This window comes from Mytilus edulis, chromosome 11, assembly GCF_963676685.1.
Source record: "Mytilus edulis chromosome 11, xbMytEdul2.2, whole genome shotgun sequence".
NCBI classification, from domain to species: Eukaryota; Metazoa; Mollusca; class Bivalvia; order Mytilida; family Mytilidae; genus Mytilus; species Mytilus edulis.
Genome location: NC_092354.1, coordinates 83,609,653 through 83,681,741, shown reverse-complemented (window position 1 = coordinate 83,681,741; position 72,089 = coordinate 83,609,653). Strand labels below are relative to the sequence as shown.

General features: G+C 34.5%; 1 long non-coding RNA gene across 1 annotated transcript; it reads left to right on the top strand.

Annotated features, from left to right (window-relative positions):
* The first annotated feature begins 17,546 nt into the window (after positions 1 to 17,546).
* Positions 17,547 to 50,617, top strand: LOC139496452 (uncharacterized). The gene is made up of 4 exons (XR_011657663.1): positions 17,547 to 17,620; positions 34,629 to 34,699; positions 48,376 to 48,456; positions 50,169 to 50,617. It is a non-coding gene; the product is annotated as an uncharacterized lncRNA (long non-coding RNA).
* The last annotated feature ends 21,472 nt before the right edge of the window (positions 50,618 to 72,089 follow it).

Below are 72,089 nucleotides of genomic sequence, written 5' to 3'. Positions count from 1 at the left end.
ACAACAGAACAGTGGTTAGGAGATAACTGTATTGTATTTTAAGCTCCGACGGCATCAATTGGGGACTTGATGGTCGCAAATTACGTTTCCTGGCGACGCGTTAGCGGAGACAGTAAACAGGTATTTGCGACCATCAAATCCCCAATTGATGCCGTCGGAGCTTAAAATACAATATTGTTATCTCCATTCTAATGAAACTGAGAGAAAACAACGTTAAAACATGTATTTAAAATCTGTCATATGCCGTCTGCGCTTGCGCGTACGTCCCATAACATCAATTGTCAATTGATGCCATGTAAATAAGTGACATTATCCAATCAAAATGAACGTTACAAACGTTGTTGAATTAGAATATATAATCCTCAGTAACAGGAATTTTCACCAGACTTTCAGGTGACAATAACTCAACACACCCAGAGATCATGGTTACCATAGAAACCTAAAGATCAGAATGTTAAATAGTCACATGTATTTAGAGGTTGAGGTAGTTACTGACATGGTAAAATGTGGCCTTTAATAGCTGATCATATACAGCATAGACACTATTGACATCAGGTGAGATGTGACCAATCCATACTAGCTTATAGCTAACAGGCGTGTAGCTCCCTATACGCCAGCACGCCGTTGTTCGCACATCGACTGGGCATGCAAAAAAAAAGACAAAAAATATTATGAATTGAATGTTAAAGGAAACACCTTTGTTGTCACTTTTTTAATTGATGAAATATCATTAAATAACGGCATTTGGTTTCAAAATAAAAGTTTTATTGGAGATAATGACAAAATCCGACAGTAACTTGTATCTTTTACAAGATTTGAATTTGTAATACTCAGTCTAAGACAATGTAGTTTTGGAGCACATTTTACAGTGTACGGTTCATCAGTTTGGAATGAGATGTACCAATAGGCATTAGAATTATCAGAACCCTTCGATATCTTTGAAAATATGCCACAGCAATGTGGTCGACAGACTACCGGAGCCAAACACATTTAAACAGTATTGAAAAGTCTCATAATTTTTTGTGTTCATAGACATTATGATAAGGGAATTGGAAAGTGGAGTCGCATCTAGTATTATCAGAAAATCACTTCTTTGTGCTGTATCATTATTTTTTGCGTTCATAGACCTTATGATAAGGGAACTGGAGAGTGGAGTTGTGTCTAGTATTATTAGAAAATCGCTTCTTTGCGCTATATCATAATCTGCTTCATCGTGTTGTAGGAAAAATAGCAAACGAACAAATCTCAACATTGTCTGAGACATACAAAACTGACCTGGCATGTAATTTTGACGAATTCAATTGGGAGGTCACTAAATGTCATATATAACATCTCGCAAGTGATACCATGGAGTGTACTACGTATGTTGAAAAGAAATGTACTAAAACTAGCTTATAGCTAACATCAGATGTGACTGGTCCATACTAACTAATAGCTAACATCAGATGTGACCAGGCCATACTAACTTATAGCTAACATCAGATGTGACTGGTCCATACTACCTTATAGCTAACATCAGATGTGACTGGTCCATACTACCTTATAGCTAACATCAGATGTGACCAGTCTATACTAACTTATAGCTAACATCAGATGTGACTGGTCCAAACTAACTTATAGCTAACATCAGATGTGACCAGTCTATACTAACTTATAGCTAACATCAGATGTGACCAGTCCATACTAACTTATAGCTAACATCAGATATGTCTGTTCTATACTAACTTATAGCTAACATCAGATGTGACTGGTCCATACTAACTTATAGCTAACATCAGATGTGTCTGTTCTATACTAACTTATAGCTAACATCAGATGTGACTGGTCCATACTAACTTATAGCTAACATCAGATGTGTCTGTTCTATACTAACTTATAGCTAACATCAGATATATCTGTTCTATACTAACTTATAGCTAACATCAGATGTGACTGGTCCATACTAACTTATAGCTAACATCAGATGTGTCTGTTCTATACTAACTTATGGCTAACATCAGATATGTCTGTTCTATACTAACTTATAGCTAACATCAGATGTGACTGGTCCATACTAACTTATAGCTAACATCAGATGTGTCTGTTCTATACTAACTTATAGCTAACATCATATGTGACTGGTCCATACTACCTTATAGCTAACATCAGATATGACTGGTCCATACTAACTTATAGCTAACATCAGATATGACTGGTCCATACTAACTTATAGCTAACATCATATGTGTCTGGTCCATACTACCTTATAACTAACATCAGATGTGTCTGGTCCAAACTAACTTATAGCTAACATCAGATGTGACTGGTCCATACTAACTTATAGCTAACATCAGATGTGTCTGGTCCATACTAACTTATAGCTTACATCAGATGTTACTGGTCCATACTAACTTATAGCTAACATCAGATGTGACTGGTCCAAACTAACTTATAGCTAACATCAGATGTGACCAGTCTATACTAGCTTATAGCTAACATCAGATGTGACCAGGTCATACTAACTTATAGCTAACATCAGATGTGACTGGTCCATACTACCTTATAGCTAACATCAGATGTGACTGGTCCATACTAACTTATAGCTAACATCAGATGTGACTGGTCCATACTAACTTATAGCTAACATCAGATGTGACTGGTCCATACTAACTTATATCTAACATCAGATCTCACTGGTCCAAACTAACTTATAGCTAACATCAGATGTGACCAGTCTATACTAGCTTATAGCTAACATCAGATGTGACCAGGCCATACTAACTTATAGCTAACATCAGATGTGACTGGTCCATACTAACTTATAGCTAACATCAGATGTGTCTGTTCCATACTAACTTATAGCTTACATCAGATGTGACTGGTCCATACTATCTTATACCTAACATCAGATGTGTCTGGTCCATACTAACTTATAGCTAACATCAGATGTGTCTGGTCCATACTAACTTATAGCTTACATCAGATGTTACTGGTCCATACTAACTTATAGCTAACATCAGATGTGACTGGTCCAAACTAACTTATAGCTAACATCAGATGTGACCAGTCTATACTAGCTTATAGCTAACATCAGATGTGACCAGGCCACACTAACTTATAGCTAACATCAGATGTGACTGGTCCATACTACCTTATAGCTAACATCAGATGTGACTGGTCCATACTAACTTATAGCTAACATCAGATGTGACTGGTCCATACTAACTTATAGCTAACATCAGATGTGACTGGTCCATACTAACTTATAGCTAACATCAGATGTCACTGGTCCAAACTAACTTATAGCTAACATCAGATGTGACCAGTCTATACTAGCTTATAGCTAACATCAGATGTGACCAGGCCATACTAACTTATAGCTAACATCAGATGTGACTGGTCCATACTAACTTATAGCTAACATCAGATGTGACTGGTCAATACTAGCTTATAGCTTACATCAGATGTTACTGGTCCATACTAACTTATAGCTAACATCAGATGTTACTGGTCCATACTAGCTTATAGCTAACATCAGATGTTACTGGTCCAAACTAACTTATAGCTAACATCAAAAGTGACCAGTCTATACTAGCTTATAGCTAACATCAGATGTGACCAGGCCATACTAACTTATAGCTAACATCAGATGTTACTGGTCCATACTAGCTTATAGCTAACATCAGATGTTACTGGTCCATACTAACTTATAGCTAACATCAGATGTTACTGGTCCATACTAACTTATAGCTAACATCAGATGTGACTGGTCCATACTAACTTATAGCTAACATCAGATGTCACTGGTCCAAACTAACTTATAGCTAGCATCAGATGTGACCAGTCTATACTAGCTTATAGCTAACATCAGATGTGACCAGGCCATACTAACTTATAGCTAACATCAGATGTTACTGGTCCATACTAGCTTATAGCTAACATCAGATGTTACTGGTCCATACTAACTTATAGCTAACATCAGATGTTACTGGTCCATACTAACTTATAGCTAACATCAGATGTTACTGGTCCATACTAACTTATAGCTAACATCAGATGTTACTGGTCCATACTAGCTTATAGCTAACATCAGATGTTACTGGTCCATACTAACTTATAGCTAACATCAGATGTTACTGGTCCATACTAACTTATAGCTAACATCATATGTGTCTGTTCCATACTAACTTATAGCTAACATCAGATGTTACTGGTCCATACTAACTTATAGCTTACATCAGATGTTACTGGTCCATACTAACTTACAGCTAACATCAGATGTGTCTGGTCCATCCTAACTTATAGCTAACATCAGATATGTCTGTTCCATACTAACTTATAGCTAACATCAGATGTGACTGGTCCATACTAACTTATAGCTAACATCAGATGTCACTGGTCCATACTAACTTATAGCTAACATCAGATGTGTCTGGTCCATACTAACTTATAGCTAACATCAGATGTAACTGGTCCATACTACCTTATAGCTAACATCAGATGTTACTGGTCCATACTAACTTATAGCTAACATCAGATGTGTCTGTTCCATACTAACTTATAGCTAACATCAGATGTGACTGGTCCATACTACCTTATAGCTAACATCAGATGTGACTGGTCCATACTACCTTATAGCTAACATCAGATGTGACTGGTCCATACTAACTTATAGCTAACATCAGATGTGACCAGTCTATACTAACTTATAGCTAACATCAGATGTGACTGGTCCATACTAACTTATAGCTAACATCAGATGTGACTGGTCCATACTAACTTATAGCTAACATCAGATGTGACTGGTCCATACTAACTTATAGCTAACATCAGATGTCACTGGTCCAAACTAACTTATAGCTAACATCAGATGTGACCAGTCTATACTAGCTTATAGCTAACATCAGATGTGACCAGGCCATACTAACTTATAGCTAACATCAGATGTGACTGGTCCATACTAACTTATAGCTAACATCAGATGTGACTGGTCCATACTAGCTTATAGCTTACATCAGATGTTACTGGTCCATACTAACTTATAGCTAACATCAGATATGACTGGTCCAAACTAACTTATATCTAACATCAGATGTGACCAGTCTATACTAGCTTATAGCTAACATCAGATGTGACCAGGCCATACTAACTTATAGCTAACATCAGATGTTACTGGTCCATACTAGCTTATAGCTAACATCAGATATGACTGGTCCATACTAACTTATAGCTAACATCATATGTGTCTGGTCCATACTACCTTATAACTAACATCAGATGTGTCTGGTCCAAACTAACTTATAGCTAACATCAGATGTTACTGGTCCATACTAACTTATAGCTAACATCAGATATGTCTGTTCTATACTAACTTATAGCTAACATCAGATGTGTCTGGTCCATACTAACTTATAGCTTACATCAGATGTTACTGGTCCATACTAACTTATAGCTAACATCAGATGTGACTGGTCCAAACTAACTTATAGCTAACATCAGATGTGACCAGTCTATACTAGCTTATAGCTAACATCAGATGTGACCAGGCCATACTAACTTATAGCTAACATCAGATGTGACTGGTCCATACTACCTTATAGCTAACATCAGATGTGACTGGTCCATACTAACTTATAGCTAACATCAGATGTGACTGGTCCATACTAACTTATAGCTAACATCAGATGTGACTGGTCCATACTAACTTATAGCTAACATCAGATGTCACTGGTCCAAACTAACTTATAGCTAACATCAGATGTGACCAGTCTATACTAGCTTATAGCTAACATCAGATGTGACCAGGCCATACTAACTTATAGCTAACATCAGATGTGACTGGTCCATACTAACTTATAGCTAACATCAGATGTGTCTGTTCCATACTAACTTATAGCTTACATCAGATGTGACTGGTCCATACTATCTTATAGCTAACATCAGATGTGTCTGGTCCATACTAACTTATAGCTAACATCAGATGTGTCTGGTCCATACTAACTTATAGCTTACATCAGATGTTACTGGTCCATACTAACTTATAGCTAACATCAGATGTGACTGGTCCAAACTAACTTATAGCTAACATCAGATGTGACCAGTCTATACTAGCTTATAGCTAACATCAGATGTGACCAGGCCATACTAACTTATAGCTAACATCAGATGTGACTGGTCCATACTACCTTATAGCTTACATCAGATGTGACTGGTCCATACTAACTTATAGCTAACATCAGATGTGACTGGTCCATACTAACTTATAGCTAACATCAGATGGGACTGGTCCATACTAACTTATAGCTAACATCAGATGTCACTGGTCCAAACTAACTTATAGCTAACATCAGATGTGACCAGTCTATACTAGCTTATAGCTAACATCAGATGTGACCAGGCCATACTAACTCATAGCTAACATCAGATGTGACTGGTCCATACTAACTTATAGCTAACATCAGATGTGACTGGTCCATACTAGCTTATAGCTTACATCAGATGTTACTGGTCCATACTAACTTATAGCTAACATCAGATATGACTGGTCCAAACTAACTTATATCTAACATCAGATGTGACCAGTCTATACTAGCTTATAGCTAACATCAGATGTGACCAGGCCATACTAACTTATAGCTAACATCAGATGTTACTGGTCCATACTAGCTTATAGCTAACATCAGATATGACTGGTCCATACTAACTTATAGCTAACATCAGATGTGACTGGTCCATACTAACTTATAGCTAACATCAGATGTGACTGGTCCATACTAGCTTATAGCTAACATCAGATGTTACTGGTCCATACTAGCTTATAGCTAACATCAGATGTTACTGGTCCAAACTAACTTATAGCTAACATCAAATGTGACCAGTCTATATTAGCTTATAGCTAACATCAGATGTGACCAGGCCATACTAACTTATAGCTAACATCAGATGTTACTGGTCCATACTAGCTTATAGCTAACATCAGATGTTACTGGTCCATACTAACTTATAGCTAACATCAGATGTTACTGGTCCATACTAACTTATAGCTAACATCAGATGTGACTGGTCCATACTAACTTATAGCTAACATCAGATGTCACTGGTCCAAACTAACTTATAGCTAACATCAGATGTGACCAGTCTATACTAGCTTATAGCTAACATCAGATGTGACCAGGCCATACTAACTTATAGCTAACATCAGATGTTACTGGTCCATACTAGCTTATAGCTAACATCAGATGTTACTGGTCCATACTAACTTATAGCTAACATCAGATGTTACTGGTCCATACTATCTTATAGCTAACATCAGATGTCACTGGTCCATACTAACTTATAGCTAACATCAGATGTGTCTGTTCCATACTAACTTATAGCTAACATCAGATGTGACTGGTCCATACTAACTTATAGCTAACATCAGATGTCACTGGTCCATACTAACTTATAGCTAACATCAGATGTGTCTGGTCCATACTAACTTATAGCTAACATCAGATGTAACTGGTCCATACTACCTTATAGCTAACATCAGATGTTACTGGTCCATACTAACTTATAGCTAACATCAGATGTGTCTGTTCCATACTAACTTATAGCTAACATCAGATGTGACTGGTCCATACTACCTTATAGCTAACATCAGATGTGACTGGTCCATACTACCTTATAGCTAACATCAGATGTGACTGGTCCATACTAACTTATAGCTAACATCAGATGTGACCAGTCTATACTAACTTATAGCTAACATCAGATATGTCTGTTCTATACTAACTTATAGCTAACATCATATGTGTCTGGTCCATACTAACTTATAGCTAACATCAGATATGTCTGTTCCATACTAACTTATAGCTAACATCAGATATGACTGGTCTATACTAACTTATAGCTAACATCAGATGTGTCTGTTCCATACTAACTTATAGCTAACATCAGATGTGACTGGTCCATACTAACTTATAGCTAACATCAGATGTGACTGGTCCATACTAACTTATAGCTAACATCAGATATGTCTGTTCTATACTAACTTATAGCTAACATCAGATGTGACTGGTCCATACTAACTTATAGCTAACATCAGATGTGTCTGTTCTATACTACCTTATAACTAAGATCAGATGTGTCTATTCCATACTACCTTATAGCTAACATCAGATGTGACTGGTCCATACTAACTTATAGCTAACATCAGATGTGTCTGTTCTATACTAACTTATAGCTAACATCAGATATGTCTGTTCTATACTAACTTATAGCTAACATCAGATGTGACTGGTCCATACTAACTTATAGCTAACATCAGATGTGTCTGTTCTATACTAACTTATAGCTAACATCAGATATGTCTGTTCTATACTAACTTATAGCTAACATCAGATGTGACTGGTCCATACTAACTTATAGCTAACATCAGATGTGTCTGTTCTATACTAACTTATAGCTAACATCATATGTGACTGGTCCATACTACCTTATAGCTAACATCAGATATGACTGGTCCATACTAACTTATAGCTAACATCAGATATGACTGGTCCATACTAACTTATAGCTAACATCATATGTGTCTGGTCCATACTACCTTATAACTAACATCAGATGTGTCTGGTCCAAACTAACTTATAGCTAACATCAGATGTGACCAGTCTATACTAGCTTATAGCTAACATCAGATGTTACTGGTCCATACTAACTTATAGCTAACATCAGATATGTCTGTTCTATACTAACTTATAGCTAACATCAGATGTGTCTGGTCCATACTAACTTATAGCTTACATCAGATGTTACTGGTCCATACTAACTTATAGCTAACCTCAGATTTGACTGGTCCAAACTAACTTATAGCTAACATCAGATGTGACCAGTCTATACTAGCTTATAGCTAACATCAGATGTGACCAGGCCATACTAACTTATAGCTAACATCAGATGTGACTGGTCCATACTACCTTATAGCTAACATCAGATGTGACTGGTCCATACTAACTTATAGCTAACATCAGATGTGACTGGTCCATACTAACTTATAGCTAACATCAGATGTGACTGGTCCATACTAACTTATAGCTAACATCAGATGTCACTGGTCCAAACTAACTTATAGCTAACATCAGATGTGACCAGTCTATACTAGCTTATAGCTAACATCAGATGTGACCAGGCCATACTAACTTATAGCTAACATCAGATGTGACTGGTCCATACTAACTTATAGCTAACATCAGATGTGTCTGTTCCATACTAACTTATAGCTAACATCAGATGTGACTGGTCCATACTATCTTATAGCTAACATCAGATGTGTCTGGTCCATACTAACTTATAGCTAACATCAGATGTGACTGGTCCAAACTAACTTATATCTAACATCAGATGTAACTGGTCCATACTAACTTATAGCTTACATCAGATGTTACTGGTCCATACTTACTTATAGCTAACATCAGATGTGTCTGTTCCATACTAACTTATAGCTAACATCAGATGTGACTGGTCCATACTACCTTATAGCTAACATCAGATGTGACTGGTCCATACTACCTTATAGCTAACATCAGATGTGACTGGTCAATACTAACTTATAGCTAACATCAGATGTGACTGGTCCAAACTAACTTATATCTAACATCAGATGTAACTGGTCCATACTAGCTTATAGCTAACATCAGATGTGACCAGGCCATACTAACTTATAGCTAACATCAGATGTTACTGGTCCATACTAGCTTATAGCTAACATCAGATGTTACTGGTCCATACTAACTTATAGCTAACATCAGATGTTACTGGTCCATACTAAGTTATAGCTAACATCAGATGTGACTGGTCCATACTAACTTATAGCTAACATCAGATGTCACTGGTCCAAACTAACTTATAGCTAACATCAGATGTGACCAGTCTATACTAGCTTATAGCTAACATCAGATGTGACCAGGCCATACTAACTTATAGCTAACATCAGATGTTACTGGTCCATACTAGCTTATAGCTAACATCAGATGTTACTGGTCCATACTAACTTATAGCTAACATCAGATGTTACTGGTCCATACTATCTTATAGCTAACATCAGATGTGACTGGTCCATACTAACTTATAGCTAACATCAGATGTTACTGGTCCATACTATCTTATAGCTAACATCAGATGTGACTGGTCCATACTAACTTATAGCTAACATCAGATGTGTCTGTTCCATACTAACTTATAGCTAACATCAGATGTGACTGGTCCATACTAACTTATAGCTAACATCAGATGTCACTGGTCCATACTAACTTATAGCTAACATCAGATGTGTCTGGTCCATACTAACTTATAGCTAACATCAGATGTAACTGGTCCATACTACCTTATAGCTAACATCAGATGTTACTGGTCCATACTAACTTATAGCTAACATCAGATGTGTCTGTTCCATACTAACTTATAGCTAACATCAGATGTGACTGGTCCATACTACCTTATAGCTAACATCAGATGTGACTGGTCCATACTACCTTATAGCTAACATCAGATGTGACTGGTCCATACTAACTTATAGCTAACATCAGATGTGACCAGTCTATACTAACTTATAGCTAACATCAGATGTGACTGGTCCAAACTAACTTATAGCTAACATCAGATGTGACCAGTCTATACTAACTTATAGCTAACATCAGATATGTCTGTTCTATACTAACTTATAGCTAACATCATATGTGTCTGGTCCATCCTAACTTATAGCTAACATCAGATATGTCTGTTCCATACTAACTTATAGCTAACATCAGATATGACTGGTCCATACTAACTTATAGCTAACATCAGATGTGTCTGTTCCATACTAACTTATAGCTAACATCAGATGTGACTGGTCCATACTAACTTATAGCTAACATCAGATGTGACTGGTCCATACTAACTTATAGGTAACATCATATGGGTCTGTTCCATACTACCTTATAGCTAACATCATATGTGTCTGTTCCATACTAACTTATAGCTAACATCAGATGTGTCTGTTCCATACTTACTTATAGCTAACATCAGATGTGACCAGTCTATACTAGCTTATAGCTAACATCAGATGTGACTGGTCCATACTAACTTATAGCTAACATCAGATGTTTCTGTTCCATACTAACTTATAGCTAACATCAGGTGTGACTGGTCCATACTAACTTATAGCTAACATCAGATGTGACTGGTCCATACTAACTTATAGCTATCATCAGATGTGTCTGTTCCATACTAACTTATAGCTAACATCAGATGTGACTGGTCCATACTAACTTATAGCTAACATCAGATGTTTCTGTTCCATACTAACTTATAGCTAACATCAGGTGTGACTGGTCCATACTAACTTATAGCTAACATCAGATGTGACTGGTCCATACTAACTTATAGCTATCATCAGATGTGTCTGTTCCATACTAACTTATAGCTAACATCAGATATGTCTGTTCTATACTAACTTATAGCTAACATCAGATGTGACTGGTCCATACTAACTTATAGCTAACATTAGATGTGACTGGTCCATACTGACTGATAGCTATCATCAGATGTGTCTGTTCCATACTAACTTATAGCTAACATCAGATGTGTCTGTTCTATACTAACTTATAGCTAACATCAGATGTTACTGGTCCATACTAACTTATAGCTAACATCAGATGTGACTGGTCCATACTACCTTATAGCTAACAACAGATGTGACTGGTCCATACTACCTTATAGCTAACATCAGATGTGACTGGTCCATACTAACTTATAGGTAACATCATATGGGTCTGTTCCATACTAACTTATAGGTAACATCATATGGGTCTGTTCCATACTAACTTATAGCTAACATCAGATGTGACCAGTCTATACTAGCTTATAGCTAACATCAGATGTGACCAGGCCATACTAACTTATAGCTAACATCATATGTGTCTGTTCCATACTACCTTATAGCTAACATCAGATATGACTGGTTCATACTAACTTATAGCTAACATCAGATATGACTGGTCCATACTAACTTATAGCTAACATCATATGTGTCTGTTCCATACTAACTTATAGCTAACATCAGGTGTGACTGGTCCATACTAACTTATAGCTAACATCAGATGTGACTGGTCCATACTAGCTTATAGCTAACATCAGATGTGACTGGTTCATACTACCTTATAGCTAACATCAGATGTTACTGGTCCATACTAACTTATAGCTAACATCAGATGTTACTGGTCCATACTACCTTATAGCTAACATCAGATGTGATTGGTCCATACTCGGTTATAGCTAACATCAAATGTGACTATAGAGGGGGGAATATGAGTATGTTGCAGTTGAGTCAGGGGTTCCACAGGGGTTAGTTCTTGGACCAAGTCCCTTCCTGTATTATTTTAACGACATTCCAACAGGTCTAACATCTACAAAGTCAATACGTTTATTTGCAGACGAAACAATAGTATATTTGGCAATAAAGTCAAATTCCGATGCATCAGATTCACATTACAAAAAGATGTTGACAAACTAGCATCGTAGGAGACTATGTGGAAAATGGCATTCCACCCAGATAAGGGTAATTTAATTTCAGTCACCAGAAATAAAAAAAATCAATTACATTTAACTACATTTTACACAATCACTCATTACAACATGTAACAACACCAAAATATCAGGGGATTACCATCAATTCCAACCTTAGGGGTTACCATCAATTCCAACCTTAGGGGTTACCATCAATTCCAACCTTAGGAGTTACCATCAATTCCAACCTTAGGGGTTACCATCAATTCCAACCTTAGGGGTTACCATCAATACCAACCTTAGGGGTTACCATCAATTCCAACCTTAGGGGTTACCATCAATTCCAACCTTAGGGGTTACCATCAATTCCAACCTTAGGGGTTACCATCAATTCCAACCTTAGGGGTTACCATCAATTCCAACCTTAGGGATTACCATCAATTCCAACCTTAGGGGTTACCATCAATTCCAACCTTAGGGATTACCATCAATTCCAACCTTAGGGGTTACCATCAATTCCAACCTTAGGGGTTACCATCAATTCCAACCTTAGGGGTTACCATCAATTCCAACCTTAGGGGTTACCATCAATTCCAACCTTAGGGGTTACCATCAATTCCAACCTTAGGGGTTACCATCAATTCCAACCTTAGGGGTTACCATCAATTCCAACCTTAGGGGTTACCATCAATTCCAACCTTAGGGGTTACCATCAATTCCAACCTTAGGGGTTACCATCAATTCCAACCTTAGGGGTTACCATCAATTCCAACCTTAGGGGTTACCATCAATTCCAACCTTAGGGGTTACCATCAATTCCAACCTTAGGGGTTACCATCAATTCCAACCTTAGGGGTTACCATCAATTCCAACCTTAGGAGTTACCATCAATTCCAACCTTAGGGGTTACCATCAATTCCAACCTTAGGGGTTACCATCAATACCAACCTTAGGGGTTACCATCAATTCCAACCTTAGGGGTTACCATCAATTCCAACCTTAGGGGTTACCATCAATACCAACCTTAGGGGTTACCATCAATTCCAACCTTAGGAGTTACCATCAATTCCAACCTTAGGGGTTACCATCAATTCCAACCTTAGGAGTTACCATCAATTCCAACCTTAGGGGTTACCATCAATTCCAACCTTAGGAGTTACCATCAATTCCAACCTTAGGAGTTACCATCAATTCCAACCTTAGGGGTTACCATCAATTCCAACCTTAGGAGTTACCATCAATTCCAACCTTAGGGGTTACCATCAATTCCAACCTTAGGAGTTACCATCAATTCCAACCTTAGGAGTTACCATCAATTCCAACCTTAGGGGTTACCATCAATTCCAACCTTAGGGGTTACCATCAATTCCAACCTTAGGAGTTACCATCAATTCCAACCTTAGGGGTTACCATCAATACCAACCTTAGGGGTTACCATCAATTCCAACCTTAGGAGTTACCATCAATTCCAACCTTAGGGGTTACCATCAATTCCAACCTTAGGGGTTACCATCAATTCCAACCTTAGGAGTTACCATCAATTCCAACCTTAGGAGTTACCATCAATTCCAACCTTAGGAGTTACCATCAATTCCAACCTTAGGGGTTACCATCAATTCCAACCTTAGGGGTTACCATCAATTCCAACCTTAGGGGTTACCATCAATTCCAACCTTAAATGGGATGTGCACATAAATAACATATGCAAGAAATCTAATAGCATCCTAGGCTTTCTAAGGAGGAACCTGAACATAAGCTTAACATCCATTAAAGAGCAAGCATATAAGTCCCTAGTAAGACCATCACTAGAGTATGCTTGCTCTGTTTGGGATCCATACTTACAACAAGACATAGATAGCATTGAAAAAGTTCAAAGGAGGGCTGCGCGTTTTGTTACTAACAAATACAGAAACACCTCAAGCGTTGGTAACATGTAACAATATCTTAAATGGCGCAGTCTCTCTAACAGAAGAAAAAGACTTAAGATTGGTAATGCTTTATAAAATTGAACACGAAAAGGTTGCAATACCTAAAAATAATAAATCAATTCCACCAAAAAAGACAAACAAGAGATTATAATTCGATCAGCTTTCAAATTCCATCCTGCAAAACACAATCACAGAAAAGAATCCTATTTTCCAAGAACTATACCCGTCTGGAACAAACTACTGGATAACATTGAACAAACTACTGGATAACAATGTAAATTGCGCTTCAGTAGACTCTTTTAAATCTTCATATTCAAAGCATCAATATTAACTCAACTATTAAATATTACTTAATTATACAAAACATATTTATTTTTCGTATTTTAAAAAAAATAGTATATATTATATATTCCATCTATGTCTTGTTGTAAGTTTCCTCCTGTTACATGATCTTCAATTTGTTGAAGGCGGTTACTTGTTGTTTATTCTTTAGTTTTCTATGTTGTGTCATATGTACTATTGTTTGTTTGTCTTTTTCATTTTTAGCCATGGCGTTGTCAGTTTGTTTTAGATTAATGAGTTTGACTGTCCCTTTGCAGGGGCGGATCCAGGAATTTGGAAAGGGGGGGGGTGAAGTTTTTAAAGATAGCCGAGCGGAGCGAGGGAACATTTTTTGGGCACCTTTTTTGGCCTTAAAAACATAAAATAAGTGTAAAATGCACATTTTAAACGGTTCCTGGGGTGGGGCATGTATATTCTATAGTTGTTGTAAAGTGTAAGTGTTGGACATTTTTATGCTGTTTTCCTCCTATTGATATTCTATCGTAAAATGATAGTATGGATCCAAAGCTATATGGAGTGATATATTTAATGTCGAACTTGTCAGTAAAAAATAGACATGGAAAATTCTCGTTTGTTTTACATGCATGTTAAGTTAGCACTAACCTCACAGATTTCTTGTTGTAAACAAGAAATACGTCGGGCTATAATATTTGATGAAATGTACAATACGACCGACACGAGTTAAAAAGTCAAACAAGCAATTGTCATTCAAGTGTTTGGTTGATAATTGTTTCACCCGACAAAATTAAGGGAGGTGAGGGGTTCCAAATCAACCAAAGGCTACGAATGAGTCTGAAATGACAACGAATTTATGAATGACGGTCGACAAATGGAGACATAAAGGCCACACTCAGCAGTCAGGTTGCAGTCTGGTCTTGAAAAAAGTATTCAATATATCAGTTCGGCGAAACAGACGTTCCGCCACATCAGACATGCAAACCCCGGCCTAAAAAAAAATACGCCCGTTTTGTATTCATCATGTTCATTTAATGCTAAATAATTATGTTGGAAATTATCGTTTCTAATAGCAAAAAAGTGGACAAGATTATTGTTTTCAATCCAGATACGGCCAGAATTTTTATTTAATGCAAAAATCAGAGTCGTATTTTTTTCTCTGAAATACCTTAAACTGCCTCCTCAAATCAAATGGTTCGTACCTTAGACTTTAAATCTATCTAGAGCTTATAAAATACTGACTTGGGATCATTATTCAGCTATCAAGTTATTTCAAAATAGGCTGGGGCGTTTGGGGTTAAACATGTTTACGTAGGTAAATAATATTGCTGTGGATTTTTTTTCTCATGAGGGGTTTCTGTTTGGTTGAAATTGTGAAATAGAAGTCACTACGTTCTTTCTCAATCCTAATTCGCTTTGAAGGTATCATGGTTGTCATCAGGCCTCAACCTAGGCAATGTTATACTGTAATTTGAATTTCAAAATGACTAAGTGACGTTTTTTTGACGCACTGGTCAACTCCATTATAGCGAATCACATGACTTTGACATAATCAGTAAATACCAGCGAAAAATATCTTTATAAGTAAAGAATTGTCGCATGAAAACTAAATACACGGGAAATGGCCTCAACCTAGGCAATGTGTTATTGTAGTTTGAATTTCAAAATAACTAAGTGACGTTTTATTTTACGCATTGATCATCTCCACCATGTAGCGAATCACATGACTTTGACATAATCAGTAAATACCAGCAAAAATTATCTTTATAAGTAAAGAAATAATTGTCGCATGAAAATTAAATACACGGGAAACGGCATAGTTCACGAAGTTTACGAGAAAAAAAAGGCCGAGCAAAAGGGGGGGGGGGCGTACGCCCTCTACGCCCCCCTCTGAATCCGCCACAGCTTTGGTATCTTTCGTTCCTCTTTTACTACATGCATGGTAGAATACATTAGAATAGAACAGGTATAGCGGGGGAGGGTCTAGATCTAAAAAAAAAACCATGTTTTGACCGCACCGCGTTTTTGCGCCTGTCCCAAGTCAGGAGCCTCTGGCCTTTCTTGTCATTGTATGGTCTTTTTTTTATTTTAGTTTCTTGTGTATAATTCGGAGTTTAGTATGGCGCCCATCATCACTTAACTAGTGTAAATATTTGTTTAGGAGCCAGCTGAAGGACGCCTCCGGGTGCGGGAGTTTCTTGCTGCATCGAAGACCCATTGGTAGCCTTCGGCTGTTGTCTGCTCTGTGGTGGAGTTGTTGTCTCTTTGACACATTCCCCATTTCCATTCTCAATTTTATGCTGTATAAACTGTCATTTAAAGTTGTTAACTTCCATGGCGTGGTTTATGGTGAAGAGTTGTCTCATTGGCAATCATACCACATCTTATTATCTTTACGATTTTCCCGAATAATTGAAGGATATGTTTACAGTTTGTGTGTTTGTGTAAAAAGTGAAAGTGATTTATTTCCGGCGCAAAAAAAAAAAAAAAAACAACCAGAGAACAAATTCTAAATACATCAAGAACAAGTTTCAATACATTGACTGAAACTACTATACCCCCTTTCTCCCTCATTAGTATAGAATGTAGATAAAAGTGAGGCCGGATATGTTACACTTTTAGTTGTTGTGGAGTAACCGAGAGAGGGAATTGAGAGTAGAGGATGTGAATTCTTTTTATACTTAGCAAAAATGAAATAGTTTTGCCAATCCCGTCTAATTTTTTCCCTCAGTTTTATCCATTGGGAAATTTATAATTTGTATTTCCCGCCCCAATGTCCTCACCAGGTAACAACAACAAATTTGCATTGTGGGATTGAAGTGCACATGTCAAGGCCGCCATTATCACCACAGAAGAAGTTCGCGGGAAAGTAAATAAGTTAAATAAAAGTAAGTTTAGGCAACTGTTATCAATCAAACTGAGGTTAGTTGTCAAGACCTTATAATTAAACAATGATCCCCGTCTAATTGTAACCGTAATTTTAATAAAAAGTTGCATTTTTTTCAACAGGTGACATTGGGTTGCATGCGACATTTTTGGGAACGGCATGACCGTCACATTGAAAAAAGCTACAACAGTTAAGTATGTGTGAAGTATTTCAGACATAAGTTATAACGTAATCCTCCTGTATATAAAAATATTGCGGACACGTACAGTAATTGTACTAGTAAATACGTTTTGCCCTCGGAGGAAAAAGGAGAACAATGGACACCCATGTGGTCATTTCAAAAGAAGTTAGAACAACTTTATCAGTTAACTTTGAAATGTTGTACAGGCTTGATAGAGTGTGTGGAGTCAAAGGACTTTAAGCTTCTCCAAAAATTTAATTAAATGTTGGTAAAATAAGTTGCGAGGCCTAAAGTTTCATTTTGCATTTTATTTCTTTACTGTTCTAGGACCTTATCATTATCAAACTGTTTTAAGGAAAATTAAATACATGAATGGAACTGGGGTCATCTGGTTAAGATAAGTTATAATAATAAAAGATACATGGGGAACCATAGGCACAACTCATTGGTCCTTTATGTTTTGATGCCCCCACCATATCGGGGGGGGGGGGGGGGGCATTAATATTTAACATTGTCTGTCTGTAGTAGTACATACATCGGCAGGGATGATTCCAGGACTGGGTTGCACAAACGTCTATTAAGTTAATAGACTATTAACTTCTAATAGACTATTAAATATCTAATTGACAATTAGTTAATAGAGTGATTTAATAGCGTTGCACGATTCACTTTTAATGATACTATTAACTAATAGACTATCAAGTGACTATTAACATTTTAATAGTCAATTAAGCTTCATTTAATTCTGCGAGTTTAATAATTTTTTCACAACATCATTACGATTTTCTCGATTTTCATCGTTTTCACGACGTCATCATGATTTTCACGATTTTCATCAGTTTTTCATGACGTCAACACGATTTCAGCGATATTCATCAATTTTTCATGCTATATTTATATCTTCCATTTTGAGAGTCTGACTCAATCTAAGTCGATTTTTCACTTCGTTTATGGAAGGTTGAGAACTCGAATAAATTACTATAGTATTTGGCACAATCGTGGTAAAATCTGAAATTTATAATCTCCCATGAGAAAAATTTAGCCGCTAATTTATTTCAAACAAAATACAATAAATTGCTTGTGTTGCCATTGTAAGGGATTGAAAATTCTCGGAAAAAATACACGAGGGAAGAAATTAAGTATCATAAATCGGGGCAGCCCCGTTATTCAGATGTCCCATTAGTCCGACACCCCATTGGTGCGACAACCCAATAGTCCGATACCCCATGATAGTCCAATACCCCAAATAGTCTGACATGGAATAATTCAACAACTTTTTTAAATAAATAATTTTGATTTCAAAAAATAATCCCATCAGTTAAACCTACATTCCTCTTGATAGTCCTAAAAATAATAATACAAGTAACATATCATAAAGTACTTACAATATTTCAATTTTGCGTGATGTCCAGTGGCAAATATTATTGACATGCATGTTCAGGCCGAGAACAATCATTTGACAGTAAAAAAAATTAGATAGGCCCTGTATTAGTTGACATCGGCATGAAAAAAAGGTCAATGACACTTGAACTGCCACTAGACAATGAATACATTAATATTTAACATTGTCTGTCTGTAGTAGTACATACATCGGCAGGGATGATTCCAGGACTGGGTTGCACAAACGTCTATTAAGTTAATAGACTATTAACTTCTAATAGACTATTAAATATCTAATTGACAATTAGTTAATAGAGTGATTTAATAGCGTTGCACGATTCACTTTTAATGATACTATTAACTAATAGACTATCAAGTGACTATTAACATTTTAATAGTCAATTAAGCTTCATTTAATTCTGCGAGTTTAATAATTTTTTCACAACATCATTACGATTTTCTCGATTTTCATCGTTTTCACGACGTCATCATGATTTTCACGATTTTCATCAGTTTTTCATGACGTCAACACGATTTCAGCGATATTCATCAATTTTTCATGCTATATTTATATCTTCCATTTTGAGAGTCTGACTCAATCTAAGTCGATTTTTCACTTCGTTTATGGAAGGTTGAGAACTCGAATAAATTACTATAGTATTTGGCACAATCGTGGTAAAATCTGAAATTTATAATCTCCCATGAGAAAAATTTAGCCGCTAATTTATTTCAAACAAAATACAATAAATTGCTTGTGTTGCCATTGTAAGGGATTGAAAATTCTCGGAAAAAATACACGAGGGAAGAAATTAAGTATCATAAATCGGGGCAGCCCCGTTATTCAGATGTCCCATTAGTCCGACACCCCATTGGTGCGACAACCCAATAGTCCGATACCCCATGATAGTCCAATACCCCAAATAGTCTGACATGGAATAATTCAACAACTTTTTTAAATAAATAATTTTGATTTCAAAAAATAATCCCATCAGTTAAACCTACATTCCTCTTGATAGTCCTAAAAATAATAATACAAGTAACATATCATAAAGTACTTACAATATTTCAATTTTGCGTGATGTCCAGTGGCAAATATTATTGACATGCATGTTCAGGCCGAGAACAATCATTTGACAGTAAAAAAAATTAGATAGGCCCTGTATTAGTTGACATCGGCATGAAAAAAAGGTCAATGACACTTGAACTGCCACTAGACAATGAAAGTACATACTAGTATTGAATAGGAACCGCCGGGAATTTTGCTTGCAGCAGGCTCAGCCTTTTTATCACGATTGATTGGTAGATATGTATTAGTGCAAGTGGTTGGATATATTCACCCCTAAAAATAAAGAATGAATGAGACGCGGTGTAGCGAACATTTTGTCAAACTAAATAAGCTTTGTGAAGCTTTATCGAATAACTATCATGACGATACACAGCTATGTATCTCTCCCAAAGCGGAGAAATTAGAAAGTTCAGGTTCCAGTTAGGCTTTACCGCTTATAGACGATTGTATGCGAGATGCCTAGTTTAGTGTACAGAATTATTTTGAGATGAACATTAGTTTAGTTAGTCTATATATACCAGGGGCGTTGCTACCCGGAGCCACGGCAGCACGTGCATCCACGTCGTTTTCACAACAACAAAAAAATAGAGAGAGATGAGTTGGTCAATCGGAATCGGAGACTTTTGGTGTCTTTTCCGTCTATCCCGGATATTAGTTTGACAACCAACTTACAAGTGTTGATGAAGCTGTTCATTCAGAAAAAGATCCGAAGTTGCGTGCACATTGATTCGGCATGCAAAAAAAGAAATGGCAAAATAAAAATTTATAAATTGAATGTTAAAGGAAACAACTATGTTGTCACTTTTTTTAATTGATGAAATATCATTAAATATAACGACATTTGGTTTCAAAATAATTGTTTTTTTTTTTAGATTATGACAATATCGGAAGGTTACTTGTATCTTTTGAATTTGTAATACTCAGTCTAAGATATGTAGTTTTTGGAGCACATTTTACAGTGTACAGTTCATCAGTTTGGAATGAGATGTACCAATCGGCATTAGAATTATCAGATCCCTTCGATATCGTTGAAAATATGCCGAGGCGATGTGGTTGACAGACTATCGGAGCCAATCACCCTGCAACCACGCCAAAACAGTATTGGAAAGTCTCATTATTTTTTGTGTTCATAGACCATATGATAAGGCAACTGGAGAGTGGGGTCGCGTCAAGTTATCAGAAAATCGCTTCTTTGTGCTGTATCTGCTTCATCGTGTTGTAGGAAATATCACTAACGAACAAATCTCAATATTGCCTGAAACATACGAAAGTGACCTAGCATGTAATTTTGACGAATTCAGTTTGGAGGTCGCTCGATGCCGAACACGTACGCTGGTTTATAACATCTCGCGAGTGCTACCATGCCATGATGGCCCTGAGATCTATCAGTCACGGTACTACGTATGTAATTTAAACAAATGGACGATCAACAAATAACGAAAGTTACATAGCATTACTGCATATTCATCGGGATTTCAGTGTGAATGTTTACAACAGGAAAAAATGCTCGTAAATCGGAATAGTGAAAACTGGCACCTTCCATTGTGAGTGTCAAAAGGGGTGGTGTTGAATTGATTACTAGAGTAATTTTCGTGTCGCATGCTTGCATGTGTTGTTTAACACTATATAAGGGAGGGGGGAATCTGCATGCAAAATATTTTTTTTCATCTGCTTGACCAGAAATATTTTTTTCCATCAAATTGGGGATCAGAATATTTTTTTTTGGAAAAAACCATAACCCCCTTGAAGTTATCCGCGCATTACAGAATTATTTTGAGAAGAACATTAGTTTAGTTTGTTTATACAACAATGTTTATACACTACTTAATTGAAGAGTGAATTATTTAATACATTGAACTCTAAAGACAGTGTTAAACCAAATAGAACTTTGTAAAATGTACCGCGGTCTATGCATATGAGGAATCTGTAAGAACAAGTTTACAACAGCAAAAAATGCTGGGAAATCGGAATAATGAAAACTGGAACCTTCCTGTGACAGTGCCAACTATTTTATGAAGGGGTGTCTGGATTGCGCAGGAGAGGGTCGTTAATTCCTATCTGTATTCTTTATACTTTTTGCCAATTATTCTCTAATCTTTATATTTAAACACCTCATTTTTCTCTATTCTTTGTTATTGGTCCATTTTTCTATATTCTTTAAATGTCCCCCCCCCCCCCCCCCCCCCCCAATTATTCTCTATTCTGTAAACCCACATCCACATCCTCGTGAAGCTCTACCAGGGATGATTCCAGTTGTTTTCAAATGGGTCCCTTGACCATCAAAATTGGGAATTTTCATCAAATTGGGAATTTTCTTAAAATTGGGATTTTTTTTCCACATAAGATCTATGATGAAATAATATCATTTTCCTGTAAAAACGGAAATTGTATCAAGTTTCACCTGTTTCATAGTGTGTGGATATCCTTTTTCATCATAAATGATCTGTCGTGTATTTTCAAAAATGTGCAGACAGTCGTTTTTTTTATTTGAGAGCCAGGCAGAACCTTTACTCAATCGGCGCCTATTGAATTTTGATAATTTATAAGTTTTTCTCCCTGTCGAGGTCTGCTTTTAATATGTGACCCATTTTGACAAAAAGCATCTATTATTCTATATGCTTTTACGAAATAAAATACTCCCATAGCATTTTCTTCAATTTAATTGAAGAAAATGCTATGGGAGTATTTGATCTAGTAAAAGCATATTTCATTTAAAGGTCTGCTTTTACGAGAACTAAGGTATTGAGAAACGTCTCAGAAAAACACATAATAACAATATGATAACATATCTTATCTTAACAATCTTTCGTTTACATCATTCTTATTCAGATCTTAAAACACTTTGAAGACAAATGGGAAAAATTGTAATTGCCTTAATCGGTGCAGGAAACATTTCCGGAAAAATCAATTTTAAAATATTTTTTTTCTAAATTGGGAATTTATTTTCACACAATTTTTTGGGGCCGCTGGAGGAATTGAGGGCCGCTAAGCGGCCCTAAACTATATAGTGGAATCATCCCTGCTCTACTCATGAAGTATATTTTCTATAACTGCAGTTATTAACCTTTGTCGGCCTATTGGGGTGTCGGAACAGTGGGGTATCGGAATAATAATGTGTCGGAATATCTGGGCAACCCCAAATAAGTCCAATAATTTATGTTATTATGAACCCTATCCCATGTGAATATCAGATATTTATTTTAAGTTTATATACAAGATATACCATTTGAAGTGTCGGATAGTTTTGTTTCACCTTCATATTACAGTTTTCAGTTGCAAAAAAAAATTATTTTAAAAATATGAATTGGATATAAATATTATGGACAATATACACCATGCCATCTTAAATATAAAAAAAAAGAAGATCAAAACTATCACGTAGTTTCTCTTATCTCCTACGAATAACAATGTATGTTATTGTACGTTATTGTGCACTGTTCTGTTAAATTCATTTCTCCAATCTGTAGTAATCATTAAAATGTTAACCCGGCATGCCATACTTAATAGAAATGCGGACGTGAAAGAAAGCACTCTTTATCAAAGCGTCAACGGAGATAGCCCATTCTTCACCCCTGTTATAAAAGGTTTTCAAATGTCCAATGCTTTCGTCCATGCATGCCTTTTAAAAATTGTTAATTTTGGAGAATGGATTTTATACTAAGAAATATATTTCAGTTTGAAAAAAGCCTGCATACTTCCAAGGATGAAGGCAAAAGTTTTTTTCTTCAGTTTAATGACACTTGCCTGAAAATAAAACCATTGTTTCCCTTATAGATTCATAATGACAATGGTTAATCATAGAATTACAATTATATCTTCATTTATGCTTCAAAAACTTATCAATTTTTATCTTTTCTTTCTAATATTTATTATAATATTAAATAACAAAAACAATTATTTTTGTGACGAAATCATACAATGCGAGATATCACCGGCTGTGCGAGGCTCTCAGTCCGTCAAATCATCGAGTTGAGAAGCCTGTCACGGTATTCTTCGGCTGATTTTGAGGTACAAGTAATCCAAGCACTTGCATGGCATCCATTTCAAATGTACAATTAAGGACTTAATAGCGCTCCTTCGTTCAATTAAATTTAATAGTGAGTTAATAGACTATTAACGTTAATTAAATTTTGTGCAACGCAAGTAATAGACTATTAAATTTAAGTGTACTTTTAATAGACTATTAACTTTAATAGACGTTTGTGCAACCCAGTCCAGGTGTTTTCAAATGGGTGCGTTGAACATCAAATTGGGAATTTTTATTCTAATTGGGAATATTTTAAGCATAAAATCTAAGACGAAATAACATTATTTTCCTGTTCTGTTCTGTTTTTGTAGTATTCCTCCACTATTTTGGAGAACCGTTGTTCATACAACGTAATAAGTCCACTACTGTTCTTCAATTTTGGACTGAAACACCACCTAATCGTCTGGGGAGCTACTTATTATTAAAATAAGATATAGATCCTAGAATCAAAATTATGAAAACTGCAAAAACTGTAAAAACGGCAAAAGTATATTATTAAGTTTAACCTGTACACTGATATTCATGTCAGTTGTAACATTTTGAATAATTCTGGATGGGCTACTGTTATTACATGAATATCATTGAACATGATGCACTAGTCTATCTTAGCTATAGTTACCTAGCATGTCTAGGCCTACTACAAAAACATGTATTTCAGCTAACATAAACCACTGAAAAAAAATCATTCATCGGGTATGTTTTCAACAGCAGGTCATCTCTACCTTGATTCAAATGGATTTCAAATTGAACTGGTCAATTGTCGAATTCAGAAAAGCAATTACAAAAGTTCATATACTTAATTGATAAGATATTTAAAGCATTGGACCAGTGTTCTTTAAAATTATTTGAATCATCTTCAAAACTTTTGAAATAGTTCCAGAATGATGACATCGTATTTCATGAATAGTCTATCATCAACATTATTTTCAAAAAACGCTCAAACTTCTGTCACAGATTAAGGCAACTATAATTTTTCATTGTTTGTTGTCAAAACGTTTTTAAATCCGGGTAAGAATGATGTTTACGATCGCATTTTATTAACAATTCAATTCAATTCTTTATTGTCATAAAAATACATATTTATAGATGTGACATTAACAACGATTTTATTATGTCAAAATGTGGCAAACAATTTTATCAGCCGAATTCATTTGATTAATATGTTATACAGTCATGATTCTACTTCGTCAAAATTATCTCCCCATTACGCCAGTTCATTTTCACAATCGTAGAAATGGAAGCCAATGTAGGGATGACGCGCTGCCAATTTTGCTCTCGGAAATCAATAAATTTATCCACATTGAAGCCGGTATTTTATTGAATCTGTGTCGTAGACTATGAGAACAAGTTACGAAATATTTGATGTCCTTGTTTCATCTGTTTACTGATGAAATCCAGAAAGAGGCTAGATCATGTGCTTTAAATAAACACAATGGGTCATTTCTGGTATTATGTCTTTCAATGGAAAAGATCACCAATTTCGCACGTCTTTGTGACGTCATTTACCTGATAGAAGGCATGCCTGTATCCCTGCTCTTTTTAAAGTTTCAAGCACTTTCATAAACGTCATTTTGTAGGGTAGTATAGAAATAATTAATGTTCCGCAAGTACATAATCGTGATTGCCGTATGACCGAGAGAGGGTGACCTTACTTTTAGATTTTTATTTTCCGAATATGTCATGTATGTTGTGCAGTATAAAAATTAAAATAAAACTTTTTCACCCGTTTACTCAACATGTGTTAGAAATTTAAGCATTCATTTTTGTCACATGGGAAGTCACATGACAAATTTGTTGAAAACCGTATCCAGACTGGCCCATCTTCAAATGCTAATGGGTTTCTCTTTAAGGCACGCAATAGTCAAAGTTGTGACTGAGAGCAAAATAAGAAAATAGATGGATCTGTACCATTTTCAGTCAATGCTTACAAATAACCTACAATTGTCTGATTCATAAGGCGCTGATAAGATCAAGCTTAAATCAAAAGGTGCTTCAAATACATTAAAAATTTGTGTTGCTGTCAAGCGCTAAGACAATTTTTTAAAACATGACTATGATCAGGGCAAATTTTCGAAAATGTCATGCTGCCAGATCTTCAATATTCTCATAGCCCAAATGGCGACCAGATATGAATTTTTAGTCGCCAATCAGCTTGTGAAGTCACCTAGGCGACCATTTCAGTAGACTACATTGAGGGCTAAAACTTGTACACAATGTTTAATTTATTACCTCAAAATACAGATCTACATTGTAGTTCAACTGATCTAGAGTTATGCAACCTTAGATATGTGGTATAATTGTTAAAATTATTTTATAATGACCCATTAACCCTTTCAACGCTATACACGGCATATGCCGCGATGACGTACGCCGTTCGCCACTGCTATTCGCGGCATATGCCGCGATGAAAAAGGATTTTTCATAAGGACTCTTAAACCATTCGGTTTTCATTCGGGTTCTCTCTAATTTTTCCTCGTTTGAATCTAGGATATGCAAGGTCTCATTTGCGCTTGAAATATCGACAATTTTTATAGTAAAATCATGCAGTAGAAGGAAAATAGAAGGAAAATAAAAACAAATATTTTGACAAATGCAAATGGCGGAAATCGGAAACGAAGCTGTAAATATGGAAAAATTTCAGCATTTCCTTGGCGAAACTTACAACGAGGATTAGTTAAAAGGTTTCTTGTTATCTCAATGTGTTTATTACATAAAATTCGTGTGGGAAATATGATTTGATCGATCATTACGAGACGTAGAAAAAGGGGGGAAAACGGAGGTTGACTGAAATTTTTTAGGACGGAGCTATTTATTTGTGCCACGATTACATAAAACGTTATGTATGGTACAATACGCTACGGAATCGATAAAATCTGATAAAAATTTCAGTAAAATAATTGCCTAACATTACAGTTCATGCTCTCCTGAGCATTTTTCATGCAATAACTTTCTCTGTATCTCATATAATAAAAAAGATACAGCAGTCTGAAAAGGAAAATACTGTTCTAATGAATGTACTAAAAAAAAATGCAGCAGCAGCAGCCATTTTTCTATTTTTTTGTATAGCGTTGAAAGGGTTAATGTATTCTGGTCTATGTGTCTGTCAACCAACTGTTTGTTCCGCTTCAGGTTAAATTTTTTGGTCAAGGGAGCTTTTGATACAGTTGAAGTTCTTGAATCTTAGTAAACATGTTCTCTATGATATGATCTGCCAAATAAGAGATTTTCACGGTTCACTGAACATAGAAAATGATAGTGTGGATGAGGCATCCATATGGACACATTCTTGTTTTAAATTGGAGTTACAATGTACATTAACTTCCTCTGTACATAATTGTAGTTGAATATGATGTTCAATATCTGTATTTGAATCAGCTACAATTATGGACAAAGAAAGATAACTCCAATCTTAAAAACTAATTTAACCCTTTCACCGATTGCTGCCCAGACAGAAGCTTCTCGGAGACGATGGCTTCCCTGGCTACTTTTACTCAATTGGGAGATCTTCATAATAAATGTCAATAAAAACTTGTTTGTAGTTATTTGTGTATTTATTTCATTCACTAATACCGAGTTCACAGTTTTGTTTATGTTTTGATAATTTTTTCTTCTTAAAATATTCAAATTTTCGAATTTTTCGGCAATTTTTTGGTGAAATTCTCAAAATTCTGCTCTTTGACCCCAAATCGTAATTTTTTAACCCAAAACGGCAAAATTTTGAAAAAGTTTTATGAGGATGTACAAATTTTTCACACTGAACGATGTCCATTCCAAGTGTTTTGTACATAAAACAACATTTTATGTCAGAAAAGTATACTAGTTTGGCTTCAATTCTTCCATATTCTTTCAAAAAAAATGTTCCCTCATTTCAAATTCTCGTAAATTCCGTAAATTTCCTCTGATTTTGACACGGTTTTCAACAAACGGAAGCGCCATGTTTACACTTTCATCCGGGTATTCATCAAAGAAAGATAACTCATGTTTGCACTGTTTTGAGCGGGAAATATAAAAGATGTATTCTGATCCCGGTAAAACGGGACTCATCGTCAGCTGTCTGGAGCATGAATCCTGGTAACTGGGACTCATCGGCGAAAGAGTTAAACAACTACAAAGGAAGATAACTCCAATTTTAATTTTATTTTAACAATTACATCAACTACAACCACTGCTTTATACAATCCAATGTTCACTGAAAAAAATAGAAACCCATATGACAATATGTGCTTACAAGCACTTTGGTCATTTATCATTACATCTGTATCTTTGTATGCAAATTTTCAAAAATAAAATATCACAAGGACAATAAGAACTACAGTTGTCCATGTCCAGCTAAATGTATATGTAGGTTTTAAGATATGACTAAAGATTTTTTCAAACAAAAACATGTTTTGAATTTCTCATAACTGTTGTAGGCCAAACAAATATATATATGTCTGTTTACGTTTACCCGACCGACCCTTTTTTGAGCGCCAATCCTAAGCCATTTTATTTTGTCGTAAAGTGATAAAAGTTAATAGAACTTGTGTCAAAAGCGAAGTAAGGGTTGCCAATAAATTTAATTAATTGCCTGATACATCCCTATGTTCACAATTTAGAATATGACAACTTTTAAGGAAACTTAATGAAATAAAAACTTTGCTGCCATTTTTTTTCTAAATAATAACCAAGGGAAATAATCCAATCATTAAAAATACAGGTAAACTCAGCCCATGGACAACTCAGACCACGGCAAGACAGACCGCACAACTCAAGATCATGGCGCAAAAAATAAATTGGAAATACCGACCTGCCTACCCTATTTATTTTGATGATGTAACCTGTAACATTTATATTTTTTTTTTTTTGCCTGAAAAAAAATTAAAGCAGAGTTTAATAAAATTTGCAAAACTTTGACCACAGAGAGAATATTTGTGGATGACGCTGACAACAGAATGAAGGATTGTCACTCTGTTGCGTCAAGTCGCAGGCGCCACAAAAAAGATAAGTTTATAAATTGTGGTGCTGGTTCCCGGCTAACTACTTAACTATCAGTGTTCTCCCCAGGCCGATATGATGCTGCGGTGCCGCAGCGCCTTCATAATATTTTCGTCAATCCCGCAGCGTCTTAACCCTTTCACAGATTGCTGCCCAGACAGAAGCTACTCTGAGACGATGGCTTCCCTGGCTACTTTTACTCAAGTGGGAGATCTTCATAATAAATGTCAATAAAAACTTGTTTGTAGTTATTTGTGTATTTATTTCATTCACTAACACCATGTTCACAGTTTTGTTTATGTTTTGATAATTTTTTCTTCATAAAATATTCAAATTTTCAAATTTTCGGCATTATATAGGTGAAATTCTCCAAATTCTGCTCTTTGACCCCAAATCGTAATTTTTTAAACCAAAACGGCAAAATTTTGAAAAATTTTATGAGACAGTACAAATTCCTCACACTGAACGATGTCCATTCCAAGTGTTTTGTACATAAAACGACATTTTATGTCAAAAAAGTATACTACTTTGGCTTCAATTCTTCCATATTCTTTCAAAAAAAATGTTCCCTCATTTCAAATTCTCGTAAATTCCGTAAATTTCCTCTGATTTTGACACGGTTTTCAACAAACGGAAGCGCCATGTTTACACTTTCATCCGGGTATTCATCAAAGAAAGATAACTCATGTTTGCACTGTTTTGAGCGGGAAATATAAAAGATGTATTTTGATCCTGGTAAAACGGGACTCATCGGCGAAAGGGTTAATTTGCGGCTGTCCCTTACTACTTGATCCCGCAGCGTCTTAATTTTCACATTTTCATTATAAATGTTGGTTAAAATTGTCAAGTTGCTGATCACCGCTGAGAGGTGGGTCAGTGTTACGCAATATCTGATAATATAGTTTTACCTGAGCCACGCTTATCTTAGCCTTATCGGACTATGTTATCATGTAATAGCGTAAATGATCATCAAGAAGATAGATATTTTCAGAAGAAAATTAAAAAAATTAAAAACTTCAGTGCAGAAATTGAAGAAATAGATCGCAAATACATTGTATTTAAGCATCGTGTGTTTGATTACTTGACCATTTATATAACGATTTTCTTCATTGGTCGAGAGAAGAAGAATCTATTAAACACGACCAATGAACGTGTTCAATACACGTGATAGATTTGAATACACATTGCTAAAGATAATTACGATGAAAATTATGAATGAGAGTATTTGTAGTTGAAAAGATTAAAATAAACTTTGATTAAAGATAACGAGAAGTGATTTATTTTAATTGAAAGTGAAAAATGTTGCTTGCAAGGTAAATTCGTTTCAAACTGTCATATTTTTAGAAATAAAATGATCATTTAACATCGATCGTGAGTCCGTGCGTCGGGAACATTTTATGTGACAATCAACACGGGTACGGAATCGCCGCGGCTTCTGTATAGATTTATTATGTCACTAGTAAATAATTCCAATGGTCTTAACTTTAACGAAGTCTGGTTTATATCTACCTGCCAAAGATAGGTTTTAACAATACATATAATGCACACGGAAGCGTAAATAAATGTCAAATTAAACTATGGAAACTTGTCAGCTGTTCATTAAAATATTTTTGTTTTAAAAAGTTGTATACCAACTATCTTAACCATATTCGATTTTATTAATTCTGAATGAACATGTTCTCTGCAAATAACAAAGGGTGAATTCTAAGCAAAAGACATGATGGAAGTAGAAGGTTTTTTTTTCTTCAGATCAATGACTTCTAATGAAAAGGGGAATACACCTCCCTCTACTCTCAGCAGATGTTATAATTGCTTCTAATCCCAACTGAGCTAAAGTTTTAGCAAGTGATAACAGCAAGCATCATGTTTCTGGTTTCAGTGACAAGTGGCTGACTGAGTTTTCATGGCTTAGAAATGTTAAAGGGGGTATAAACAAAAGTTTATATGAGAGGGGGTTTTCAACCCTGAAGAGGATTAAGACAACGTTGAGAAACAGACTGTCCAACAAAATAACACTATCTTGAAACAATATCCCTAGAAGTAGCAGAGAGTACAGAGATGAATATTTATATTTTGACTTCTTTAATTGACTGAATATAAATAACTTTTGTGTTTAAAATCAATTTATTTCATATATTGTATATTCTTGTATAAATTCATTAACCCTTTCAACGCTATACACGGCATATGCCGCGATGACATACGCCGTCCGCCACTGCTATTCGCGGCATATGCCGCGATGAAAACGGATTTTTCATAAGGACTCTTAAACCATTCGGTTTTCATTCGGGTCCTCTCTAATTTTTCCTTGTATGAATCGAGGATATACAAGGTCTCATTTGCGCTTGAAATCCCGGCAATTTTTATTGTAAAATCATGCAGAAGGAAAATAAAAACAAATATTTTGACAAATGCAAATGGCGGAAATCGGAAACGAAGCTGTAAATATGGAAATATTTCAGCATTTCTATGGCGAAACTAACGACGAGGATTAGTTAAAAGGTTTCTTGTTATCTCCATGTGTTTATTACATTCAATTCGTGTGGGAAATATGATTTGATCGATCATTACGAGACGTAGAAAAAGGGGGGAAAACGGAGGTTGACTGAAAATTTTGAGGACGGAGCCACTGATTTGTGCCCCAATTACATAATACGTTGTGTATGGTGCAATACGCTACGGAATCGAGCAATAGGTGTCTTCTTTATTATATGGCAGATAAAACAACAAAATAGATGAAGACTAAAAGTAGTTTTTATTCAAAATTCAACACAAATGTAATAAATTACACCTTTTACCTGTTAATTACCTGAAAATGCAGGTAACCTGATAAAAAATTTACTGAAATAACTGCCTAACATTACAGTTCATACTCTCCTGAGCATTTTTCATGCAATAACTTTCTCTGTATCTCTTATAATAAAAAAGATACAGCAGTCTGAAAAGGAATATACTGTTCTAATGAATGAACACCAAAAAAATGCAGCAGCAGCAGCCATTTTTCTATTTTTTTGTGTAGCGTTGAAAGGGTTAATACTCTGCATTATTAAACACACAACACAAAGCAATATTGCATGTTATGATTTATGACTGATTGATTCAGATCACAAAAGTTCACTATAAAAAAGGAGTTACGCACCCTTGAATTTTGCGCCTTAAAAAAATCCTGGGGAGAACACTGACTATGTATGTTGTTAAAATAGAAGCGAAGTCCAGTTTTCATAGTGTGCATTAATTAAAGAAAAACATGAAAACTTGAATGAAGCATAAAATTTTGTTATTTATTAGTATAGTATATTAGATGATCTGAATTAAAACTGCATATTAATATGGAATGAGTAAGTAATTTAAGTTTTGAATGATAAAAGAGCGCCATCTACAATAAATTAGTAGAAACAGATATCGCAAAAGTTAGTTACTGTTGAAGTAAAATGTTGCAGACAAATCAAATCTGAATTAGGGAAAACATTTTAAGTATTGGTCAACTATCGGGTCATTTACGTTTGGATCAAGATTTTTTCGCAAATCATGAGGCAACATTTGGGGAACTTTTACTGAAAATAGAGTGCGACATAAACTTCTCCTTGGAGATTCTCTAAAGTGACTTTGTTTCACTTCGTCTGGTGTGGTACGGGTGAACCCTTTTAATTTCTTATAAATTTAAATATATAATGTTATTGTGAAGTCCTTAGATTTTACAGAACCCAAAATTTAAGTCAAAAGCCACCTCAGTTGCACTGGAGAAAAGAGATTTGTTAAACTGCAATGGCTATTTATGAAAAAATAGGGTTATGGATAATCATAATTTTTGCATATTGGTAAAAATCAAAAGATTATCACCTTTTCTTCCATGAATCGATAAATAGCTATATAAATAGATTTTCCTTTAAGTATTGATTAAGTAAAGGTGTCACTACCATTCAAATGACTGCTCTAATCAAATTGTAATCTGACTCTGCCATTTGAGTTTTTGATTCATTAAAAAAAAAAAGTTAAAAAATACATGTATTGAAGCCTAAATTGCTTACTCAAGAAGTTCTAAAATTAAACGGAGAAGTTGTCTAAACTTGAAGCAATTATTGTTAGATAAATCAACCTGTTTCTAAAGCCTATCTAAACGTTGGAGATTTTGACGCACGACCATAGATTTCCACACGGTTTATTTGACCATTTATTTCCATAGCCTATCTGGTTGGCGATTGGCTGCCAGTCTATCCCGACTACAATCACGGCCACTCATTGTAGAACAAGCTTCTAGGTAACAGTTAAAATTTAACAGCATTTTACTTATCACCAACGGAGAGATAAAGCAGAACTTTCACATTGATACAAGGGAGATTACTCTCCCAGGAAACCAGACCCTATCAGTTTGTGTTAGTTTTTATGTATCTGTTATCACATGTAGTGATTACGTTGTAATTCTAGTTTGATTAGGGTTATAGGGTTATCTAATACCTGTATTTACCTATATATAGTAAGTATAGCTACTTATTCTAATCACATCATTTGTATTTACCTATATATACTTATCTTATGAAAACAGCAGGTCACATACAATTGATACATTGTTTGGTGGCATTCCTTCAATAAATATACAATAGACTATTTTCACATTACCTGCTTTTGACTCTGGAATATATATGTTGCAAACTTGCAATTTAGAGAAATTAACTTGTTTTCCAATGATTTATAGAAAACATACAACATATACCCCCCCCCCCTCATTTGCACCTACTAAAAGCTTTTATTTACTTGCTCAAGTGTTTGTTACCTGTTCGAGTGTCGTAAAATTATGAACTTAGTGGTCAAAAGTCTGTTATATAAAATGCATGTACTGGTAGTCTATTCAAGCTTTTCTGCAAAGTAATTTTAGCTTGCACAAGTTGCTATTAGGATTGCATTTCCCTTTGATATAGGTATGGTATTTAACAGTATCTTTTAATGCCTCCAAGCCAATATTTGATAAAATAATATTTCATTAATGATGAATTGTCATAATAGATAAGGTATAAAGAAATTTTTTTATTTGTACTTTAGAGTATACTGTTTAAATGTATATAAAATATAAGGAGATGTGATATGACTGCCAATGGGACAATTCTTCATTCAAGACTAAAAGAACAAGGACGATTTAAAAAGTGTCCATTAAAAAAGTGTTAAAGGTCATTTAAACCGTTGTACAGGTAAACAAATTCAACTAATCTTCTTATCTTTTCAAACTTCATGAACTTTTATTGAATTCCCTCTATGTGTGCCTCATTTAAAGCGTAACTGTCAATAGAAGCCCTTGATTGAACCCCTCAGAGGTATAAATAAAAAGTCAGGATAGTATTGGAAGTTTTTACAGTGTGTTGATATAAGGTTTATGTGATATGTTATAGGACTGGTCAACCAAGGTATTCCCCTGTTACGGGCCGTACAGTGGCATACAGTGGAATTATCACATAACATGGTAAGTACAAAACTTTTTAAAATCCGACCTGCTTTTATAATACGTTCTTGTCCATTCGTTTTTGATGTGTTTTGTCATTTGATTTTGCCATGTGATTATGGACTTTCCGTTTGGATTTTCCTCTTGAGTTCAGTATTTTTGTGATTTTACTTTATAGTACTCCAAATAGACACAAGACCAACATCACATGTCCTGTAAAAAATACATTCGGTCCAGGCAATTTTTGTTCATTTTGTTGAACATTCCTAAGAAAAATCTGATCATGAAGAATCATCAATTCTTTCCTGTAAACATCAAATCCTAATTTCTAGGACTGCCATGACTTGTTAAACATTTATAAACTAGATTGATAGAAGACATGGCTTGTAATAAAAAAAGAAATTGATATCCTAAATTTTATTTGACATACATAATTTCATAAATTGTTCAAGTGTTCATGTTGCATTCTTTATATTAGTGTTTTATATTGCACCTTTAAATTTCACTTGAAAATCCTTTGATATTTATTTAAAGCAAATTTGAACACCTGAAAATTTAAAGTACTGTTATTTTTGATTTTTTTTTTAACCAATATTGAAACAGGTAACTTCATTTTTTTTTCTTCAGGGTTTTAAAATTAGCAGGGTCCACTCACCAATGGCCCCTAAAATTTGGTGAGGTCTACTACTTGAATTTCTGTTTTTCTTGTATCATCATGATCATGTATAGAACTCATTCTATATATAAATTGGTTACCAACATTTATAACTGCCAAACTGGGTATTTCCATATAGATCATATTATATACTAGAGTTGAAGGTTTATTTTCTTATACATGTACAAACATCATTTGCTTGATATATGTACATTGTACCTCGATACTCCTTATTGAAAAAATTACGAAAGAAACTTTTAAGGTAAAATTGAGAATGGAAATAAGGAATGTGTCAAAGCGACAACAACCAGACCATAGAGGCTATTTCTTAGCTTAAAATAAAGGGTAGGTAGGGAAATTTGAAACACACATTACTTTTTGATTTGGCTTAGAGGCTTGTTAAATAGATAAATAAATGATTTATAGTATCTTTCTAAAAAAAAACAACTTATAAAATTGAGCTCCAAAAGACTCCTGGAATGTTTGTAGTTTAAAGGTTTCTGACTACAAAAAATTTGCATCAGAATAATAATAATTTTTATATTTGTATATTTTTCTGATGATTTACATTTTCTAAAAGAACCAAACGGGGATTGCTTGAAGCATGTTGATTTTAAAAGTTTAACTTGAGTACTGAAAACAATATAATTAGTTATCACAGGTACCAGGATTATAATTTAGTACACCAGAAGCGCGTTACGTCTTCATAAGACTCATCAGTGACGCTCATATCAAAATATTTATAAAGCCAAACAAGTACAAAGTTGAAGAGCATTGAGGATCCAAAATTCCAAAAAGTTGTGCCAATTACGGCTAAGGTAATCTATGCCTGGGATAAGAAAATCCTTAGTTTTTCGAAAAATTCACAAAGTTTTGTAAACAGGAAATTTATAAAAATGACCACATTATTGATAATCATGTCAACACCGAAGTGATGACTACTGGGCTGGTGATAACCTCAGGGACAAAACGTCCACCAGCAGTGGCATCGACCCAGTGGTGTAAATAGTTATCAAAGGTATACTGTTCTTACCTTTTGACAATAACTCAAACAATAGTCTTCCTTGGTATTCAATAACATTATAATAGATTTTCATTCAGTCAAATTTTATTAATTGTATATTTGACTTGTAAACTATTGACATGTGTGGTAAATGTAACCATTTGTTTGATTAACTTTGTTACAGAAACAATATCAACCTTTTGTCCCAGACTATTGAGTGCATAACATGTTGCCACTAAGGCTGTGTGGCCATTCTAATCTGTTTTTAAAGCTGGCTGTGCGGCCATTGTAATCTATATTTAAATCTTTCCAGTTTATATTAATTCCAAAGAGTGTGAAGTGTTTTAAATTAGGGAGCTACCATTTGATTTTTATGGGGGGGGGGGGGGGGGGGCTAGGATGAAATTTAAAAAAATAGGCAGGACAGGAGTTTGGAGTATATAAAAAAAAAGGCAGGATGAGACACTTGCAAAAAAAAAAAAATCAGGACCAACAATTTAGGTAAAAAAAAGTCAGGATAAACTAAAAAAACAAAAGAAGGCAGGACAAAATTTTTCATCCTAGCCCCCCCCCCCCCCCCCCCCCCCCCCGTAGCTCCCTTATGACATGAATGAGTTTGTTGCTGTTATATTTATAGTGACAATATAATGTGTACATGAATAATGATATGTTTGTGAAGTAAACCTTTTCTCTGAATCTTATAAAAAAATAGGCTCAACTTCAATGTGCAATCATGAACAAAGGGAAATAACTACAATGTGGAATCACAAACAAAGGGAAATAACTACAATGTTCAATCACAAACAAAGGGAAATAACTACAATGTGCAATCATGAACAAAGGGAAATAACTACAATGTGCAATCACAAACAAAGGGAAATAACTACAATGTGCAATCACAAACAAAGGGAAATAACTACAATGTGCAATCACAAACAAAGGGAAATAACTACAATGTGCAATCACAAACAAAGGGAAATAACTACAATGTTCAATCACGAACAAAGGGAAATAACTACAATGTGCAATCATGAACAAAGGGAAATAACTACAATGTGCAATCACAAACAAAGGGAAATAACTACAATGTTCAATCACGAACAAAGGGAAATAACTACAATGTGCAATCATGAACAAAGGGAAATAACTACAATGTGCAATCACAAACAAAGGGAAATAACTACAATGTGGTAAAAAAAAAAAGATGAAAGTCACTACAAGGATGCAGTGGCGGATCCAGAAATTTTCATAAGTGGGGGCCCGCTCCAGTCACGCTTCAGTGATTCCCTATATTAGCAACCAATTTTTTCCCAAAAAAGGGGGCCCCCCCCCCCCCCCCCCCCCCTTTCCCTAAATCCGCCTCTTGGATGAAACACAAATCTACTGCTGAAGCCATTAAATTTTGAAATAAACAGTAGTCTGTACACATGTTTCAATAAGCGGAATGATACTCCAATTTCTGCAGATATTTTACACAAAGAGTCCTTCATTTATACATTAGTTGACCTATATTGAGATGAAAACTTGAGGGTCTGGATGCATGCAGCCTTAACCACAAGTCCTATGGCATTGGCTTGTAAAATTCTGCTCTACAAACTAACAGAATCCAACTGAAATTTTCTAAAATTGAGCTTCTGGCTTGTGGACTCAAAAAGTTAAGTGTGAAGGCTTTGCATATGGGTGAACAGAATAAGGATTAGGAGGCAAAAAATAGAAGAAATGGTTATTTTGACTTGCACGATAGGTGCATTGCTAGACCTATCAAACTTGGCTCATTGTTTCCTGTATGACAATTTCTCTAAATTATAATTTGAAAACTGAATACTTGTTTCTTTGATAATCAATTGTTGTACTTTGTTTTTTGTGTCCAGTTAGACAATTTCTCTGATGTTAGAATTGAATATGTGGTTCATTGACAATCAATTGTTGTACTTTGTTTTTTGTGTCCAGTCAGACAATTTCTCTGATGTGAAAATTGAAAACTTGGTTCATTGACAATCAATTGTTGTACTTTGTTTTTTGTGTCCAGTCAGACAATTTCTTTGATGTGATTTAGGTTTGACTATGATAAGCCTGGTGTAATGGTTGGGATTTGAGCAATGCAGTATATTATATTTGTATTGCACTTGTCCCGGCCTTCATACTTTGCTAGTGCCACCTCAGAATCCATGTAAATATCTTCTCTATTTTTATCTTGTCTCTTATGTTCCTGTTTGTTTGTCCTTTGTATGTAAGGTATCTCTATTTTCAGCTCACCTGGCCCAACTTACGTTTGTTTCAACCAAATGTTATGAAACTTGTGAACAATGTTTATTACCTCAAAACTCAGATCAAGTACCGATTTGGGTAGCATCGCTGTTTTTTAGTTCTTGAGTTAATGTTATATGCTTGCAGAGGCATCATCTGTGTCCCCATGGAAACATTTCCCATTTATTTTTATCTATGTTTTGGATGATTTGACTTGCAAATATAAGCAGCTGCTAAAGTCAAACTTAAGCTAAATTGGGCAAAGAACTTTCTAAAAACTCAAGATTTTTTCCTAAAGACAGACTTCAAGATAAACTTTCGAGTCCTCAATCCCAAAGTTCAATTTAAGATTGTTTCTGTTGGCTTGAAGAGAAGAATTTTACAAGCCTGAAAGCAGTTTTTCAAGCCATTGCTGTAGGACTTGTGGTTAAGGCAGAAGACTATTAAGAAAATTAGGTAAATTTGTGTAGGGTTTTGTTCTCGAACATTGAAGATTATCATGTCAATATCATCAACAACTATGTTATATTTGATGTATTTTACCATGAAAATTCTTGTGGTTTCTTTTGACCTGATATCAGTGCAGTTTATAACATTGTTCTATCCTTCATTGAAGAAGGGATGATTGTTCTGCTTGGGTTACCGTCAGTAAATAAAAGATGTATAGGACGGATTCTATTTAAATTTGGTTGTATTATTATTCAATAGAACCATCAGTTTAATAATTCGGCATTTAAACTTGATATAACAAAGTCCTTTATATGGATGCATGGTTAATTGACCGGGAATAAATACAAAGAAATAATAGTACTCATATAAATGTGCATAGTTTTGAGATCAGATTTTTCACAGTGTATTATATATAGATGGGTTTTGTTCATTGGTTTTATATTATCTTGATAAATACTTTGAATGGCCCTAAAATGATTATAAATGATGTGCATGATCAATCTGTCTTCAGTGATGGGTTTATTGGACTTTGAATGGACTTGTTTAGAGGTCTGTCTTCAGTGAAGGGTTTATTGGACTTTGAATGGACTTGTTTAGAGGTCTGTCTTCAGTGATGGGTCTTTTGAACTTTGAATGGACTTGTTTAGAGGTCTGTCTTCAGTGATGGGTCTATTGGACTTTGAATGGACTTGTTTAGAGGTCTGTCTTCAGTGATGGGTCTATTGGACTTTGTATGGACTTGTTTAGAGGTCTGTCTTCAGTGATGGGGTTATTGGACTTTGAATGGACTTGTTTAGAGGTCCGTCTTCAGTGAAGGGTTTATTGGACTTTGAATGGACTTGTTTAGAGGTCTGTCTTCAGTGATGGGTTATTGGACTTTGAATGGACTTGTTTAGAGGTCGGTCTTCAGTGATGGGTTATTGGACTTTGAATGGACTTGTTTAGAGGTCTGTCTTCAGTGATGGGGTTATTGGACTTTGAATTGACTTGTTTAGAGGTCGGTCTTCAGTGATGGGTTATTGGACTTTGAATGGACTTGTTTAGAGGTCTGTCTTCAGTGATGGGTTTATTGGACTTTGAATGGACTTGCTTAGAGGTCAGTGATGGGGTTATTGGACTTTGAATGGACTTGTTTAGAGGTCAGTGATGGGGTTATTGGACTTTGAATGGACTTGTTTAGAGGTCAGTGATGGGGTTATTGGACTTTGAATTGACTTGTTTAGAGGTCGGTCTTCAGTGAAGGGTTTATTGGACTTTGAATGGACTTGTTTAGAGGTCTGTCTTCAGTGATGGGTTTATTGGAATTTGAATGGACTTGTTTAGAGGTTGGTCTTCAGTGATGGGTTTATTGGACTTTGAATGGACTTGTTTAGAGATCTATTAAACTTACTTATATATACAGTGAAAACTGTCCCTTCAAGACTGAGGGTTTTGTTCATAGTACAAATGTAATAGCAAGGTGCATATGGTATTCACAGGTGACGGGGCTTGTCAGGAATTGATGTTAAAATATTGGCATCATAGCCCACATCTTATATTTTGTACTCAATATATATAGTTTGTATACAAGAAAAGCAGAAATTTTAGTAGCCCATACCAAATTAAAAGGGCCATTGGAGAGCAGGTCCCTGCTAATTTCAAACCCTGCTTGTTTATAGGTCTATTAAACCAAATAAATATAATGATATATTCACAGTTTAAACTGTCTTGGAGGGACTGATGTTTTGTTCATAGTGGACAGGTATTTGCCTTTTGCAGGTAAAAGTACTAGTTCAGAGATCTGTTTTTATACGCCCGTCGTCTTTTAGACGGGGCGTATTATGGTATACCGTTGTCCGTCCGTCCGTCTGTCCGTCCGTCCGTCCGTCGTCCACACTTCGGACAATAACTCAAAAACACTTTCACCAATTTCCATGAAACTTAAGTGAATTGTTTATATCTATTGAAGTAAGCTCCCTTTCGTTTTTTTTTAATTTCAGATTTTAAGTTTTGGATTTATGGGGCTTTATTCATAAAAAAGGGGGGATTTTCAACACTTCGGACAATAACTCAAAAAAGCTTTCACCAATGTCCATGAAACTTTGGTGAATTGTTTATATCTATTGATGTAAGCTCCCTTTCAATTTTTATAAATTTCAGATTTTAAGTTTTGGATTTATGGGGCTTTATTCATAAAAAAAGGGGGATTTTCAACACTTCGGACAATAACTCAAAAAGGCTTTCACCAATGTCCATGAAACTTTGGTGAATTGTTTATATCTATTGATGTAAGCTCCCTCTCAATTTTTATAAATTTCAGATTTTAAGTTTTGGATTTATGGGGCTTTATTCATAAAAAAAAGGGTGATTTTCAACACTTCGGACAATAACTCAAAAAGGCTTTCACCAATGTCCATGAAACTTTGGTGAATTGTTTATATCTATTGATGTAAGCTCCCTTTTAATTTTTATAAATTTCAGATTTTAAGTTTTGGATTTATGGGGCTTTATTCATAAAAAAAGGGGGATTTTCAACACTTCGGACAATAACTCAAAAAGGCTTTCACCAATGTCCATGAAACTTTGGTGAATTGTTTATATCTATTGATGTAAGCTCCCTTTCAATTTTTATAAATTTCAGATTTTACATTTCCGTGTTATGAATTTTTATGCTTAAAAAAGGGGGGATTTTCGAATTTTGGGACAATAACTAACACTTTCACAAAATTTTATGCAACTTTGATAAATTGTTTATATCTATTGACATAAGCTCCCTTTTCATTTTTATAAATTTTAGATTTTACGTTTTCTTAAGTAATGAATTTTTATACCTAAAAAAGGGGGATTTTATGAAACTTTGGTGAATATATTAATGTAACATCTCTTTTGATTTGTATATATATTTCTAGTTGATCATATAAATTCATTTAAAGCATAAAAGACAAGTTAAAAGAGCAACGGGCGTATCATGCGCTAAAGCGCAGCCCTTTATTGTAAATCCTATAGATACAGTAATTTGAAGGTTATGTTTTGAGTAATTGGGTAGTTTGATGCCATGATAATGGGTAACCACATCTTCCTATACCGATGTACATGTTATCCAATCAAAATGAATATCTTCCTATACCGATGTACATGTTATCCAATCAAAATGAATATCTTTCTATACCGATGTACATGTTAGGCCGAGAAAAAAAAGATCGATGTTTCCGGTAACCCGACCGACCCTGTTTTTTAGCCCCGACCCTAACTTTTTTATTGGATCTTCAAAAAAAAAAAAAAAATTTTATCAACCGACCCCGTTTTTGACACAGGCTTCTGATAGATGACATAATATTTTTTCTCTCTTGCTTCTACTTGCATAGAAAGCCAGTAAAACATTTTATTAATGTCAAAAGGTATTCCAAATAGGTTAAAATCCAAGAAATTTGCACAGCAGGTGCTTCAAAAACATTGCAAATGGCACACTTCCGGTTTTTGAAACTAATTACGGATCCGGACTTGGAAAAACCATGATAATTTTCCGGATTTCATTTACGATGTCAAAAAAAAAAAAAAAAAAAAAAAAAAAAGCCGACCTTCCGACCCTATTTTTCAAAATGATGTTACCGGAAACACATATCTTTTTTTTTTTAGGCCTTATCCAATCAAAATGAATATCTTCCTATACCGATGTTCATGTTATCCAATCAAAATGAATATCTTTCTATACCGATGTACATGTTATCCAATCAAAATGAATATCTTTCTATACCGATGTACATGTTATCCAATCAAAATGAATATCTTCCTATACCGACAGGGGTGTGGAAATGCTATGCCTGACTCGTACATTTGAACAACCGGACAAGTAATTATTTTTGTCTTGGTTGCCCGTGGACAAGTAAAAAAATATACAAGACAAAGTTCAAATCCAACAAAAACATAAAATTAATTTCAAAACGTATAAAAATGTTTAATTCATGTAAAATAAACCAATGTTCAGCAAGTGAAAACATCAATGTTCATGACGATAAATATTATATGATACTGGAAATAGATCGATTACCAAAATAAATAAAAATAAGTATGCGAACCAGAGTCGCGTAACATTGCATTGGCTTTGTCCATTGACCCGGGAATCGTCGATCAAGTTTCAACCATCATTTACTGGAAGTGTCATTTCTTTAAATTTTGTATCGAGATTCAGATTGATAAATAAAGTTTTTGTCTTATTTATAGATGAAAGGTCAACATTATTTGTTGTCAAACTGACAAATAGAAGGGACACTTTAGTTGCCCATCAAGACAATAAATAAATAATCAAGAAAAAACAAGTGTGTCACAGTTGAGAGAAACACCATAAAATCAATAGTTAATCTATTATTTAGTTTACATTTCTTCAATCACTGTCCTCAAATTAATTATAATTATTATGTACCTACTGGCTACAATTGTTATTCCAAAACTGCTGCAAAATTGTCCTTTACATGTCATTTCATTGGTTGGTTTGCTGTTAGGTTTCTGTCCCATTGATGTTAACCCATTTCCTACTTTTCTAAATTTTTGACACATATAAACAAATGGATTTCATTTGTTTGTGATGCACAATAGTGCTAAGTAAGAATCATATATTAGCTAATTAACAAGAAATACTTCAATATTTATTGGAATCATCAGGGCAAGTAAAAAAATTTCCGGACAAGTTAAATTTTTAGTTTTACTTGCCCAGGGACAAGTGCTCACAACAAATATTTCCACACCCCTGACCGATGTACATGTTATCCAATCAAAATGAATATCTTCCTATACCGATGTACATGTTAGGCCAAAATAAATAAATAGTGTGTTTCCTATTTCACCCCGAAAAAAATTAGGTAGGGTAGGTAGGTAAAACATTTTATTTTATGAAAACTTTTTATTTTTTTCTATCGATGACAGCAGAAAAAGTTTCCAAATGAAATCATTTGATGAGCCTGCATGCTTCTTTGATAATACATGTAGTACTAAAATCTACAGCTTTTTCTGTTTTCTGTCACACAGGGTATGCATGTGGGAACAGATTCCTACCCCTTTTTAGCTCACCTGGCCTATAAGGCCATGTGAGCTTTTCTCATCACTTGGCGTCCGTCGTCGTCGTCGTCGTCTGTCGTCGTTAACAATTTTTCAAACATCTTCTCCTCTGAAACTACTGAATGGATTTGAATGAAACTTAACATGATTGTTCCTTAGTATATCCTGCACAAAATGTGCGCTTCGATTTTTGATTCGTCAAAAAACATGGCCGCCGTTTCTTAAAATAGAACATAGGGGTCAAATGCAGTTTTTGGCTTATATCTCAAAAACGAAAGCATTTAGAGCAAATCTGACATGGGGTAAAAATGTTCATTAGGTCAAGATCTATCAGCCCTGAAATTTTCAGATGAATCAAACAAACCATTGTTGGGTTGCTGCCACTTAATTGGTAATTTTAAGGAAATTTTGCAGTTTTTGGTCATTATCTTGAATATTATTATAGATAAAGATAAACTGTAAACAGCAAAAAAGATCAGCAAAGTAAGATCTATAAATAAGTTAATATGACCAAAATTGTCAATTGACCCCTTAAGGGGTTATTGTCCTTTAATGACAATTTTTCACAATTTGTTCATCATATTTGCTAACTTTAAAAAATCTTCTTCTCTGAAACTACTGAATGGATTTGGTTAAAACTTAGCATGATTGTTCCTTAGATTATCCTGCACAAAGTGTGTTCTTTGATTTTTGATCCGTCAAAAAACATGGCCGCCGTTACTTAAAATAGAACATAGGGGTCAAATGCAGTTTTTGTCTTATATCTCAAAAACGAAAGCATTTAGAGCAAATCTGACATGGGGTAAAAATGTTCATTAGGTCAAGATCTATCAGCCCTGAAATTTTCAGATGAATCAAACAAACCATTGTTGGGTTGCTGCCACTTAATTGTTAATTGTAAGGAAATTTTGCAGTTTTTGGTCATTATCTTGAATATTATTATAGATAAAGATTAACTGTAAACAGCAAAAAAGATCAGCAAAGTAAGATCTACAAATAAGTTAATATGACCAAAATTGTCAATTGACCCCTTAAGGGGTTATTGTCCTTTAATGACAATTTTTCACAATTTGTTCATCATATTTGCTAACTTTAAAAAATCTTCTCCTCTGAAACTACTGAATGGATTTGGTTAAAACTTAGCATGATTGTTCCTTAGATTATCCTGCACAAAGTGTGTGCTTTGATTTTTGATCCGTCAAAAAACATGGCCGCCGTTACTTAAAATAGAACATAGGGGTCAAATGCAGTTTTTGGCTTATATCTCAAAAACGAAAGCATTAAGAGCAAATCTGACATGGAGTAAAAATGTTCATTAGGTCAATATTTATCAGCCCTGAAATTTTCAGAAGAATCAAACATCCAATTGTTGGGTTGCTGCCACTTAATTGGTAATTTTAAGGAAATTTTGCAGTTTTTGGTCATTATCTTGAATATTATTATAGATAAAGATAAACTGTAAACAGCAAAAATGATCAGCAAAGTAAGATCTACAAATAAGTCAATTTGACCAAAATTGTCAATTGACCTCTTTAGGAGTTATTGCCCTTTAAAGACTTTTTTCACAATTTGTTCATCATGTTGACTTACTTTAAAAAATCTTCTCTTTTGAAACTGCTGTATCAATTTCAGCCAAACTTAGGCTAAATGAGTTTCAGAGTTTCAGAGTATCTAGTATAAATTTTATATTTCATTTCCTTGCATGTCAAGAAACATAGCTCCTATGGCTAAAATAGAACATAGGAGAAAATGATTTTTTTTTGCTTTTGAAGAAAATAGGACGATTCAAAGAACATTTAAATAAATTGAAAAGCAAAAATAATCATTGATGAGAGATTAAACCAAAAAAATTCAGGTGAGCGATTCAGGCTCTTGAGAGCCTCTTGTTTTAGTAGTAAAAACACTGAAAATTGATGCTAAGCAACAACTTATTATGATTGTTCGAGGGGTAGTACTCTTGCACCCTCTTTATTTAATGAACAGATGTGTTTTGATGTTCGACTTGTTGACAGAATTTAATCTTGATGAGTGGGGTTCTGAAAATATTGTTAAAATTTCAGGTTTTGAGAATAGTGAGAATTTTTCTTATTAAATTTATGGGAAAAAAATGTAGATATTTTAATAGGACATGATTTTTTTCCTTCTCTTTCTTCTTCTTTTCCATATAAACTGTTGTGGGACCAGCCTGGGAAAATTTAAAAGAATAAAAAGTAGACATGGTGCAGGGGCAGATTCATTTATAAATGAACATGAATCATACACCATGTCTGCCTACTGGAGAAAGCTTTCTATTTCTTTTTACACATTGTCAATTTTTAGTATTTCCTGTCTTTTTGTATCACTTTACAAATATATTTGACGTTGACACGACTATTTCTTTGTTTTCTAGCAGTGTGCAGTTTATTTTGAAAAATCCTAGGATTTTTACCGAGTCACTGTGGATTTTAACAGTAAATTAACTCATTTTACTCTTAAATATTTTGCAACCATGTGATTATATTTTGCATATTTGACAGCCAATATGCTGCACGGTTGTTCAAAGCCATGCATGTTTATTTAAAATCTAGGTTCTTGAAACGCTTGACTTATCCGTATTGGTCATTGCTATCAAACGTTTTGAAGATAGTTTTCTAAACGAAGAGTCGGATCCGGAAAGAACGAAAAATCCGGATTTTTGATATTTTTTTTATTTTTGTCAATAAAATGTTTAGGGTCGGCGGCAGAAACGGAGGTAGGGTCGGGAAACCGGAAACACACTATTTATTTATTTTGGCCTTATTTAAAATCTAGGTTCTTGAAACGCTTGACTTATCCGTATTGGTCATTGCTATCAAACGTTTTGAAGATAGTTTTCTAAACGAAGATTCGGATCCGGAAAGAACGAAAAATCCGGATTTTTGATATTTTTTTTATTTTTGTCAATAAAATGTTTAGGGTCGGCGGCAGAAACGGAGGTAGGGTCGGGAAACCGGAAACACACTATTTATTTATTTTGGCCTTATCCAATCAAAATGAATATCTTCCTATACCGATGTTCATGTTATCCAATCAAAATGAATATCTTCCTATACCGATGTTCATGTTATCCAATCAAAATGAATGTACAAACAATGTTGCATTAGAATAATGAATACACAGTATGTAATGTGTGAAGCCTTGTTAACAAAACTCATTGTATATGTACCTGATATTAAATGATCTTTTTATTTTCTTTAATAATGAGGTAATCAATTTTAGGGAAAAATGACTGGTTTGTTATATAAACCTACAGATTAAACTATGTAATATCATGGCTTCCAATGTCTGGGTTGTTATATAAACATACAGATTGGACTATATGTTCACAAAATATATCATGGCTTCGTTTATCCCTGGACGTATGTAAATAAACTCATCATTTCATGATGGTCTTAGACAGGCCAGCTAGGTTTTCCAAAGAAGCGGCCCCCAGACCCCTTGCTGTAAAGCACCAAGCTGTTGTCCGGCTTTGCCAAACGCATGTTACGGCCACCTACAATTGTAATTTAGCCTACTACTTCAATTTCAAGGGGAAAGCCCCTTGGTCTACTGTGTATTTATGCCCTAATGCAAAAATTATTTGTGCAGTAACCAGTTATGTTAATGTGGTACCTAACACTACAGGGAGATAACTCTGTAAGAATCAACTAAACATTTTAATAACTTTGTATTGTTGTGAAATATTACGGTTCTTAATGATTAAAAGAAGCCCGCCGTTGGGTTTGTCAAACTGCTATATAACCAATGAAATTTTTCTGATAAAGTGGTTGGTTGAAATTTTTTGAAAGTTATATATTCTTGTCAAAGTGTCAAAGTAAACATTTTGTCAAAATTTTATAAAAATTAAATGGGACGAATCAGTTTTAGTCAACATGGTCAAGGTGTTGGGTACCACCTTAAATTTCATAAGTTGAACATAAGTTGAAATAAAAAGAAAATTAGAAAAAAAATAAAGTTTTTTTGTTGTTGCACGTTTGATAATTGAAAGTGTTTGACTGAATGAGATGCGTATTTAAACATATAACATCCCTCCTCAGCAATGTGTATTTAAATACATAACATCCATTGAGTAACGAGATTTGTATAGGTTAAAGAAATCTGTCTGTATTTAATATGTGTCTATAAGATTATGTCAACATGCCTATATTAGATATTGACAATTGTAAACGCATATTTGTCAATTAACTATTAAACATAAAGGCGGGATTCAGGTGTAGCTTGCAGTAGCTTGTTTTCTTTAAACACTTCTCTACATCACAGAAAGTGAAATTAAATTATTATTTTAAATTTCAGGTCCAATAGGAGTATTAACCATATTTAAAGAATGGATTTAACTTGGAAATCGGAGGCAGGGAAGCAATACAAAATTATAAGGTAACAATGATCTTGTTATTAATTAATATATATTTGAAATATATGCCACTCGATTTGAAGCAAGAAACAATCAATCTCTGATTTGAACCTATACATAGTCCAAATTTGAATAGAGGTGAAATAAACTTTTTTGTATGACTAAAAGATCAGAAACAAGATTTAAAAAACTTTTTTTTTGTTTAATTTCTTATTTTACTGATTATGATGATTACATTTCCACTCTAGCCCTTGACAGTGTCTACAGCAAGTGTGACACAACTTTTACAAGTTTCATTTATTGTCATTTTTTTAATAAATGTTTATAAATGCTAAGTAAAACATTGCTTGTTAATTTCCCTGTTAGAAGATATTTTCTGTAGGTTCCTTAGGCCATAATTAAAAATATGTTTATTTCCCCTCCTCCCACCCGGGTCAAAAATAAGCCCCCGGGTCAAAAAAATATTTTCCACTAAAAAAATCGAAATTATTTTTTTCCTGAAAATAATTTGTTTCCATTTTTGGAAAGTGCTTGAAAGCAGAAGGATTGATAATCTAAATAAATACACTCAAATTGAGCACAAACAACTGATAAGTGGCCTAGACTGGACAAGTCAAACCATTCATGTGACCATGCTATGACAATCACATCCAGTTAAAAAAAAAAAAAGGACTTTCTGGTCTGTTTACAAAGGGTAGACGCGGGGGAGGGGAAACAGACATTCTTTTAAATGTGGCCTTAAGTACTAAAGTACATTTTATTTTCTGACTCTTGCAGTACATGTACTGGATATTTTTTTTTCTAAAAAAAAAATTATTTTCAATGAATCCTTATAATTATTCATGTTGTACTTAGGTCCAGGATTTTGGAAATGGTGAAACCCCCCTGATTCGAATCACTTTTAAAATTTCCTACTTCCAGGGTAGTGGTCTGCTAAAGTCACTAACATGAATATTAAACACATGTTTAACTTAAAATCTTGAATAAGGTATTAGATAAGGTAGTTCGTATTTATAATCCAAATTGATTTTTTTCTTATGACCAAAAACTTTTCAAGAGACGAGTTATGAAATATTGAATGTGTAATTTAAACAAGTTTAGACAACTCTTGGCAGGTTTGTCTTCGTTTTGTGATTTAAGACAAGAATTGGTAACGTGGAATTAATTTGATAAGCAATGGTCGATAAAAAAAGGATTAAATGTTGTGTGTATTGCAAACCTAAGGTTTAAATTCTTTACAAAATGATAGGTAATAGAAAAAACTGCAAGAGTTATTGGAAAGTATAAACACTCTTCATTTGAATATTTATTTACAATTTGTGAAAGAATATGAAATTTGATGTATAATTCATCCTTTTAAAAAGTCTTTAAAGGCCGGCTTTCGTTCTTTTAACCTGTGTACTTTTGATATTCTTACCCCTTAATGAATTGAATAGGCCAAGCAAAAGATATCCAGTTTCAAACTTTTCACTCTAAATTAAAACTTGTATTTATAAAAATATTGCAGAGGTTGTGAAATCTTTTTTTCCCTGGTGATCCTTGAAGAAAATCTGCAGGTCCTCGCTATTAATTCTATTGAAAAATACTAAAATTGTGTTAGTCCTATGCCAAATTTTGGTGGTAAAATCCTGAAGACCACCACTTTTCGCGAACTCTGATAAATCTATAGACAACACTGACTTTAGCTGACTATCTTCCATTTGTACTATTTGAATTTCAACATTTTTTGTTGCAGGAATTAAACTAGGGTAAGCTACATTGAAGACCTGTTGGTGACCTTCTGCTGTTGTTTTTTTCTATGGTCGGGTTGTTGTCTCTTTGGCACATTCCCCATTTCCATTCTCAATTTTAAGACAGGAGTTTTTTAAGAGTATGCCGATAGGGGGTTAACAGAATAGCTGATAGGGGGTGAACAGAATAGCCGATAGGGGGTTAACAGAATAGCCGATAGGGGGTGAACAGAATAGCTGATAGGGGGTTAACAGAATAGAGAAAAAGAGCAAAAAAATAAAGAAAAGAGAATAACAGGTTGCTATAATATAAATACATGTTATAGAGGCGTACAAATTAAAGAATGCAGAAATGAATAACCCCCTATCCACACCCTGAATGGGGCAATGACCCAGCTTTTATTTAATCTCTGCATGGATTAACAGATTAGTGGATTAAACTAATCTGTATTAATTAGTTGATTATTCAGATGTGAACTTTAACCGTGTTTTAGACATATGCCCCATTTAAGGGCATTATGCTTTCTGGTCTGAGTCTGTTCATTCATCTGTCCGTCTGTCCAACTTCAGGTTCAAGTTTTTGGTGAAGTTGAAGTCCAATCAACTTGAAACTTCATACACATGTTCCTTATGATATGATCTTTCTAATTTTAATGCCTAATTAAAGATTTCCCCCATATTCATAGTCCACTGAACATAAAAAATGATAGTGTGTAAATATTATACTCTACAAACATATTATGAAGGTCAATTGGGTGTCTTCTATTACTTGGATGTAAGCAGTTTGTGTAATTATTTATGCCTAACCAGCATGGCAGAGGGGTCTTTAATTATTACCCTTGTCCATCCCATCTGCCTGTTAAAACGTAGTTAAGCCTTGCTGTAGCAGAGGGGGAGGGGTCTTTAATTATTACCCTTGTCCATTCCATCTGCCTGTTAAAACGTAGTTAAGCCTTGCTGTAGCAGAGGGGGGGCATTAATTTTTATACGCCCGTCAAAATTTTGACTGGATGTATTATGGTATACAAATGTCCGGTGTAAACATGTCGCACCGTAACTTGAACGACTTATCCAAATTTCATGAAACTTAACATAGTTATTTCTTATGATGGTCAAATGATCTGTATACTTTTTGGTGAAAATAAGATTAAAACTTTTTTAGTTACTGCACTTTGTAACTAAAACAGGGGTGTGGTTTTTTCACATGTTGCACCGTATCTCAAAAACGATTCTTGATTATGGCTTTAAACTTTAAACACTTCTTAGTTATATTAATCTTAATATCTGTATACTTTTTGGTGACGATTCAAAATTTTATTTTTGAGTTATTGAGTATATTGTAAAAAAGGGGGAGGGTTTTTTTTACATGTCGCACCATATCTCAAAAACGATTTATGATTATTGCTTAAAACTTTACACATGTCTTTGTTATATTAAAACAAAATTTAAAAAAAAAAGGGGGGGGGCTAGATTTTACAAAAAATTATTTTGCTTATTTAAAAGACAACTATCTGACTATCAAATTCATCATAATAAACATATTTGATGGGTGCAGTTGGGGATTGAATTTATGTTCATTCAACTCGGAAGATAAAAATCTAAAAATCAAGTCATCAAAATGTAATGGCAGAATGATTTGTATTAATTCAATTATTTAAATGTTTTTAATTAAGATCACATTCCTTAGTCAGCTGTCTGCATCAGGAGTCCTGAGATTTTATGATTATTGGAACTTGTTCATCTATCAGTTAGAGATTTTAACAAAATAATTTCAAACTCTTGTCTGCAAGTTTTAATTCTTTGCTTTGTGTATGAATTTCATAAAATTTGGATTAGAACTCGAGTTAACGGAAACAAAAAGGGGATAGCCTGACAGAAGGTTACAAAAATGAAATTTATCAAAATAATTTCAATAAAATTTTGAAGCTTTCTTGTAATATTTTTTTGCATAACATGGCAACTGATTACTGATTGATTGTTGTCTATTCTTTTCCCTATTACTTCATCTGCAGCTTCTGTGTCAGACTCCCCTTTATCTTCAAATCCTTAAAATTAGCATGAATGAAATTCACCAAACTTAAAATAAAGATGGTCCTTTCCTTTATTTATCAAATTGCTGAAAAAAAAGTGTCAGGAAGGTATTGGTTGAGCGAATGTTCATGACGACATGAGTTATTTCTGAGATTAACTGAGCTGAATCACAAAAGGTTAGATTTGTTGATTAAGTTAAGGGGGGGGGGGGGGGGGGGGGGGGGCTTTCATGGGAAAAATTTTGTTGATTATATAGGGATTCACTGATGCCTAACTGGAGTGCCATGTTTGTTATCTGGAATATCGTGAAATTACACTTACATAGAGAAAAGGAATATATAAATGTACTATGAACCCAAAAAACACAAATAGCCTGCTTCTGTGGTAACCATTTGGGTATTGTAAGTTAACAGCATGTTTAATGCCATGAACTGATTAGATTGTTTATTATCCAGCGGCAACCATTACATACTTATTCTTTATAAAACTGGTACATGTATGTATGTTGGTTGGTTAATTAGTAGAAAACTGTACAAAGCATTTTTGCTTGTTAGTTACTTGGTACTGTTAAGTAAATATTTCACAAATTATCAGAACAAACATATAAAACAATTGGTCATTGAAGGGTCTTACTACTCATTGTTCAGAGAAATGACTTTTTATGTAGCCCTATGTTATAGTTCAGTTGTATGAGATATTTATCTTGGTAACATGAAGCTTTAGAACAGCCATGGTTAAAGCATGTTAACTTAACTATGTGCATTAATACACTTTGGTTCACATTTCATGTATGTTCATGGTGAGATGTGACACAATATCCAAGGAAGACAAGGAGGGTCCATAAAGGTTTTGATACACACTTGATGCTACTGTAAGTGGTATGCAGAGATGGGAAGATAAAGTTACATATATAGGGTTTGAAATGAACCCCTTACGGATCCAACGTGAGTGAGACCTCTTTCGACTAGTGAGTCCATATAGCAAACTGCAAACAGGCCTGAGGGGATTTTGCTGCCAAGTTTTGGATTAACATTAAACAATGATGAATATAATACAAGTGTAGAGCAATAATTGTAACCCTAACCTTAAACTGTGTGACCCTCTAGTCGACCTGAAGTGCAATAATGGTCCTTAAACAGGGTTCGAAATAAGCGCTATCCCGCTTGCCCGAGGCAAGTAAAATCTGCAGCGGGCAAGTGAATCCCATTACATAGTTGTCCGCCGGGCAAGTTGAAATTTTGTGTTTGTGTTTCATTCTATCACGTCAATTAATATAATAATATATGCAATAGGTCTTAACCATTAATTGTTAATGAATTTGTGCCAATAAAATATTTGTATTTGTATAACTATGTCAGACGTAATTTTCTACGATGTACAGTGTGTATTATTGTATTACTATTTTCGTCATCTTTATTTATTTCATATGCGCATGCCAGGAAAATCGTAAACATCGTAGTTTATCCCGAATAATTCTATTGGTCAATTCCTATGCGTAAGCCAATGAGCGCCGGCGTTTTAAAATGTTCAGTCGCACCTGCTCGGGAATTTCCGCTACTAATCGTGAAAGGAAGTCGATACAAGGATCCAATCAGAACGCGTTTTGCAAACGACTTTTGAGTTGATTTTAAAAATGAAAGTAGAAAGTAGAAAGAAAATGGAACATTTTTTAGTAAATTTTGTCCCCCCTTAAAACTTAAAGAATCCAAAGTCAAAGGTTGAGCAACAAAAAAAATATGAAGAGGGAAATAGAAAACGCAAATTTTTAACAAAATGGCTGGATGAATTTATTATTTAAATGGCTGAAATCTTTTGTCACTTTTTTTTGTAAAAGTAAAAGTTTTGTTTAAAAAAGGGTGTATGGAAACTTGAAATCATCTGCCAGGAGAGGTCTAGAATGCAGGATTTGGCACCATTCATCCCAGAGCTTCTGGGGGCCTTAAGCGGCCCCCAGACCCCTCGCCGTAAGCGCGACAAGCTACGCTTGTCGGCGCGGACGGCTTTGCCGTCAGCATTACTCGGGCAAGTTAATCTAGATATTGACTTGCCCTTTGGGCAAGTCAATGGTCTTTTCTTATTTCTACCCCTGTTAAACTGTGTGACCCTTTAGTCGACATGAAGTGTAATAATGGTGTTTATAGATGCAGTACGTATTCTGTAAATGTAAAGTAAAAACTGCTTACATTTTACCATGATACAGTACTACCAAAGATACACGGTTTTCATGGAACCGAAAATATGTGAAAACTTCTTAATGAGGTCCAGGTTAGTCTGGTGAAAGTTACCTAGAAGTTAGATGTACACAAGTTGTATCATAACGAAATGTGTCATATTACCCTTCAACCTTGTTTCCAAGGGAAATAACTTTTTCAAAGTGTTGGTAAAGAGAAATAACTCTTTCAAATAGTTATCAGAGGTACCAGGATTATAATTTAGTACGCCAGACGCGCGTTTCGTCTACATCAGTGAAGCTCATATCAAAATATTATTTAAGCCAAACAAGTAAAACATTGAAGAGCATTGAGGATCCAAAATTCCAAAAAGTTGTGCCAATTACGGCTAAGGTAATCTATGCCTGGGATAAGAAAATCCTCGTTTTTCGAAAAATTCAAAGTTTTGTAAACAGGAAATTTATAAAAATGACCACATTAATGATTTTCATGTCAACACCGAAGTGTTGAGTACTGGGCTGGAGATACCATCGGGGAAGAAATGTCCACCACCAGCAGTAGTATCAAGTGATTGCAATTACTTCCCTTTGCCATCACTAAGAAAGAGTTATTTCCCTTTGCCATACAAAGTTATGGTAAAGGGAAATAACTCTTTCAAAGTGATGGCAAAGGGAAATAACTCTGTCGATTTTGTGACAAAGGGAAATAACTCTAATAAAGTGATGACAAAGGGAAATAACTCTGATAAAGTGATGACAAAGTGAAATAACTCTTTTCAAAATGATGACAAAGGGAAATAACTCTGATAAAGTGATGACAAAGGGAAATAACTCTTTTCAAAGTGATGACAAAGGGAAATAACTGATAAAGTGATGATCATGCTTTATAATGGTAGTGTATGAATTGTTTGGGGGTAATTACAGAGCCTTTGTAGCTTACTTTACTTCTGATGAAGTCTCTGTTTAATGAAGCCTAATTTTAATGGCCAAAATTATGAGTGAGTGTGTTTAATCCCCAAACTTATCACAGAGGATGGTACAGTGTTAAAAAAAGGGCATAACCATGTAACCATTGCAGACAATTTTTGATGTCAGATTTTATGGTCAAAACAATGTATCTTTTCTGACATAAGCTGAAACTAAATCTGCCACTGAACGAAATATAAAAAACTATCTTAGTCTGATGATGATCTGTTGAACATTCTAGGAATTGTGGGTAAAAATGTGCAGGTACAAGATATGGGACGACACAACAGGAATTTTATTGGTGAATCGTGATAATTGAGTTTTACTTTGGATTTGATATGTCTGATTTATATTGTTTGAAATCAATAAAACAAATAATTACAATAGTTGACAATGTGTATCTATCTATCCAACCCTAATCCACGGCTCAATCCACGGCTATATAGATAGAAATGTTAAGTGTTTTCCTGTCTGTTTGTGAGAGAAGTGATACATTTCTTAGGTTGACACATGTTTGACTGCAAGGTGCCCCGTTACTTAAAATTGAGAATGGAAATGGGGAATGTGTCAAAGAGACAACAACCTGTTACATGAATGTTTAATGATTATGACTCGAAAAAGAAAGAAGAAATTTTACAGCTGTTACAGGAATCTCTCCCTCCTCAAATTATAAATAACAAGCCCCATATGAAAAGTCCAAGACCAAATGAACACTTTATTAAAAAAGGGAAAACCATTAGATTTAAAGGGGGGAAGGTACGAGGTCATTTAAGTCTTGATAACAAAAAGTAGATGACTGTTTCATGCTTTTCCCAGACAGAATATATGACCGTTTTGGAAGCCATGACGAGGTCTGCTTAGAACTGAAACAATGTCAAATAAAAACTTGCTCAAAAGAGACATAAATGATTGTCTTGCACAACACAATACAGGATTTTTACATGTAAAAATGTGAAGCTGCAGTGGCAGATCTAGAAACTTTCATTATAAGGTGCCTGCTCCAGTCATGCTTCAGGGATTTCTCATTTAATCACTTTTTATTATCAACCAAAATTTTGCATCAAAATATGTGATCTAGGAATTCTTCCCCCCTCACACACACAGACGCTAAATCCGTCTCTGAACTACGTTTTTTGGGCCTAAAACCATGTCGGTCAGTTAAAAAAATCATATTACGCGCACTTTCTCCCTCCCAGAAATTGAAGGGTCTCACACCTGTGATGTCATAAATTTCGATAGTCCTTTCGCTCATTGTGTCATTATATTTTACAATGTGTAACTAGTCTGTATTGATTTTCTATTGAAGACTCTTCACTGTGTATCTCTTTTAAAAAGATAACTTTGAGGATTTGAAAAGTTGTACAAATGTTTAAGCAAAACAATACATTGAGAAATAAATTATGTGTTACGTTATGGCTGGGACTATTATAGAAATGGGTATTATAGTCCCAGGTTATAGCTATCGGAAAACCTATTTCCTAGTCATTATCGTTCTTCTTTAGTAGAAGCTTAGTATACATTACTCTTTTACCAAAAATTCATTTTACCTAGATAAATTCAGATTGTAGAGAACTTTTGATATTTTAGCGAATTATTATCAATTATGGGTATAAATTTCAGGACTTCGATCTTTTCAAATTAAAACAACTTTTTCTTAAAGCATTCTGAAACGATAAATTCAAAATTAAACATCCCCAAGAACAGATTTATGGTGATGTCTGAAAAAAATTGTAGACCATTCCCTGTACATAACAATGATATAGATTCTATATATTGGTTCCCTTAAACGGCCTCTTTACGCTTTGAAAAAGTTAGTTGACAAAAGTCATTCATATAATTTCCCCAACAAACAAAGCCCCATAGAAGATAGTTACGCCTTATATTCACGCTCTATTGATTTGTATGTTAAGTTTGTACACATGGGGATCGGTCTATTGATTCTAAGTACCCAACAAAAACGGTATTTCAGTTACGGGGGGATTTATTAACCCGTGTAATACACGCTAACGGTCTATTGAGAAAGTGTTTGTATACATCGAAGGGAAAGCCATGATAACGACCAGGGAATAGAAAGAATTATGTAAATCAGATTTAGTTAACTTTGGGTCTGTGAAAAGTTCTTATTGGGCGGAATATTAACGATATTATGAATCAAAAAGATGTTTAAAAGTAATATATATTCCCTAAAAGTTTAAAAAAAATAATTTAAAAGTTCTAGCGAAATTTTGTAATGATATCTTCAAATGACATATAACACTTTATAATATATACAAAAAAATTTATTAAAAAATGTTTTACAAAAGTCGAGCAAAATTGTTTAATGTTTATTTTAAATGATAACACGTGTTTTTTGTTTGGACTTGATTACGAAAAGATCATGCTTCATTTTACCGTTTGTTTCAATCTGTTCCGATCGAGTATATCAGTCACATTTCAACAGTCAGTGCGAGATAAAGGTTTTTAAATATTACCCTGATCCCCCCTACAGAGCCTCATTAGATTTGAGATTAGTGTGTACCTGTATCGATCGCCGAGACATTAGAAGTTGTTAACCCTGCGATTTATAAGAATTCCTACGAGAGAGTCGGAACAAAGACGTAACCTACAGTTGTTAAAATGCCGGAGAAAAGTTTGTACACCTTCTCGTCCAGTTTGTTCAGGTAAGATATTTACCTGATATTTACCTGTCGTTGTATAAATGTCGGAATTTAGGTTAAGAGCACGTGGATTTATAAGGTAACTTGTCTTTGTTGTTCTAATTTTTATTTCTTAACTTCCATGTCAAATATGTTAATGAGTTTCAAAAGTTTGTGTAATAAATGTTCATCGGAATTTGAAGCGACACCTATGAACTAGATCTTTACTTGTATTTGTTAAACATGCATGTACACCTACCGGTGTGTGATTTACGATATGTATAACCATTAGTTAATAAGGACTATAACTTATCTTGGAAGTCATTGGAAACAAGTTTAGAAATGTTTAAAGAACCTTTCTGGCGCTCTGGCTATTTCTTCTTTAGATACAGCAGGTCCTGTCTTCTCGATTTCTATTCTACATTACCCATATTCTGTAGAGAGGTGTAAATGCTGCAACTTTTACATTGTTCCTTATTCATTCACCCAAAACTACCTTCTTTGTAGAAAAAAGGGGGAGAGCAATTAATACATGTAAAATTGCAACCTTTTTGTTACAAGTAAAGATGTTTAAACTGCATGTAAAAAACTTTTAAAACGTTTGTCAATGTGGGCCTATACGATCTACTATGTCACAAGCTTCTAGAACAATGGTCAATGTAGGCCTATACGACCTACTAGAGAAGTCACAAGCTTCTAGAACGTTGGTCAATGCATTTGTAGGCTATAAGATCCAGTAGTTACATGTAAAACAAAGCTTGTATAAATTGTGTATAATTAGTATGGTGTTTAACCATGTAAACGATATATGCCGTATTTTAATCTCTTTTATTAAAGATTATCTCCCCTTTATATACGATGAGATGATCGTTTTGTCAGTGTTGTTATTTATCAGATACCGTTAATTGTTACCTTTGTGAGAAATGATTATAAATGATTAACAGATAAACTTGATGAAAAACTATAATTGTAATGCTAGCTTTACATGTATAATGAGATAGGGACATCTTGGTCACACTCGGGTGACCATACTATTCAGTTTGGTCCGTGAACTGTATGTTAGATCTTTATATCCTGAGACTTTGTATTGACTATAGGGATATGAATAGTGATATTTATACATGATTACAAAACTTCGATCAATATTGATCTGAACTGCTAAGAATTTCTACAAGTTTAAACGCCTGTATTTAAATCTCAATAGGTAATGATTTAAAAAAATATGTATACATATTAGATCTTACATTTAAGGTGTCGAAGCATTGGATTTGTGAACTTTACATGCACGTTCAGTTAACTTATTTCTTTTCACAACCTTTTTGTTGAAAACTCTATTTTAAAAAAAGTGCATGTTTTGTTTACTTTTTACTATGCATAACGTTTTGGCGGAATTTCAGTCCGGTAAGAAATTATTATAGATGCGTAAGGATACCATAGAATTATCCAAGTGATTCGATGAGAACAATTGAGTTTTTAAGTCCATTGTTATATGATCTGAAGTGCGATGTTGCCGTTATATAGTAAATCATTTGATATATTTATTCTTTCAACAGAATTTCGGACTTCATTGACTTCGGATATTCGATACGCCGCCTTTTATATGTTTACTTTATTTATAAATTTAGAGAGAGTTATTTATACAAGTAGAAAATACCACTATAGTTTAAAATTGCCAGCGGACCTTGGACTCGTAAATCTAGGAATGCTATATATTTTTGCTGCTGTTATGGGAACCAGACGATAAGCACCTGGTTACGGATTTAAATTGGCATCTTATGGAATCGGTATTCGGCTAATGGTAATTGTTTAATAATGTTCGTATATCACATGAAGGCAACTTTGTTAAAATTGGCGAAAATGGACGTTGTTAATTCCTGTGTCTCTTGTGGAGCGTTGTCTCTTTGATAATCGTATCATGTCTGACTATATTTGAATCTATGTTGGACTTTGTGACTTGAAATATGTGACCACTTGCAATTGTTAAAGAGAAATACGAAATATTTGACACTGGAAACACATAAGGCAAAGGATCTGGAAACCATGTATGGCCTTCATATTTAAACACAAAAAACTGGATCAGATTTATTATTTTCGTGTTTGATATGCATTTCCAAAAATTGAAATCGCCTGACCAAGTGTTCTATGAATTAAGGAGAATTAGTTAATTTGGTAACCTCATTACAACGAAAGTTTAACAACATAATGGAACATTGTGTTTTTCTGTCATAACTGTGTCTAGTGTGTATCATATGGCCCTCTTGTTTAAGCCTGTGTGTGTTTCTGTTATAACTGTGTCTAGTGTGTATCATAAGGCCCTCTTGTTTAAGCCTGTAGATTTGTCTGCTCCACTTGAAGTATACGGGGGTATGTTTGCTTTGCTTTCATTTACAAATAATTGACGGTAAGACCTTCCCTCTTCAAACATTATAACTAAATACAACGTCTTATCGATAACAATATTAAAATGCCAGGTATAACTCTCATCGTATAACTGATAAAAAGGGAAATTTAACACTCCATACACAGAAGGAAACGGCGGGAAGAAAGCATTATTTTCTTTTTTTTTAAATACGTAACAGTGTCACAATGTTTTTTTATTTATAAGTTCACATTTTGATCTAATAATGAAGTATTTAAGACAGTGTGTTTAAGTACAACCATTTCAATGTGTTTCTTCCCCCTTTTAAATTATTTTGTTTGTGAAGGCAAACAATAAGTCTATGCAAGAATGATATATTTTATTATATTATTAAATTTAAATTCGAGGTATCAAGTAAATTAATTGTTGCTGTAAAAGAGTGTGTCGCCTAAATGCTACCAAATTTTATTAGCTTTTTCTTCTATACAAAAAATGGGTCCCAACTATTTCCTCTTTCTTATTTCTGGTATAATTTATTTGATTAATTTTTTTCGCGAGTAAAAACTGTGTGATTGTGTAGTGAGGCAGTTCATACTCCATACATGTACAGAACTATTAACATACAAATTGTCCTGCCTTTTGATAAAGGATTATAGCTTTGCGTTCCTAAACTTATTTGTCCGCGCTTTAATTTTATAACTCGTTGCCCTCTTTTTAATTGATGAAATGTTCGCGGATTTATTGAAGTAAAGATCTCATTGATTGTGTAGGGTTACTTATACCGTATTAAGGACGATTATGTTATTAAATCAGCCTTTTATTTCGCTTGTGTAGACTTTCAAGGTCGGAAGATTTGTAAAAACGATCAATACTTCGTATAATTCAGTATATACCCATGTCAGTCATATTTCAAACAATAATGCACGCGTATAATACCCTTTAAACTGTAATACACACTGGTCAGTAATGACCGTTAAAGTCTAGATGTTTAAGAATCAAAAGGTTTCTCTAGTCGGAAATGAGTGTACACTTAAAATGAAGTATAATAGTATGAACCGCTGAACGTTTTGTCTGGAGCAACCATTACCTGCCACCTGTAACATTAGGGGAGGTAGCCAGAAACAATCACCCATTGACCATTGGTGGAGAAAGCTAGAGTGAAACACCGACCGACCATTGGCATGCAGGAAAACTGTCATACCTAGTTCGTTACAAACTTGGTAAGTTCTTTATAAATGTAACAAGGTATGTTATTGGTACTCTCCTGCGTATAGAATGTGCAAGGTTCACGGAACTCAGACAGTTAGACATGTAGGTTTATAGAATTCTTTATAGTTGTGCAAGGTTCACAAAACTCAGACAGTTAGAAATGTAGGTTTATAGAATTCTTTATAGTTGTGCAAGGTTCACAAAACTCAGACAGTTAGAAATGTAGGGTTATAGAATTCTGTATAGTTGTGCAAGGTTCACGGAATTCAGACAGTTAGACATGTAGGTTTATAGAATTCTGTATAGTTGTGCAAGGTTCACGGAATTCAGACAGTTAGACATGTAGGTTTATAGAATTCTGTATAGTTGTGCAAGGTTCACGGAATTCAGACAGTTAGACATGTAGGTTTATAGAATTCTGTATAGTTGTGCAAGGTTCACGGAATTCAGACAGTTAGACATGTAGGTTTATAGAATTCTGTATAGTTGTGCAAGGTTCACGGAACTCAGACAGTTAGACATGTAGGTTTATAGAATTCTGTATAGTTGTGCAAGGTTCACGGAACTCCGACAGTCGGACATGTAGGTTTATAGAATTCTGTATAGTTGTGCAAGGTTCACGGAACTCCGACAGTCGGACATGTAGGTTTATAGAATTCTGTATAGTTGTGCAAGGTTCACGGAACTCAGACAGTTAGACATGTAGGTTTATAGAATTCTGTATAGTTGTGCAAGGTTCACGGAATTCAGACAGTTAGACATGTAGGTTTATAGAATTCTGTATAGTTGTGCAAGGTTCACGGAATTCAGACAGTTAGACATGTAGGTTTATAGAATTCTGTATAGTTGTGCAAGGTTCACGGAATTCAGATTTATAGTTCTTGTAGGTTCACAGAATTCCTATAGTTTTGCTGTGTTCGTGTAAATCAGTTGAAAATTCACAGAATTCATAGAGAGTTGTGCTAGGTTGAGTAGGTCTTGATAGGTGTAACAATTCAGTCATGTTCTATTGAATTGCACCTGTCCCGGCCTGCTGAATCTGGTGTTTATCAACGGAAGTGGTGGATTCTGCAGAGTGTTGCGTTTATTAATAGTGGTCTTAAAACGGACATAGTTTTACTGTTACTATTTTATAAATTGTTATTTGGATTGAGAGTTGTTTCTTTGGCACTCACACCACATCTTTCTATATCTATATGATGTATTGTAAATTTACTATGTTGATTTATGTATGCCTTCAACCCATATGGGTACAAATGTGCATTATATTCAATAAACTATATAGCGATGATGGACTCTTTCTCTCCCATTGTAGTACTGTAGATCTTACAACTGGCAAAGAACACAAAATGAATTTGTTAAATTTATCTGGATTACAACGCCGTTTTCAAATTCGATCTTAACTGCACATGAACGAAAAAATTGCAGAGCACCAATATGTGTTGGATATACAGATATTGACGAATTACCATGACAACACATTCTAACTATCGCAGCTGGACGAGACTTGTATTACGAGAAGGTCTGGACAAGTGTAATATTTGGCTATATTTGAACCAATTGCACTCGTCCCGGCCTGCCTCGTGAATGAATATCAACAGAGCAGAAAAGACACAAGAAAATGATAGAAACACGGATTTGAGCAGGTTATTTTGAGGAACTTGCCGGGAACATGTTTTACATCACCTCGGACTGAACGAAGGTGACTTCAAGAAAAAGTGCTTGAAGTAAGCTTGTATTTAATGGGGCCCATGGGGGGACTCATTTCGTCGATTTAGAAAATAGTATTGCTATATCTAACCAAGTTACATGTTTGTATTTCCATCACACCAACTTCTGTAAGTGTAATATTCAATACTTTTAAATAGCCGAGTCCACATTCTATGATGAACTACTGAATAATATCAAGCATTTCGTGTATACCTATACAAATTATCTATTTCATTTTGTTTTTCAGAATGACATTTACTCTGAGATTTTCTTTCTGTGTGAACATTTAAATGTCTTGCTAAAATTTACTTTCAATTAGCTGAAACCACGTGACGCTGAAGTTGCCGAAACGCACGTGAAGTTAAGACGGGCGTGACTTTTGCAATCTGTTTATAATCATCAAATTGCACTCGTCCCGGCCTGCCTTATCTTCATGAAAACGACACAGACACAGATCAGTTTATTTTCCGGAGCTTCAAACTATCAAGTGTAGGTATAATTTCGAAAAATGAGTGACGCCTAAGAATCCAATTTCAATATCTGTTCACAATGAATTATACAACAAAGTTGGTAGCTATGTATAATGACCGAAGAGCAAACATACTGAAAATGCATTTTTATATAAAAAAAATATGTGGTGTGAGTGCCAATGAGACGATGCTCCATCCAAGTCACAATCGGTGTGAAATCTAAAAATATAGGAGTGCAAGTACGGCTTTCAACACAGAGCATTGGCTCACACCGAACATCAAGATATCAAGGGCACCAAAATACATAGTTAACAAGAATGTGTCCATAGTACACGAATGCCCCACTCGCACTATCATTTTCTATGTTCAGTGGACCGTGAAATTGGGGTCAAAACTTTAATTTAGAATTAAAATTAGAAAGATCATATCATAGGGAACATGTGTACTAAGTTTCAAGTTGATGTAACTTTAACTTCATCAAAAACTACCTTGACCAAAAACTTTAACCTGAACTTCGCACTATCATTTTCTATATTCAGTGGACCATGAAATTGGGGTCAAAACTATAATTTGGCAGTAAAATTAGAAAGATAATATCATGGGGAACATGTGTACTAAGTTTCAAGTTGATTGGACTTCAACTTCTTCAAAAACTACCTTGACCAAAAACTTTAACCTGAAGCGGACGGACGGACGAACGGAGGCACAGACCAGAAAACATAATGCCCTCTACTATCGTAGGTGGGGCATAAAAATAAAAAAAAAAGGGGGGAAACGGTCTATTATGAATTTAAAACTAGGAATGAAAAACCTATATGAACCACACCAATTAACGACAACCATGTACTATACACATTAACCTCGATGTCAGAAGAGGTATCCAACGAAACTGAGCAAAATGACAATAAAACATGAATTAACAAAGGACTACTGCCAGTTATTTTGATTTAGAATAAATGTGTTTATTTCCGATGCAAAGTCCGTATATTTTCGATTTGCAGGGTTCAAAGCTTCGTCACTGTAAAGGGAGTGGTTAGGATTGTCCCGTGCATTTGTTAGTTTTTTCATATTTATTTATAGTGGATTGGGGAAACAAATTATTACAACTTATCAGGCGCGGATCCAGGAGGGGGGGGGGGGTTCCCGGTGTTGGAACCCCCCCTTTTTTTGGACGATCAATGCATTTGAATGGGGACATGTAATTGGAACCCCCCTTTGTTCTAGATTAGGAACACCCCCCTTTTTAAAATGGCTGGATCCGCCCCTGCTTATATTAATCCTTTCCACTTTGAGGGTGTGGGTGCTGCCTTGTACAAGTTGTAGCGGCATTGGTCTGGGTTTTTTTCGAAATCTGTAAGGATTTCTTTTACGTACGGCTTTCTCTTATCACGGGTCAGTCATTTCTCTGTAAAGTGTTGGGTACCTCTTTTTATGATCATCAATGCTTTTGAATAGGGACATGGCTTGAACCCCCATGTATCCTTTGTTGGAACCCCCTTTTAAAAATGACTTGATCCGCCCTTGCAGGAATATAATTTACACGATACCTAATTATGTCTCTCTAGTTTAAATTATACGACGCTTAATTCTAGTGATCTTGCCGAAATGATCACACACTCTGTCTTAAATCTTTTCAGAGACGAAAACTATTTAGCACATGAGAATTTATCAAGCAAAAATATTTAATGTTTTTCTATTTATATTTATAAACAGTGATTTTAACTCAAATTATTTAGTCATTTTGGAAAAACTTTTACTTTTTTGTAAGTTTATCTGTGATAATTAATATTTTTCTATTGTTATTTCTTATTTTTAAAGCTCAGTATGATGATAAGTTTATCTTTTTAAATCTTTTTTAAATTTTATTTGAATTTTTGAACATTTAGACTACAATGACTTGTTTAATGAAGTCTTTTAACTTTTTGATTTTAAAAATGTTTGTACATAAGTGTCTCATAAGTCTCAGAAGGCTGGATATTTGGTCTCTATATTTTGTGTTGTTTATGAAATTGTGTGTATATATATGTTTGATCAAATATGTGACACTATAATAAAATAAATCATTATTTATTATTATTATTTTTACTTGGAACTAGCATACATGGCCTCTGTTCAGTAAAAAAGAACAAAAATCTTATTCACCGGGGGTATGTTCTAACATGCAAGCTTGTTACGTAAGACTTTAGGTACAAATAAGAATTAATGTATAATTTAAAAAACGATCAATTAATTTATAAATACCGCTATTATGTGTCAAACTTGTTAACACATGGTCAGGAACACAAGTACCTTTAATAAATTATTGGATTTCAAATCAAATTGAAAAATATATATACATGTATATTAAATGTTATTTGAGCGGGAAAACATGTATTAAATGCTGGTTGCACGAATGTAATGTTTTAAGTACAACATATACAATATTGAGAATGTTAGAACTTGATACGTTTAAATACATCTTGCATCGGTGACCCTGTGATATAAGAAATAGGAATCGTAGGATATTGTTGGCAAAAGACTTTTTATATGATAACAAATATGAATCGTAGTACATTGTTGAGGCCCCTCATGGGGGGGTCCTAGTAATCACATAATCACCATTTTTTTGCCAATATAATCACATAATCATTAAATATTTGCTTATCTTTAGTAATCAAATAATCATAAACTAAAAATACAGTCCCAGGTAATCAAATAATCATGAAATATTTGGCTTAATGATCAAATAATCATTAAAAAAACGGCCAAGTAATCACATAATCAAAAACCCCATGAGGGCCCTCATTGTTGACAAAAGACTTTTTATATGATAACCTTTTTCAATACAAAGACGACAGAAAAATCGAACATGACCGTGCGTTAAATTAACATCAATAAAAAAAAAAGACAAAAAGAAGACAAAAAAAAAATTAAGAAAATTACCATCCATTAATCAATCAATCAAGTCTCGATACCGCTTTTATTTCTGAAGCTGAACTTACTCCATTTTCCTCGGGCAAAGTTAATCCCTTATTAGCTCACCTGGCCTGAAGGGCCAAGTGAGCTTTTCTCGTCACATTGGTATCACGTTGGCGTCGTCGTCCGAATACTTTTTCTCTTTTTAATCGAGGATATACAATGCAAGGTCTCACTATGCTGTTGAATATTAATCCTCTCAAAAAAATGTTTGAAGAAATTTTCTTTTTATTTATGAAATCTGAAATGAGAAAAATTGACCCCCCCCCCCCCCCCATTATTTTTTTCACATTCCCCTTTACCTTATTCCAAAACTGATCTCAATTCAAATTTCTCATGGAGTTTGCAACAATAACTACTCATTTTTTTTAAAATACATAGTGAATTGCTCAAAGGCAAAACAAAAAATTAAGTTCGTTAGACCACATTCATTCTGTGTCAGAAACCTATGTTGTGTCAACTATTTAATCACAATCCAAATTTAGAGCTGAATCCAGCTTAAATGTTGTGTCCATTCTTGCCCCAACCGATCAGGGTTCAACCTCTGCGGTCGTATAAAGCTGCGCCCTGCGGAGCATCTGGTTCAACACTACATTGCTTTAAACAAGATTTATGAGAATTGGCAGAAAATATACGAATATGCAAAGTACTTTAGTTACGGTGACCGGTAACGACCGGAAGAAATATTTGCAATTGAAACAGAGAAATTTATCGGGAACATCGTAAAAGTGACTCTCTGTTATGACTGTTGATATTAACATTGACGGCAATGAGACGGATAAGTTTACTTTTAACATAAAATTTTAATTTTTAATTACTTAATAAAAAATATCACAAAAAATCTGATTTAATGAATGAATGAATCTTTATTGCAGAAGCATAGACATGCTATGGCAAAATTAACAACATATATTACATAATATAAAACATGAATAGACAGCAGAGAACAATAGTATAATACAATGACATGACATATAAAGTTATGAGACTATATTTGATCGTATATTCCATGCAGCTTTTACATAATTTAATCGTAAGAGACTTGCTAGAAGCTTGTAGTATATTTAATAGTTTTCGATCATTAGGCCAAGAACAATAATACTTGGGTAAAAATTGGGTTCGTACAGTTCTATAAGCTGGACAAACAAGAACAAAATGATATTCATCTTCAATAACACACATTTTACAACATTCACATAAACGATTTTCTCTAGGAATATTATAATAACGACCTACTTCAATATTTAACTTGAATGTTCCACTACGTAATTTTGTTAACAGACTAACATTATTGATATAAGAAAGATATTTTCCAATATAAAAAGTTAATTTAAATCTACAATAAAGTGACAGTTTACTACATTCCTGAATAGTAGTTGAACAATTCTGCAAGTATTGATCTTTGATACGAGTTTTAATAGTATTTATACATATTGTGGTAGCATCTTGGTTTAGCCATACATAGTTTAACCCAAGATCATATAATATATCTCGTATATTTTAGGCCCAGTTTACATAACCATTAATAGCATCGTCATACAAGAGTTTATACACATCATATACAACTTTGGGTTTATTTGTAATAATATGTAACCCATATTTCAATATTTTTGTTTTCTAACAATAAAAAGAGGTAAATGGACAAGTTCTCCACATAAAAAACATGTTGGTACATTTCGACCCAATTTTAACACAAATCTACAAAAACGATTATGAACAAGTTCGATATCTTTAGCACGATGGAAACCCCATATTTCTGATGCATAGCCAAGACGGATCCGACCATACTGTCGAAAAGAAACATCTGTTCTTCTGGAGTGATAAAGAATTGTTTGAGAGAGTTCATTAAAGATGACATGGCTCTAGATCCTTGGTGCTAGACGTTTTGAGTATGTAAAAACTTCCCGTTGTAATGTAATAATACACCAAGGTACACATATGAATTAACAACTCGCAGTTCCTTGTTATCATAGTAAAAATTAGTGTCTACTGGTCTAAATCCATTTCTAAATACCACTACTTTGGTTTTATCAGCGTTTACTTCGATATTCCATTTGTTGCAGTAAAGTAAAAGTTTATCAAATAAGTGTTGCAGAACAGTCGATGTTTTTCCAAATAAAACGGTGTCGTCAGCAAAAAGTAGTAAATATATAGGAATTCCATTCAAAGATATGACATCTTCGTTTACATCAGTGGAGATATCTTGAATAATGTCATTTATAAAAAATAAGAAAAGTAAGGGAGATAACGGCTCGCCTTGTTTTACACCAAGATGGTTATCAAAAGCCTCTGACAGTATTCCACCAGACCGCACACGTAAACGCACAGATGAATAAATAGAATTTACCATTGATACGAATTTACTGCTAACTCCAGATTTGAGAAGTTTATATATCAAAATTATTCTGTCCACCTTATCAAACGCCCTTCGGAAGTCTACGAAGCCACAGTACAATTTTAATTTATGCTTAAGAGTGTGTGAAATAATTCCATGTAGTGTAAATATAGCGTCAACAGTAGACCGTCCTGGCTGGAATCCAAATTGGTTGTCTATTATATGATTTTCGTCCTGAGACCACGATAACAAACGGTCAGATAGAATACTAGTGAACAACTTTGACAGGATGCTTACTAATATTATAGGTCTATAATTAATCGGACTCGTAAGATCACCACTTTTAGGAACAGGAATAACTAAACATTCAGTCCAATTTTCTGGATATACTCCGATAGCGAATATCGAGTTGAACAAAGTTTTTAAAATAGGTGCGAAAAATGAAGCACATGACGAAAACATCTCACCTACAATTTCGTCGTTACCTGCACTTTTCCCGGATTTCAATAACTGTATATCCGGTCAGTTTATGTTTCCGTTCTTACTTGGGTATGTAATTAGGACAAAATCTTCATCTGTGACAGAGTCGATCTCAACTAATTAACACCCACTTACAGAAAAGTCAGTAATATTTTATGTGTAATTATCGTCTTTCGTCCTCTCTCCTTCTAATATAACCTCCTTGGTATTACGTTGTCGTCGTCGTCCGAAGACGGATGGTTTCTAACTCGAATAATTCAAGCCCTTTCCGTGTCCGATTTTCTCCCACACAAAAGATAGATTGGAATTGATTTAAGGGGTTATGATCCCAACGGTTTAGAAATTAGGGGCCCAAAACAAGCATTTATCTATTTTCAGGACAAAAAGTTGTGTATATAAGTATTTCAATTGCTCTGAAATTATACCACAATGTTCATACCATTAGGTAGGAGTTTGGGATTTATTTTAAGGGTTATTAGGCAAACAGTCTAGGAATAAAGGGCCCAAAACAAACATTTTTGTAGTTTCGGGACAACAATCTAATTAAAAACCGATCTCTCATCGCTCCTGTTTCTGATATGTCGCGTGGGAGCTCGACATATCAGAAACAGGAGCGATGAGAGATCGGTTTTTAATTAGATTGGGGACAATAACTTATGTATAACTATATGGATCTCTCTGACATTATACCACAAGGTTTCATATATCAAAGGGAAGGCTTGGATTCAGTTTGGGGTTAATATCCTTGAACACCTTGGAATAAGGGGCCAAAAAGAAGCGTTTTTCTAGTTTACAGACAATTACTTTTGTTCAAGTGTATCATGTGTATGGATCTCTCCCCACAAAAAGAAGGTTGGGATTGATTTTGGGAGTTTGGTCCCAACAGTTTAGGAAATTGGGGCCAAAAAAGGTCCCAAATAAGCATTTCTTGTTTTTTGTCCAATAACTTTAGTATAAGTGAACAGAAATCTATGAAATTTAAACACAAGGTTATTAATCACAAAAGGAAGGTTGGGATTGATTTGGGAGTTTTGGTCCCAAACAGTTTAGGAATTAGGGGTCAAAAGGGTCCAAAATTAAACTTTGTTTGATTTCTTTAAAAAATGAATTATTGGGGTTCTTTGATATGCTGAATCTAAACATGTACTTAGATTTTTGATTATGGGCCCAGTTTTCAGGTTGGTCCAAATCGGGGTCCAAAATTAAACTTTGTTTGATATCAACAAAAACTGAATATATGGGGTTCTTCAATATGCTGAATCTAACCATGTATTAAGATTTTTAATATTTGGGCCCGGTTATCAAATTGGTCCACATTGAGGTCTAAAGCAGTAAAAGGTCTAAATTGAGCATTATTTGATTTCATCAAAAATTGAATTCTTGGGGTTCTATGATATGCTGAATCTAACCATGTATTTAGATTTTGGATATTGGACCATAATAGGTAAATGTCCAATTTAAAAATTTTAAGTTTTCAAGTTTAAGTTCTTAGACCACATTCATTCTATGTCAGACACCTGTGTTGTGTCAACTACTTAATCACAATCCAAATTCAGAGCTGTATCAAGCTTAAATGTTGTGGCCATACTTGCCCCAACTGTTCAGGATTCGACCTCTGCTGTTTTATAAAGCTGCGCCCTGTGGACTGGAGCATCTGGTTAACAATTTGTTTGTAAATTTTTGAAATCTTTTACAAAAATCTTCTCTTCTGAAGCTACTAAGACAAATTTAACCAAACTTGTCAACAACCATCATTAGGGTATCTAGTTAAAAAAAAGTATCCGATGACCCCGCTCGTAAACCAAGATTGCCGACATGGCTAAAAATAGTACATAGGGTAAAATGCTGTTTTTGGCTCATATCTCTGAAACCAAAGCATTTAGAGAAAATCTACTACGGATAAAATTGTTCATTAGGTCAATATCTATCCGCCCTGAAACTTTCAGACCGATCGGGCAACTTGTTGCTGGGCTGCTGCCCCTGAATTGGTAATTTTAAGAAAATTTTGAATCTTTTGGTTATTATCTTGAATATTATTATAGATAGAGATAAACTGTTAATAGCAATGTATAGAAAAGAAAGACGACAATTAAGTCAACTTGACCTAAGTAGTCAATTGACCCCTTAAGGAGTTACTGTCCTTTATAGTCAATTGACCCCTTAAGGAGTTACTGTCCTTTATAGTCAATTGACCCCTTAAGGAGTTACTGTCCTTTATAGTCAATTGACCCCTTAAGGAGTTACTGTCCTTTATAGTCAATTTTTAACAATTTTCATAAATTTTGTAAATTTTTACAAAATATTTTCCACTGTCACTTCTGGGCCAATTTTATTATAGATGGAGATAAATGTAAGCAGCAAGATTGTTCAATAAAGTCAGATCTACAAACACATCACCAACATCAAAACACGATTTTGTCATGAATCCATCTGTGTCCTTTGTTAAAATTTAATATGCACATAGACCAAGGTGAGCGACAGAGGCTCTTTTAGTCTTTAGAGCCTCTAGTTGTCACATATGATAGTTCCTTGCGTGTTTATTTATTTATAAATCCCTAGCATTCATATGTTAAGTGTTCCTGATTGAGGTAATTCCAAAATTCTC